The sequence below is a fragment of the Macrobrachium nipponense genome, chromosome 17 (assembly GCF_015104395.2).
Source record: "Macrobrachium nipponense isolate FS-2020 chromosome 17, ASM1510439v2, whole genome shotgun sequence".
Taxonomy (NCBI): domain Eukaryota; kingdom Metazoa; phylum Arthropoda; class Malacostraca; order Decapoda; family Palaemonidae; genus Macrobrachium; species Macrobrachium nipponense.
In genome coordinates this window covers 69,175,198-69,246,263 of record NC_087210.1, presented here as the reverse complement: position 1 = coordinate 69,246,263, position 71,066 = coordinate 69,175,198, and the positions used below count along the sequence as shown (strand labels likewise).

The 71,066-nt window shown below is 46.0% G+C and overlaps 2 protein-coding genes across 2 annotated transcripts in view; one reads left to right on the top strand and one right to left on the bottom strand.

The window, feature by feature from the left end:
* The window catches only part of LOC135196298 (replication factor C subunit 1-like), a 110,253-nt gene extending 107,658 nt beyond the window's left edge, over positions 1-2,595 (top strand). The window contains exons 16-18 of the mRNA XM_064223006.1: positions 1,235-1,448; positions 1,578-1,760; positions 1,992-2,595. Coding sequence (XP_064079076.1) covers positions 1,235-1,448; positions 1,578-1,760; positions 1,992-2,117 — 523 coding nt within the window. The 3' untranslated portion in view covers positions 2,118-2,595. The remainder of the gene's footprint in view (positions 1-1,234; positions 1,449-1,577; positions 1,761-1,991) is intronic.
* A 16,132-nt stretch (positions 2,596-18,727) lies between these two features.
* Positions 18,728-48,575, bottom strand: LOC135196297 (protein ARV1-like). The gene is made up of 6 exons (XM_064223004.1): positions 48,417-48,575; positions 45,930-46,049; positions 45,076-45,226; positions 23,143-23,200; positions 21,867-22,018; positions 18,728-21,677 (listed from the first exon to the last, which is right to left on the bottom strand). The coding sequence occupies exons 1-6, from the start codon at positions 48,519-48,521 to the stop codon at positions 21,550-21,552; spliced, it is 714 nt and encodes a 237-aa protein (XP_064079074.1). The 5' UTR covers positions 48,522-48,575; the 3' UTR covers positions 18,728-21,549.
* Positions 48,576-71,066: the final 22,491 nt, after the last annotated feature.

Here is a 71,066-nt window from a genome sequence, read left to right as displayed (position 1 = left end):
AGTCACAGCATTTACATTATTAGTCGAAGGGAATGATGCAAGTTTTGTGTTGCAGTGTTTGCTGAAAATTTGCCAGATGATTCTTCCGCTTCAGGTGGGTGTTAAGACCAGACGATGAACAACTTCTTATTGGAAATTCTGGGATGTCAGGAGTATTTGACGGTTGTCAAATAAGGTACCTTTTAAAAACACTGTGAAGGGATATGGAATTTCCCTGTAATTCACGAGTGTTGTTCCAGGGGATTTCTGGAAGTTTCACATCGCTGTTTCTTCAGCTTTTCTTTTGTCTTCCTTTTATGGTCTCTGATGTGTTTTTCCACTTCATCAACTGTGGTTGTCTATGATGAGGTTAGGATATTTTAAAACTATTTCTGCAGTGGCTAAAAGGGAGTGATAATCCTCATTCAGAAGTTAGCTAAAGAACAAGATGTCACTGATGTAAAAGGCTAAATGAGGGAAAGGTATGAATGCAGAGGTCGTCTCAGACCTGAAGCATCACATTCACTACCCATGCAGCTGAGTCCAGCAGTGGAGAACATTACAGTGGTAGTCTGGATTGCAGTTTGCAATCGTATGTAAGCTAGATTGCTTGAATTTTCAGTTTGCAGTCATACCAGAGGTAGGCTGCCTGAACTTGAGGTTGGCAATGTCACTGAGATTGGCAATCATACCAAAGATGGTCTTTTTGAACTTTTAATTTTCAGAGATACCAAAGGTCGACTATTTGAACTTGCAGTTTGCAATCTTACCTTACCTCCAAGGTACTTTAACTTGGAATTTATGATCATACCCGAGATAGGATATTTGAACTTATATTTACATCATACAGTCATACCAAAGGTAGGCCACTTGAAATTTGCAATCATACCAAAGGCACACTATCAGAGCTTGCATCTCGAAGCGTGTACTGAAGTAACTTGTAATAGTTGTAAAATGCTATAGGTACTGGTAACTTAAAAATAATGAGGAGCCAATTTTCTTGAAGTTTTTGGGATTTCACATCACTAGCATCACTAAACAAGTTACTTGTAGCAAGTAGGTTAAATTTGACCAACCATTGCCATATAAGATGTACAAGTATTTTCCTTGACCTTATCTTTAATTTAAAAGCATGGCTTATATGCTGGCAAATTTTGTATGCCTTCCAACTTAAGAATTTCCAAACTACTGTTTGGAAATTTTTATTCATAGGAAGTTTTCTAAGTATTGGAGCTCAAGGTACCCTAATTTTCAGAATTTCAGGAAGTAAAATGGATGTTAACATGGATTACTGTGAGTCGCTAAAAAATGCTGTCACTCAGCCTTTGGTGAAGGAAGGAGTGGATGGTATTCACAGTGCAATGGATGTTATGAATACTTACAACCTTTTAAGGGAAGATTTGGATTCCATGTTAGAGTTAACACAGTGGCCTGGCTCAAAAGATCCAATGAGTAATGTTGATAGTAAGGTGAGAAACTGTTCTTTGATTGTTTGATTTGTCTTCTCTAAACTAAGCAGCAGATTCATTGGCATTTTGATGTTCTTATATTTATGTAATGGTGTTCCTACATTTATCATTATCTTTAAACTAATACAGGTAAAAGCAGCTTTCACACGAACCTATAATAAAGAAGGCCATATGACTCCATTTGCTCATGTTACTGTTACAAAGAAAAAGAAAGGTAGTTCTGGTGGTATGGGTGAGGAAGGAATGTATGGTGAAGATGAGGAAGAAAGTGAGGAAGAGGAAGAGGACATCACCAAAAGTGCAATGATTATGGTAAGGGCAAATATAATTGCAGTTACATCTTTTAGGCTGTCATAGTGTCCACTCATTTGACTTATTTCAAGTACTTGACATATTTGAAATAAGTGAGCAATTGTTACTCCCCATAGGAACAGAGTACTGGGATACTTTAGTAGTATCCTGTATTGACTATCATAATATATTTTACTGCATCAGTATCTTGTAACTGAGAAATTAAAAAGAGTTTATACTTTCTTTCCATAGGTGAAGAAAGGTGGAGGAAAGAAAGGAGAGCCTAGCAGCAGTAAAGGTGAAGGTCGTGGTGGAAGTAGTAACAGAGGTGCTGGCAGGGGCAGGGGCAGGGGCGGAAGAGGGAGAGGCAAAAAGTGATAGTTACTGAGATTGTTAATTATGCATCTATATTGCATCAAGTAGTTTTTTTGTAACTTAAGTTTCTGTTTGTTGTTTATATGTATATCTGAAAAATACTTTTAAAGAATGCTGATTTAAAGACTTTTCTTGTCAGGAATGAGAAGTTGCAGGACAGTATTATAGTAATTTCTGAATGTTTAAAAATTTATTTTATTTTAAATATAAATGTTCAATACAGTAATGCTGTAATGACATCGATTTTTTTTTTACTATTAACAATGAATAGTACATTTTAGAATAGCAGTGCTTGTAGCTCCAGTGTTAGGCAAATATTATAGAAGTACTTTTCTAGAATTTGTATTTTCATACAAGGCTACCAAATATTTTAGAGGGAGAAATAAGTATGTTAGGCAAAAATCAGTGTGAGATGGTTTTGGCTAATGTTAATATGGATGTAAAAATAAACTCTCACCACTTTTCATATTCTACAGTCAAATAGTATTTTCATTTCAGCAAGAGTGTGTTGTTTGAGGCTTAACACACTAGCTTTATGATGTTAAGGAGATATTTTGGCAGTGGTATATTAAGTCCCCGAGTTAAGGAGGTCTCGACATAGCAATTTAATCTTACAACGCTTTTCAAAAATATTAATAAAAAAATTTGTCTTTGATGTTAGCCTGGGTACTAGTTTCTGAGCTTCCTCATGTATGTAAATAAGTGTTGCCATCCTTCTAACAATCGTAATAAAGGTATGGCTTAAATGACTTTTTTTTTTTTTTTTTTTTTTTTTTTTTTTTTTTTTTTGTTTTTTTTTTTTTTTTTTTTTTTTTTTTTTTTTTTTTTTTTTTTTTTTTTTTTAAAGTCAAGATTCGATGTAAGTTGGATTAGACTTACCGTATATACTCGAGTAACGTGCGATCTCGCATATCATGTGACCCCCAAATTTTCACCAATAAACAGTGGTTTTGTCATGTATCTCATGTATCATGCGAGTTCCTTTTCCGAGAGTGTCAGTTCATAAGGTTGGTGGTTTAGCATGCTAATGGCCAAGGCATTCAGATGTGTGCTGCTGCTAGTCAAGTTACGGTAATTTTCTTACTAATCTCGAGAATTGAATAGAAAATCTCAAGATTAAAAAAGAATCCCAAGATAATTAAATAATTGTAAAAATAACACGCCTGGGAGTCCTAAATCATTCGCTTTCTCTCTCTCTCTCTCTCTCTCTCTCTCTCTCTCTCTCTCTCTCTCTCAGGAATAAATACTGTAATTTGAGTCTTTCACCAACGGGTATCAGTAAATGTGTAGATATTGTGTGCTTGTTTAAAAAAATGTGCAGTACACACACATTCCGATGTTTCAGTTTTTGGAATTTTTCAGATTTCGGAAATGTGAGGTCAGATGTATAATCAAACAAACATCACTACTGCAGCAAAAACATTTTTTCCCTTTATGTTTTTCATTATTATTATTTATTAATTACAGTTTATTTAAATAAATATTAATATAATACTGTTAAATGAATGTGAGATAATTAAGATCACCTATAATAAAATAGTGGGACAATTAACCCTCTTACGCCGATTGGACGTATTAAACGTCGAGTCAAAATGTCTCCCGTATGCCGATTGGACGTATCATACGTCGGCTCAAAAAAGTTTTTTTTTTAAATTCGCGGAAAAATACTTATAGGCCTACCAGCCGAAAACTTTTGTATCACGCTCCTTGGGGGATGCTGGGAGTTCACGGATCAAGGCGTTGTTTTGTTTACAATCGCTACGCAGGCGCGCAAGCGCGAATTTCTTTCTTATCACACTAAAAAGTATCAGTGACACATCTCGGAAATTATTTCGTCACTTTGACATAATTTTTGCACCATTTTAAATTATCCTTTACATGAAGTATTATATATAAAAATGTGCGGAATTTCATGTACAATACAACAAAAAAATACTCATGATTGTAGCTTTTATCAGTTTTGAGATATTTTCATATAAATAACGATAAGTGCAAAAATTTCAACCTTCAGTCAAATTTGACTCTACAGAAATGGTCGAGAAACGCAATTGTAAGCTAAAATTCTTATATTATAGTAATATTCAATCATTTGCCTTCATTTTGCAACAAATTTGACGTCTCTAGCACAATATTTCGATTTATGGTGAATTTATGAAAAAACTTTTTCCTTACGTTCGTGCGATAACTCTTCCGATAAATTTTTTCGTGCGATTGTCCTAATGTTTGCACCCTTTTAAATTTGCCGTTACATAAAGTTTTATATATGGAAATGTGCGCAATTTCATGCACAATACAACAAAAAACAACCCATGGTTGTAGCTTTTATCAGTTTCAAAATATTTTCATATAAATAACGTTAAGTGCAAAAATTTCAACTTTCGGTCAACTTTGACTCTACCGAAATGGTCGAAAAAAAAACGCATTGTAAGCTAAAACTCTTATATTCTAGTAATATTCAATCATTTACCTTCATTTTGCAACGACTTGGAAGTCTCTAGCACAATATTTCGATTTATGGTGAATTTATGAAAAAAAAAAAAAAAACATTTTCCTTACGTTCGCGCGGTAACTCTTCCGAAAAAATCAGAATTTTTTGTGCGATTGTCGAAATGTTTGCACCATTTAAAATTAGCTGTTACATAAAGTTTTATATATGAAAATGTGCGCAATTTCATGTAGAATACAACTAAAAATGATTGAAGGTTGTAGCTTTTCTCTTTTTTCGAAATATTTGCATATAAATCACGATAAATAGAAAAAAAACCACGTTCGGTCAAATTTGACTCTACCGAAATAGTTGAAAAACGCAATTGTAAGCTAAAACTCTTACGGCCTAGTAATATTCCGTCATTTTTTTCTTCATTTTTGAAACAATTTGAAGCCTCTAAAACAATATTGTGATTTATTGTGAATTTTGAAAAATATATTTAACCTTCACTACGCGCGCCGATTCACGGCCGCAAGTCTCCGAAATACGTACATCGCATTATCCTAATATTTGCTCCTTTTCATATTAGCCTTTTTATAGAGTTTCATATATCAAAATGTGCGCAAATTCATGAAAAATACAATAAAAAATAATTGTTCCGACACGGCATACAAACCTTCGGTCCTTTTACAATAGGAAGGTACTAGCGGCAGCTGGATAGGTCGTAAGCTTTCGAACAAGGGGTTCGGTAGTTAACTGCTTGTCCGACAGGCGCGCGCAGCGCGACTGGGAGGTAAACAAATCACTTTTGCTTTCGGCCTCACAGTGGATGGACGTGTGTTTCGACGCTCTCTGCCCGCTGCTCGTCGTTTCTTTCTGAGTATTTGGTTGTAATTGTGTATGAAAGAGTATTGTAAGTACAATCATTCTCTCTTTGCATAATAATTACTGCCTTCAATTGAATTATGATGGAATCTCCTCGCCTCGCTACCCCAAGGAGACTTTGCCCGGGTATCGAAGGGCGTAAATGTGGGAAGTTTAGATCGTTCCCAGAGATTGACCCTCATATTTTGTGTGCTCGGTGTCGGGGGCGCGAATGCACCCGGGCCGAGCCCTGTGATGTATGTAATGACTGGTCCGAGGCGCAGTGGACTTTGTATGAGGGCAGGAAGAAGCGAAGGCCTGCAAAGGAGTCGTCGGAAAGCTCTCCCGCGACTCCTTTGGTGACGGACACTTCGTCTTCTTTCCTGCCGCCCGCTCAACTTCCACGTCTCGCGCCTTCCCCTTCGGGGGGGGTGTCTAGGTCCTTCTCCTCTCCTGACGTGTCGAGTGTGGAGGAGGGCGCTAGATACCCTGACGTAGAGTTGTACTCTGGGTCCTCTATCCGCTCGTCTTCGCGCGAGCGGGTAGAGGATCCTTCTAATCACCCGACTTTTGCCTCCTCAGGTGCGGTTGCCGTGAAGGATGACCTCGGACAGGTGTAGGCATCGTTGGGGCTGCAGGGCGTGCCGAGTGTCCAGGGGCTGCTCTATCATCTCGCTGGCTCCGTGGCGGTCACTCATGCAACGGTCACAACCACCACCACGACCCTTACAACACCCGGCTACGCGTCACCTCCTCACCTGGTGTACACCCAGCACGCGGTCTCTGTGACACCCACAACATCGGTGCAGGGGCCAGTCGCCGTAACTCGGGGGAGTGTGATGCCGCCACCTGGGTTTGCCGTGCTGCCGCGACCGGACTTCATGTGCCCGAAGAGCTCGCCCCTGGACCTCCCACCGGTACCGAGGACGTCTGTGCCGCTGGGTTCGACCACCTGGACCGCCCACACAGCCTGCCGTACCTGCCGTGACCACCGCTGCTGTTCCTGTTCCTGCTCCTGCCGTCTCGACTGCCGTTCCTGTGATGCTCGCACCTGCTGATGTTGTTCCTGTTCCTGGCGCCGCTGCTCCCGATGCTGGTCTGTTCGGACAGTACGTCCGGGCCCTGTTGCTTCGGCAACAGCAGCCCCGGCTCCGTCCTGGATGACAGACCTGACGTCGGTCCTGAGGAGGTTGACGAAGAAGAAGAAGAAGAGGAGAAGGTGTCGTCGTCGTCTTCATCGTCTTCTTAGTCGTTGTCGTCGTCTGCCGCCTCTTCCCCTTCTTCTTCTAAGGCCCCACCGCCTAAGAAGAAGAAGGTTGCCTCCCCCCCCCTAAGAAGTCTCCTTCGGGAACTTCTAAGGGCCCGTCTCGCTCCGGTGAGACGGGGGGTTCTTCCGCTGGTCGCCCTGCTCCTTCGGGAGCAGGACCCGTCTCTTCTCCCGCAAGGAAGAAGACTACCGGGGACCAGAGGGGTGCCGGCTAACACCGGCACTTCCTCGCCTGCTGTCAGTGGTTCGGCCACAGCAGCAGGATCCGGCTCGGCCGCTCGTTCGCGAGAGGTACCGAGTGTACGGTCGCCTAACAGTGACCGTGCAGCCAGGAACCAGACCTCTGAGTCCGCTCAGCGTCTGGTTCACGGCACGGAGCGGAAGACTGGTGACAGCCGCTCACGCGGCTCTCACCAGACCAGCTCTCGCTCTCACGGCGAACAGCTGGCTACCCGGGCGGACGTGACGGTCCATGACCGGCCACGGGCTGAGGCTGGGAAGAGGTCCCCCCGTTCGCGGCACCAGCCACGGCTGGTGCCAGCGAACTGACGCACCGTGAGGATACGCACCGATCTCACAGTGACAGTGGAGCTCGCCGGTCGCCTGACCGTCGCTCTCGCAGAGAGCGATCGGGTACGGCGACCAGCACCAGCTCCTCTGACACACGAGGGAACCGGGGGCCGCTGTTCTCGGTCCAGCCGTTCTCCACAGCGAGACGGCTCGACTAGGTCTGCAGCTCGATCACCACCGCGGGTTGGCGATCGCCTGCAGTCCTCCAAGCCACTGGTTCTGCCAGCGAGCGAGGAGGGTAGCGTCAGGTCTGCCTCTCCCATACCTTCAACCTCCTCGGGTTACACCGGGAGGGGCGAGGTATTGAGGAGTGATCGTGAAGGGTGCGCCCCTCAGGATCCTGCCACGTCGTCGTACGTACCAGGCTCGGTTCTCGGACCAGCCAGGTCGTACGCACAGGTGGTTGGAGGAGACCGAGAGGGGGCTGTCGCTGCTCCTCTCCTTGAGGGAGGAGGGTCTCGGGAGATGCTCCTGTTTGAGGGACTGGACGGTCCGACTCCACAGGATGCTATCACGCCCGAGATCCAGAGGAACTTTGCCGAGGTTATTGCGCTGATTCGTCAGCACAACGACCTCGGCGAAGGATCGCCGCTCCCACCATCCGAGCCCACGTCCCGGCTCGAGTCGTTCTGGGGCCCGAAGAGGGAACCCAGACCGACGGTGGGTTTGCCGCGTTCACAGCTTGCGGACTCAGTGCTGGACCAGGTTGAATCGCTTGTCTCCGGGCAAGACGGTTCGCTCAAGTCTGGCAGGTCGAACAAGCTGCTTCCACCTCCTCTGCTACGACAGCGGCGGTTTTTACGTGCCATCTGAAGACCCGATGCCGCCCAAACAGGTCAACCCGGAGTTAGCTAGGCTGACTCCGGGTGTGTCTCTGCAACAGCTCCTGTCCGAGAACCTGTGGTTCTCGCAGCAAGAGGCACTAGGCCTGGAATCTACCGCCATGGCAGCTTTCCAGGCCGTCTCCTGCTAGATCTGTGGTCCCTCACAGTATCTAAGGTCGCAGCCAACTCCGGGGGGATTTCTCCCGAAGAGGACTCGGCCTTCAGGAGACTTTGCCAGTCTGGGGGAAGAGCCATCTCCTTCCTTGCCCACCAGACGGTGAACCTGTGGGCCAACCTGGTTCTCCGACGAAGGGACGCTGTCCTTACTCGGGTTTCCAGGGCGGCCGGGCGTGAGGCGGCGTGGGGCTTCGAAACGGACCTCTACGGAGTTCCACGTCTCTCTTCCCAGGAGAGATGGTGGACGCTGCGGTGGACAGACGGCGCACTGATGACAGTGACCGTCTGGTTCACCAGGCAGTCTCGAAGGCTTCTGGGCAGCCTCGGACTGCGGCCAAGTCTAAGAGCTCGGCTAGCGCTTCCTCGGCTGCTAAGACGGTTGCTGCGTCGAAGCCACCCCGAGGAATGACTCTGTCTTCTTCGACTTCTAGCAAGGGGAGCCGTAACCAGCCCTCCTCCCAGCCCTCCTCATCCCGTGGAGGCTCTGGGAAGAAGTCGAAGAAAGGGGGGAAACGCTAGGGACGGCGTTCCCCCTCACCTGCTGCCGGAAGTGGGGGGGTGCCTGGCCAGCCATTGGGCAACTTGGCAGCGCTACGGCGCCGAGACCTGGATTGTAGATGTCCTTCGGGAGGGATATCTATTACCCTTCGAATCTCGGCCACCCCTCACCTCCAACCCGGTCCAACAGCAGTCGTACGTTCCAGGGTCATCGAAGGACGTAGCACTCAGACAGGAGATCAAGACCATGCTGAGCAAGAGAGCTGTAGAGATCGTCACGGATCAGTCACCGGGCTTTTACAGTCGACTCTTCCTGGTGGAAAAGTCTACGGGAGGCTGGCGCCCGGTGATAGATCTCTCTCCCCTGAACCGGTTTGTTCGCCAGACCCGGTTCACGATGGAGACGGCAAACGCTCAGTGCTCGACTCCATCAGGGAGAACGATTTCATGCTTTCAGTGGACTTGAAGGATGCGTATTTCCAAATACCCATTCATCAGTCCTCCAGAAAGTACCTCCGCTTCATCCTCGACGGGACGGTGTACCAGTTCAGGGCACTGTGCTTCGGTCTCTCAACCGCCCCACAGGTGTTCACAGCGAGTGTTCACTCTGGTCTGCTTGGGCCCATTCGCACGGGATACGTCTGATGAGTATCTCGACGATTGGTTAGTCCTGGCGAGCTCCCGCTCGCAGTTGCTACAGGACAGAGATCGACTGCTCGAGTTCTGTCGCGATCTGGGGATCGTTGTGAACTTCGAAAAGTCCGATCTCGAGCCCAAGCAGAGGATGAAGTACCTGGGTATGCTGATCGACACGGTAGCAGGGCGAGTCTTCCCCGCAGACTCGCGGATCAGCAGATTCAGGGAGGCAGCCAACCAGTTCCTGTCTCGGCAGGAACAGGTAGCTCAGCGATGGCAAGTCGTGATCGACACCTGTCGTCACTCGAGAAGTTAGTCCCTCACGGGCGTCTTCACCTGCGGTCTCTTCAGTGGAGACTAAAGGAGAGTTGGTCACAGGCAACGGATCCCCCAAGCTTTCCAGTGTCACTGACACAGGAGGTGAGGCAGGACCTAGCCTGGTGGCTCGACGACAGGAACCTCTTAAGAGGAGTGCCACTGCGCACTCCCCCCCGGACATGCAGCGTTCTCAGACGCATTCGACCGAGGGATGGGGCGCACACCTGGAGGAGTTGCTGACTTCAGGAGTGTGGGACGAGAACGACAAGCACCTTCACATCAATGTTCTGGAACTCAAGGCAGCGTTCCTCGCTCTCCAAGAGTTTCAGGACCGCTTGATGGGACACTCAGTGGTGTTGATGTGCGACAACACCACGGTGGTGGCTTACGTCAACAAACAGGGGGGCCTAGTGTCTCTCCCGTTGTACCAGTTGACTCGGCAGGTGCACGAGTGGGCTCAGGCACACTCAATAGAGCTGTCGGCACGCTACATTCCAGGGAAGAGGAATGTAGTAGCAGACACGCTCAGCCGTCGGGATCAGGTGATAGGGACCGAATGGTCTCTACACCAGGACGTGGCGGAAAGGCTCTTCGACCTGTGGGGGCGACCAGTCGTGGATCTGTTCGCCACCCGGCACAACAGGAAGCTCCAGGTGTTCTTCTCGGCCGTGCCGGACCCATGGGCAGCTGCAGAGGACGCTCTTCAACACCCGTGGGACAACCTCTTCGCCGATGCCTTTCCCCCGTTCAGCCTGATTCGCAAGGTGATCAGTCGAGCGCTGGTCACCCCGAATCTCAGGATGATCCTGGTGGCTCCCAAATGGCCACAGGCCATTTGGTATCCGGACCTGCTGGCTCTTCTCGCAGGAGAACCGAGAGAGATTCCCCCTTGGCACAACCTTCTCGCCCAGCCACACGTCGAGCGGTACCACCGAGCAGTCCAGTCCCTACGTCTTCACGGCTGGCTGTTATCCACCATCTCTTGCGAACGAGAGGCTTTTCTCGTAGCGCAGCAACAAGAGATGGCTGGAAACGTCCGTCAGTCCTCTGCAGCTGTGTACCAGGGGAAGTGGGCCGTCTTCTGTGGTTGGTGTCGTAGACGGGGTCTATCTATCCTCTCAGAGCCACTCTTCAGCAGGTAGCGGATTTCCTCGTTTTTCTTCGCCGAGAGAAGCTCCTCTCAGTCCCCACAGTTAAAGGATACAGAGCCAGCCTTGGCGCTCGTCCTGAAACTGAGGGGGTTGGACATCTCGAACTCGTTCGAGATCTCCTTGCTTATGAGGAGCTTCGAAAGGTCTTGCCCACCCAGGGAACTCAGGCCCCCTGCGTGGGACGTGACTCTCGTCCTTAGGAGTCTGACTCGAACACCGTTCTGAGCCACTCCGAGAGTCGTCAGACAGGGATCTGACCCTCAAGACCCTCTTCTTGCTGGCCCTGGCATCGGCGAAGAGAGTAGGGGAACTTCATGGTCTTTCCTATGATGTACGACACTCCAGGGGATGGGGATCCGTGACGCTCGATTTCGTCCCGAACTTCGTTGCGAAGACTCAGAAACGTCAGTCCCTGATGACAGGTTCGAGTCATTCACGATTCCCTCCCTATTGGACTTCACCGATAATGATGCGGATGAGATGCTGCTTTGTCCTGTGAGGGCGCTACGGCGCTATCTGAAGAGAACTCGGACACTCAGGCCTGAGTGTCGACGCTCTTCGTTAGCACCGGGGTCACCAAGAAAGAAGTATCCAAGAACACTCTTTCATTCTGGCTGCGTGAGGTCATCAGGAGGGCGTATGAGGCTGATGGTAGTGACGACATCCGTACGTCCCGTCCGAGAGCTCACGAAGTCAGAAGTATTGGCCCCTCGTTGGCGTTTCGCAAGAACTTCTCCGTGGCGCAGGTCCTGAAGGCAGGGGTCTGGTCTAACCAGACTACCTTTACCGTCCTTCTACTTCTTGGGAATATTGCCCACAGGTCCTTGGATACGTTTTCCTTGGGACCCGTGGTGGCTGCTCAACAAGTTGTGTAGCTAACCCAGACCCTCGCAGGCTGAACAGCATCGAGTCCTGGTGTGACTGTGTGGATGGATGTGTGAGTGAGTGAGTGACTGGCTCTCTCTTCCCATCTTTTCCTTCCCCTCTACCTGTGGGCAGAGGGCCATGGTCGTCACTACGCTGGATGAGGACGAGATGCAGGTGAGCTATATGACAGATCCCCATCCTATCCCTTTCACTAGGGATAGGAGCAGAATATCCACCACTTCCTTCTACAAGGGGGGGAAGTGGATGCCTACAAGAGTCAAACCCATGACTTTATATTTGCTCCTGTACAGGAACAAGTTCTTGCATTGCTGGTACGAAGAGATACGCATGCCTCTCTCTTAGTACTCGGTCCAGAGGTCTGACCATTGATCCTGCGGTGCACACCACCCCGATCAATCGGACAGAGGCTTGGATCCCTCCCTCGCTCTTACAACCAGGGAGGCTTCCAAGGTTGGGCGAACACCAGTCTGTTCACAAAAGACTCAGATTCCACCCACCAAGAAGTGAGTCTTCCTATTGTAAAAGGACCGAAGGTTTGTATGCCGTGTCGGAACAAATGACAATTTGTCCAAAATTGCATTTTTCCTAACTATACAAACCTGAGGTCCTTTTACACATAGCCCCACCTCATGCCACCCCTCACTCTGCAGTTTTTGCTTGGGCCAAAGCAAAAGTGATTTGTTTACCTCCCAGTCGCGCGCGCGCGCCTGTCGGACAAGCAGTTAACTACCGAACCCCTTGTTCGAAAGCTTACGACCTATCCAGCTGCCGCTAGTACCTTCCTATTGTAAAAGGACCTCAGGTTTGTATAGTTAGGAAAAATGCAATTTTGGACAAATTGTCATTTTAAGGTTGTAGCTTTTTCCATCTCCGAAATATGTGCATATAAAAAAATATATATATAAAAATTTCGACATTCGGTCAAATTTAACTCGTCCGAAATGGTCGAAATCTGCAATTCTAACCTAAAACTCTTACAGTATCGTAATATTCAATCATTTGTCTTAATTTTGAAACAAATTGGAAGTCTCTAGAACAATATTTAGAATTACAGTGAATTTTTGAAAATAACATTTTTTTACGTCCGCGCGTTACGAATTAGTACATCATTTTGTGATAATATTTTTGCGGTGTTGATTTTATTGTTTTACTATGTATTATATATCAAAAGGATTGAAATTTAGTGTACAATACAACGGAAAAAAAAGTAACTCGTTAGCTTTGACCGTTTTTTGCACAGCGTGATTTGAATACAATTATCTATGAATTTTTTTTTTTTGCTACCATATATCGCATTATTTACATATGATAATGATATTATTTTTTTTTTCATTTCTGATGATGCATACTAAACTTCAGGCAATGGAAAAAAAATGAGCCAAAAATGAACTCTTAATCTTCAAAACTAAGCGCGCTGTGATTTTTTGAAAAAATTATTTTTTCTGCTTCCACGCTCACTCCAAACCGGCACCGGCATACAGGAGAGATTTTGATTTATAGGGCTTCGGCGTAAGAGGGTTAATATCATATGTTCACTAATAGCTATTATTTTCGAAACAAACATTCCGTAAAACGCAAAAAATATATGTACATAACAATCAAAATATAATAATGTTTTGCAGTTCAACTTGTGAATTTTAACATTATTATTAATAGGGGTTAGTTTTTCTAGACCTCTGAGTCTCAAGTAGACTCTTCTTGGGCTGGTTCTCAGGGATCAATCCTGAGAAAAAAAAAGGAAAAAAAAATTAGACTTTATTTTAGAAACCTGTTTTATTTAAAAAAATTATGATGTTATTAATTGAAAAATCCCTGCTTTCAGCAAGAATACTTTTCATTTCTGAATTCCGTAGATAAATAGATCTGCTGGGTCCAATTTGGGCACTCAACAAGCAAATGCTGTACTGTCATGGGTGTTTGACATCTGTTACATTTCACTGGGTCAGCATGTGGTGTTGACATCAAGTGACCATGTGAGAATCTTGTGTGTCCTATACGGAGCCTTGCTAGGATCACCTCTTTTGATCTTTCCTCCTGTGAGGATGTCCTCCATGCATATACTTCAGTTTTTATGTTTTTAAGTTTATTTGTTGTTGGCACCGAGGCCCATTCTCCTTTCCAATCCTGATGAATTTTAACAATAAGTATGACTATATAATATATTTCACCATATCGATCTTGAAGTTGAAGATTCGTAAAATTTTGAGGATGGTGTGGGAAAAGGATTTGTACTTTGTGATTACGTATCGCTACAACACCTTGTGGTATTTTCATACCATTATATTGATGACGCATCGTTATGACACACTGGTATTTTTCATAGCACTATATGTACCTTTAAGTTAAAATGATCATATTATATTATTTTCATGAAGAAATAATTACGTATATAAAGAAAATTATTGAGTAATTTTTGCAGTCAGCAGTCAGAAAATCACGAACATGGTAACGTTATAGTGCCCTCCACGGCATATGTCTATAAATAGAACAGAAGCAGAGGGCAGTCATTGGATAACAGATCTCCATGGCTACCAACCAACCAATCAGGTGTTAGTTATACTACTCTGAGAATTTCTTAGAATGAACGTTTAAACGCGAAGCTAATGATGATGTGTGTGTTTTGCATACAGTACGTAGTTTTAGTTTTTATTAATGTAAGTATTTTACTGATTACATGAAGAATAGAATGATTCCTTCTCATTACTTTGAATGCAAAATGGTTTGAAGATTCTTCCGCAAAAAGAAAAGAGAAAAAAACTTTCTTTAGAAGATGATACCTATTTACTAACGCGGTTGACATACCTTCAAAACAAAATTCAGCTCTGTAATGTCTGGAAAAATGTTAATCTTTCTGTTTGCTGGTCACACCCTTTATATCCCCGGCAACTAACAGCAACAAAACTTTTTTGTTTGTTTTATCTTCCAAGATGTAGGTATTACCTGTAAGTACAGCACATTTTTTAACAGTATGCCCATACACACACACACACACACACAGTTGCGCGTGCTAATACCTATTGGTTTCAGAGACTCAAGTTAACACTACAATTAACAGTATAGTTGAGAGGAGAGAGAGTGAGTTCATCCTAGATGGCCTTGGTTCATCTCTCTAACCTCAAGGAATGTCAAGATTTGTTCCCTGCTCTTTGTAAATTTAGTCCATGCAACTGACAGCAACAAAATTCATTACCCGTACTGCACATATTTTAACAAGCATGAACACACTGCCTGCATATGTACTAATGCCCACTGGTTAAATATACTCACTCTCTCTCTCTCTCAGGAAAGATACCGTCAATTCAATTTATCAGTATCTTTTCCTGATAGACAGAGTAAATATTTAGGACTCCAAGGCTTGACATATGTCAATTATTTTATTATCTTGGGATTTTTGGTTTATCTTGGGATTTTCCATGGTTAACTCTTGGGATTAGTAAGAAAAATGCAATTATTTGAGTAGCAGTAGCAGCAGCTGCAGCGCACACCCAAATGAATCGGGTAAGCCTAGCACGCCAAACAATAGTATTTACAAAATGAGCTGAGCTCTCTGGCTGGGCTGTTTTGGTCCTCCCATGTGTTTGATCGCATATCTGCCAAATTTATAACAACAAGAGAGATAAAACCATTTCTCCCATTACAGATATCAAATATTATCTTTTCCGTTACGCAGAATTCTAAATAAATTACGTAAGTTCACGATTGATAAAGTTTTTTTTATGCAATAACAAGAAATGGAATCAGATTTTCTATCAACATAGCATCTCATTTTGGTGCTGTTGTGAATATTTCAACCAGTTCCACGTGCGTTTAAATCCATACTGACTGTACAGTCTGGAGGCAGTTCTCCCTTCTACACATATCTTGATTTCTTAATATTGTAGGTATAGAATAAATTGGTGAGCAAGGAAATATGAAATAAAGCATAACAGAGTAAGTTTGATGAGTGAGAAAAACAATCGTATACAGACAGATTCTCTCTCTCTGACAAAATAATAGATGGGAAACAATGACTGAAAATTGTTTGAATTCAATATGGCAAAGTTTTGGCCTGACTGAAGTGTGGAGTGACTTTGACACTGACTTACAAGTTATCCCTGGTCTTCTCACAGCCATGGATAGACATCAACTTCACAGCCGAGAAAGGGCAATCGTATATACAAAATAAATAGGTATGGAAAATGCTAAATGTGGGCCTATGTTGTCCCATAAAAAAAGCTCTTGCTTGGACAGCTGTTGGAGAGAGAGAGAGAGAGATATATATATATATATATATATATATATATATATATATATCTATAATCTATATATCTCTTATATATTATATATCTATATATTATCTATATAGAGTATATAAATATATATATAATATTATAATATATATATTATTTCTATATAATATTTTCTATATATATTAGATATATATACTAATATATATATTATATATATATATATATATATATATATACTATATACAGACTATTATATATATATATTATAGTCATATTTATATATTAAAGTACCTGGGAATGAAAACCCCTTATAATCTTATAATTATAGCCTCGGGAGAGAGAGATATTAAAGTACCTGAGAATGAAAACCCCTTATAATCTTATAATTATAGCCTCGGGGTATGTCTCAAGGACATTCAAAGGTCTGTCATCCACGGGCAGTTGTTGTTTTTGTAAAATTAGCATAAGGGCAGATCTTTAAAAAGAGAGCTCGCCACGGTGACAAGACTATACCTTCCATATGAATTGATGATGTCCTATACGAAGATGCAGATGAAGATGAAATTATCAAAGATCTGGAAGATGACGAATATGATGACTGTCTCGATGGCAAAGATGGAGGATTTTAGTTTATTAATTTTATGCATTTTTTTTACTTTAATAAATTTTCACTTACCTGTGTATCCTAAAATAAAAATAATAGTTCAAGTAACAAATGTTTCTTTTATCGAGTAAAACAAAAAGTAAAAAATCCTTCAGTATTGTGCCTTAATCAACTGATTTGGAAATTATAGATGGTTAGTCTAGAACAGTTAAACATGTATAAACCAAAATAATGCAAATGGCGCACGATCGCTCTTTTGTATTTTAAAATACAATAGCAATAAGAGAATGCATACAATATTATTGGATATAGTGAAGTACAAGTAAAGCATAACTTTTTAAAAGATCTTCTGCTTTCTTCCGGTAGTAACTATTGCAATCAGCCGATTTGGGAAAGCATAGATGGTATGCTAATTTTATACCGCGTGTATGATGCGACCCCTTTAAAATTAGCTTCAAAATTAGGTTTCAAAAGTTGCATAATATGTGAGTATATACGGTAAGTTGCGCTTCAAGAACGGATCTTTGCCTTAACTCGCAGGCTGCCTTATCTTCATCAAAAGTATAGTCATATTAATTTACAGGCCGTGTTTTCTTACTAAACATACGGTCAACCCCTCTATTTGCGGGTTTTTCAATTTGCTGATTTTTCTGTGGAACCTATCTATAAATTATTCATGGGAAACTCGCCTATTTGAAGATTTTTCATAGAGCAGTATTATGTATTTTCTTACTATTTTCATGACTAAATACTGTACTGTGTGTACAGATACATCTTATGATTAATGATTTACAGTACTACTTTTCAAATATTTATACAGTAATACCCCAAACTTGTGCGAATTCACACACGCAAATTTTTCATTGGAACTTAGCTATAACATCATAAACAAGTTTTTCACAGACACGAGCATTTATTAATAATAATAATACAGGCAGTCCCCGGGTTACGACGGGGGTTCCGTTCTTGAGACGCGTCGTAAGCCGGAACATCGTCAAAAATCCTAAGAAAGCCTTACTTTTAATGCTTTGGGTGCATTGAAAACTATGTAAACTGCATTCTTATGGCATTTTTCATAAAAAAACCTTCAAATATTTATTATTTTGCATTTTTCTTGTCATATTTCATCTGCCAGATGAGCGTTGTAGGCGTCGTAACCCTGGAAATAATGTCTGATGAATATAATTGAAAAGCATCGTAACCTCGGACAGGAAGGGGAGCATTGCGATTAGCAGGTCAAAGTATTCTTACGTAATTCTCTCTCTCTCTGTAATTCATAAATAAGTTCACTCTCTTAAGTAAGGATGACTCACTCTCTCTCTCTCTCTCTCTCTCTCTCGACTGTACCAAACTTATGTGAAAATTTACCTTGCACGAGGGGATCTGGAACCTAACCTTGCATAATTTCAGGATATGACTATTTAAGTTTAATAACATTAAATAATAAAAATAATTCGTAGATAAGAGAACGTTTATGCATATGTAATAATTTGAGGCTTGTTGTGTGAGGTCTAACCCTCAAAAATGGCGGGTTGGAGTTATAGGTGGGAACCTGTTGTCCCGAGGTTCAATTATCTTGTATTGATGTCGGAAAAGGCAAAAGCGAACATCCTGTGGGGTGTACTAATGTCTAAAGTGGCATGTTTTGGTCCAACAAGCTGTGAAGACTAACTTTAGATCGAGTGTGAAAGTGTTCTAACCCGGGAGGATGTCCCAGCCAATGAGAGTGATTTCTACCACTCCCTTCTGCTTGGCCAATCAGAGTGCCCCTCAAGTGTTGTGGTCTTCCAGAGAGAAGTGGAAGTGAGAGTGAAGATTATATTTCGAGCCAGGAGTCACTTAAGTGAGTTACTGATCCAAGTCAGTGGAAGAACATTGCCAATATGTAAAGGCATAATATGTAGTGGAGAGGCCTGTGTTGGTGTAGATCCCACCAAGCAACACATGGAAGCCAAGACACTAAGGCCCTTTTTGTATGAGCCACAGGAAGTGTTATGATATGGTAGCTGCTGATAATAAACTTTTATAGTAACTTATTTTTTATATTTTTCTATTTTAATTCTTATAAAATTGGAATTAGGCAAAGCAACATAATTGTTTTGGAGAACACTTTTTATTCTATATATTCTTTAAAAATTAACCTAAAACCATGACTTTTTGGGAAAAAAGTATAGTGTGGGAGGAGGGGGTAAATAAAAAATTTGACCATAGCAAAAAAAATTTAAAGATATTTAAAACTCAGTGACTTGAAAGATCTAGCCTATATATTTAATTTGATGTATAATAGTAATACATTGCTACACTTTATTGGGTAGTAATCAGTAATTAACTTTGTGCATGATATTGAAAAACCAAACACTAGTTTGAAAGGTATGGTACACAATTGAAATTCATCTGTAGGTAAAAGGAAAATATATAAAGGAAAGAAGGGAAACAGCAAAAATATCAGCATTATTGTAATTAATATCACCTACTCTAGTGGGTATATAAAGTAAACCTTAGAATAAAAAAGGAGCAAAGTAATTTAATATAATATATGAATGCATGAAGGCATGGTCTTAGGATCAGGTAGGGGTTAAAGCTTACGTATATAAATATTAAGCAAACCCACTTCATGCAGTAACAGTAACTTTTAGCAGTTACAAAGCCAAGTAAGAGTAAAGTAAAATCATGCCAATGATGAGCCAACAAATACATTTAAAAAAATTATGTATATGTAACAATAAATATTATATACAATAGTGTTCTTCTAGTACCCATATAGTTCTAAAAAAATAGCCAGCTAAAATGTGGAAAATAAATAGCAACTTAGTCGTAACTGAAAGCAACCAGTAATTAAATTTAAATATATTTACACTTACTCAAGTCATCCATCCACATTTCAGCTTGGTAAATCACTATACCCATCATTTGTTTCACCACAAACCCATTTACTCTAACATAACCTGCTTAATGCCTCGCAGAATTCTAGATATCTCCCTTGTGTAGAAGAAAAAAGGTCAGGTGGGATAGGTTGGCTGGCACCTGTGCATACTCTCCCTCAAAGTCTGTCAATAACACTTTTTGTCTACCAACGGGGTCAGTAGCTTCCAGGTATTCTCAGACCTTTGAAAGTGTTCAGACTTGCCTTTTGATATTTAGTTGGAATTGTATTTTTTTTTTTTTTCACTTTTCCTTGTGCAGAGTAATACAGTTAATGATGATGAAAACATCTTAGGTTTGATAAGCACCAGGAGGTTTTCATCACTGGACTGTGGTAGATTCAGAAATTTCTCTGAATATTAATAAATTTTTACTGCCTGAAATGAAAGTAACTAGCAAAGAGTGGCTAACCATATCAACCATACATAATTTTTTTGTTTCACCACAAACTCGGTACCTTGCCTGCAGTAGCAGTTGTCTCGACACATCCTAAAAGAAAAAGGGTCTCTCTTCATATATGAATATGCCATAAAAAAAAAAGAAAAATTTTTGCTAATCTAGTAGCAAAAATTTATCATTTTGAATGGCTGGTGTATGAAGAACACATGCAGTCTTGCTCCCGATAAAATCTTAGCTTAAAATTTCATTGAGTAAATCTCAAATTAGTCATCTGCTATATTTATGCTTTCATATCAAGAAGTGGTGATATCATTATTTTCAAGTTTTCTGTTTTATATGTGTATATGCTGGTCTGAATAACTGGGCATGCTTGTATTCATCAGTAGAAGTTGTAAGTAGTGATTTTCTTAAAAAAAGGTGTTTGTACACCTTTATTTTCAGTTCAATGGCTTTCTTAGTCATCTTTTGGCTTGTTATAGAAATTTATTTTTTTATTAAAGAGGTCTGGTATTTTGTGAGCTTAAAATTGGTTAGTGGTTATCGCTTTCTAGTGATTTGCTAAGCCATGTCAGTAAGCACAAATTATTTTTTTTTATCTTCAGACTTTTCTCTTTAGTCATAGTTAGGTGTTGACTAAGGTGGGTTTTATATGTTTATAGATTTTTGGCCTAGCAAAGCTAAGCTTGTGTTATTTGCAATAGTTTTTGTTACAATTTAGAAAGTTTTTAAACTTGTCTTGCAAAGTTGTGTAGATATTTTACTATTTATGTCACACTGTGCCTAAGCTTCATGGCACTTCAAAGTTGGCCAATCAGACCTCACATGCCAGAGTAACACCACCAGAGTTAAAGGCATTAGTAAGGGATTCTTTCTGTCTTTAAATCCCTCTGAGAAGTTTATCAGGGCTTTATGTGTCTCAGACTGGCAGAAGAGGCCCTTAGCAATCTTGTTCTTTTAGAGGGTACTTTCAAATGGGTTGATTGTTTTTAAATGAGGGGTGAAAATTGTAGGTACAATAGATTAAGTTCATAGTCAAGTTCATTGTCTTTTGATACTGAAATAAAATATCTGATAATTATTTAGTGTCTGGATATAGAAAAAGCAAGAGAAATTTAAAGATTGATCCACCTCATACAATTACTGTAGTTGTTATTGCTATCTGTATCAGGATTGTTAATGGTATCCTGGAGAAGCCTTGCTATCAGGCTACCTCATCCTACACTTAATCTGGAAATTGGTAATTTTCAAATTGCACTACTCAATGACTCTTTCCTTCTACTCCCAGTGGAATACTGTACCTTCTTTTGTTTTACCTGGCTCTTCAAAACAACTTTCTCCCTTCAAGAGGCAGGTCTGTCACTTCTTTTGTGGATAACGCCATCTCTCTCCCTTCCTTTTGCTTGTCTCTATGCCCAGGCTAGAAATAGGCGTTAAGTGGTGTGTCCTATTGGTCTTTGTTTTTAGTTTTCAAAAAATATTTTGCATATAATTAAAGATCATTAGTGTTACTGTCTAAAACATGTAATAATCATTACAACATGAATTATCAATACTGTATATATTATAAAAATTATGTACAATATAAATTATCAGTACGTAACTATACATCATAAGAATGATAGATAAGTTATGTAACTGAATGTTTCAAATTTACAGAATGTTAAACACCATAATAGTACTGATATGTATTTATTAATAAAGGCTCTAAGATTCTAGCAGCTGAGTACCCTATGACAAATGCTGTAGTTATGATAAGGCAGCTTTCAACACGTCCTATATTCAGAGCAGCTGAAAGTAAAGAAAAGATAGTATTTAATGACCATAAATCATAAAACCTGAAAAGTGTGCATGCAGTACTTTTAGTCATTTAACCCAAGATGGAATATATAACTATGTATTCATAAAAACACCATACAAACAAACAATATATAACTATTGAATTCTACAGTACCTGATGAAAAAAATCAAGCTACTTACCTCTTATACTCTGTATACTAGAAACAAGGACGAATGCTAGCATCAGCACTTGGAATATTAGACTTGAACTTTGGTACCAAATTATGGCTGCAATATTAGCTAACCTACCACACTGCCCCAGTAAGCAAGCATTGTATATCTGAATGCTTCCTCTGTAAATACATTAAACAATGTTACAAGATTTTCCAAGTTAGCAGTTACACAGTTTTTTTCATTTTTTAATATGTATTGCATATCAAATGCTCCTTTACAGGGAAAGCAAAACAAAAGCCTCATCAAATCATAAGGAAAAAAGATTAGCAAAACAGGAAGAGAATAAGGCATCACAGTAGTATAAACATTTTACTTAAACACAAGACTAAGCAATACAGGGACTCGAGAAAAGGGTCAACAGCTATGATATGAATATATGCAGCAGAGAAAGTTCCCCATATTTTTGTAAGAGGACACAGCTGTTGTGACTTTTGGGTAGTGAAGATTAGCTCAATGTAGGTCCTAATATGTTCATAAGCAAATTTTGCCCCCCTTTCTCGAGTCTTTGAAGTGCTTAAAAGCATTGTAATCTGTTTCAGCAAATTATTTATTCTGTTGTATTACTCAGTCCTCTGCTTTACTAATCTCCTGTCCTTGTATTTCAGTTTTATAATTTTCCTTTCCATAATTCTAGTATTTCCTGGTGTTGAAGATGCAATTTTTTCCACTGATATGTCTCAGAAATTTTTCTTTACATGTAATATCCATATTGTGTGGATGAAAATCACTGTTTTATTACCTCTTGTTCTGTTGGATGTCACATTTGTGTGAGGGGTTTTTGCAAAGTGTAACTGCATTAAATTGTTATTTTGTATGTCTAATATTTTCTGTCATGGTGTGTAGTTTTTCATTAGTCAGACTGAAAAAAATGCTGCATAAGCTTCCATCCAATACTACACCAATTGTACCCCCATCCTTTTGTATGGGCCAAGAAAATTTATAAAATATGGCTGGGCAGTTTATGTATACTGTATATATTAATTGGCAATTTTCTATTATGTCAGCTTGAAAGAGATTAATAAATATGAAAATAATGAACTTGAAAAACATAAAGGCAATAATCAATATGCTGCACCAGCTGAAGCCACATTACTTCAATGCACTGAGAAAGTCCCACCCCCCCCCCCCCCCCCCCCCCTCTCCTGATAGTTGAAATTGGGATGCATCTTCAATTTGGGGAATACTGTACTTAAAATATTTAACCTTTTAATTTGTTACTAAATATTCATATACTTATACTTACTTATTCCAATATTTTAGGGTAGAATATAACCAGATTATTATTCCAAACATTCCAATTTCTGAAAAACAGAGATGAATTTTAAATAATGGGCTTAACTGACTTGATTTTAGTCAAAAGCATACATAGTCAAATTCCTCTAGAGGACAGGAATAAAATTTAAGATTTTCACTCCATTAGGTCTACTAGTTACTTAATGAACACACAATAAACTTGTTAGGACCATCTGATAAAAAAAAAAAAAAAAAAAAATAGCTAGTTTTCTTCATCAAGGCATGTGACATGAATAAAAGATATTTCATCACAATCTGTTGCACTTTTGTGGTTATGGGGGATTTCCTAACCCTATCCCCACAAATTAGAGTGTATGATTTTTATTTGTTAAGTACAATATAATTTTGTACATGAACTTTCCTGTCAGACATATACTTAGCTTACGTCTCTGACGTCACGACAGAATTCAAAACTCGCGGCAAACGCGACAGGTAGGTCAGGTGATCTACCTTACCCGCCGCTGGGTGGCGGGTGTAAGAACCAAAGTACCTTTCTTGCCAGATTTTTTCTGTCGTCGGTGTCGACTACACCTGTTGTCGGTACCTCTTGACAGTTGGATTCTTTTCTCGTTTTTGCCCAGGATTGTTTCTACGGACTTTTGGTGAAGTACCTGATCTTTTGGCCTGGCATTCGCGATTTGTGGACCGTTATTTGACTATTCATTGGATTTTTCTTTGGATTCATGATGTCTGATGTTGATACTAAGAAAACTGCTATGTTCAGAGTTTGTTGTATGACTCAGTGTAAGGTGAGGCTACCGAAAGCTGCGGTAGACCCTCACACAGTATGTTTGAAGTGTAGAGGGAATGAATGCACCTTTAATATCCTTGTACCGAATGTGAAAAGCTGAATGAGGATGAATGGAAGTCTTTGTCTTCCTACTTGAGGAAGCTTGAAAAGAATAAAGTTAGGAAAGCTTCTTCTAGGAGCAGTAGTAGATCTCATATTAGCGAGTTGGATGTAGATAATCCCATTTTAGACGTAGCTCCTTTGTCAGTTTCAGCTCCTGCTCCCTGCATCGAAGCCGAAGATGCCGCCTTCGGAAGTGGCCTCCATGAAAGCCACCATTCGCAGCATGGAGATGAAAAATGATATTGTTATAATACAATAAAGTTTCATACATACTTACCTGGCAGATATATACTTAGCTAAGACTCCGTCATCCCCGACAGAAATTCAAATTTCGCGCCACTCGCTACCGGTAGGTCAGGTGATCTACCTGCCTGCCCTGGGCGGCAGGACTAGGAACCATTCCCGTTTTCTATCATATTTTCTCTCTTCCACCTGTCTCCTGCGGGGAGGCTGGGTGGGGCATTAATCGTATATATCTGCCAGGTAAGTATGTATGAAACTTTATTGTATTATAACAATATCATTTTCATACAATGAACTTACCTGTCAGATATATACTTAGCTGATTGGCACCCTTTGGTGGAGGGTAAGAGACAGCTAATATGGAATAGACAGGTAAACAACATATGTTGTAGGTATAAAAGAACAACCTTGGTTCCTACCTGATAGGTGGTAGACTTCGTGGCTGTAGCCCGGTAGTCTGCATCACCTCAAGACTTTAGCGAGATATGTGATCTATGGCTAAGAGTTCTTGTGGGTCTGCCGATGGGTATATGAACCACTTACTCGGCAGAGCCTGAAAGGACTTTGTCAATGGGTACTGGACCACTTCTATGACAACACACCTTATGAAGGAGCACAACCAATCCCGACCACCTGATCCTAACCACCATGTTAGTATATAGAATTGTTCTGAGTTATCCCCGAACTCATTACAAACAACCCATAACTCGAAACTAAAACGCATTCATACAAAAATTCTAAAAAAAAAAAAAAAAAAAATTAATACTCCTCTAAAAGATATCACAGAGTTCCTTACTGAACAACAGTGACTGGCCGCCAGTGCAGCACCGAGCCCTCTTTGTCAGCAGAAATCTAGAACATATCTAGTAGAACGTATGTACAAAGTTAAGGATTGGTGTTTGCTCCCGTACCCAGTATCGTATCCGCCGATACGAAAGGCCCCAGAGAAAAACATTTCTCGTAGGTCACGCGAACGTCTTTAAGATAGTGAGATGCAAATACCGAATTGCACCTCCAATATGTCGTATCAATGATTTTCTTTAGCGACATATTCTTCTGAAAAGAGAGAGACGTCGCCACTGCTCTAACTTCACGAGCTTTTACTCTTAAAGCGGGAAAAGAGTCGTCAGGACAGAACTTGTGAGCATCTGTAATGACGCTCCTTATGAAGAAAGCTAATGCGTTCTTAGACATGATTCTTGTGGGGTCCTTAATCGAACACCAAAGACTTTGTCTAGAGCCTCCCATTTGTTTCTTCCTTTGTAAGTAGAACTTCAAGGCTCTTACAGGGCAAAGAGACCTTTCTGTTTCTCTACCTACTAGACTCGATAAGCCTTTAATCTCGAATCTCTTGGGCCAGGGATTCGAGGGGTTTTCATTTTTCGCTAGAAAAAGTGTTCTAAACGAGCAGAAGGCCGAGTCTCTGTTAAAGCCGACTTCATCTTCAAGGGCGTGAAGTTCACCAACTCTTTTGGCTGTCGCCAAAGATAGGAGAAACAAGCATTTCCTCGTTAAATCCCTAAACGAAGCTAAATGAGGAGGCTCGAATCTGTCAGACGAAAGGAACTTGAGAACTACTTCCAGGTTCCAGCTGGGAGGAGTTAGTTCCTTAGATTTTGTCGTTTCAAACGATCTAATCAAGTCGTGCAGATCTTTACTATCAGCAATCTCTAGGCCTCTGTTTCTGAAGACTGCCGAAAGCATGCTCCTGTATCCTTTGATTGTCGATACAGATAAATGAGAGACCTCTCTCAGGAACAAAAGGAAATCAGCGATTTCGGTTATAGAGGTACTGGAGGAGGACAACTTCTTAGACTTACACCACCTTCTAAAAACCTCCCACTTAGACTGATAGACTCGTCTAGTGGAAGCTCTGCGGGCTCTAGCGATAGCGCTTGCAGCTTCGCGAGAAAATCCCCTCGCTCTGACAAGTCTTTCGATAGTCGAAAGGCAGTCAGCGCGAGAGCGGGGAGGTTTTGATGAAACCTCTCGAAGTGTGGCTGTCTGAGAAGATCCATCCTTCTTGGAAGGGATCTTGGGAAGTCTACTGTCCACTCCAGCACCTCTGCAAACCAATCTTGTGCTGGCCAAAACGGGGCTATCAGGGTCATTCTTGTCCCGTCGGACGCTACAAACTTTCTCAACACTTGCCCCAGGATTTTGAAAGGGGGAAAAGCGTACATGTCTACATGAGACCAGTCTAGCAGGAAGGCGTCGACCACGAGAGCTCTTGGGTCTTCCACCACTGAGCAAAAGACTTCCAGCCTTTTGGAAAGGAATGTGGCGAACAGATCTACATGAGGAGTGCCCCAAAGATCCCAAAGACTCTGACACACCTCTGAATGAAGGGTCCATTCTGTGGACAGACTGAGAAGGAGAAGCCAGGTCTTCTCCTGCTCAGTCTGTCCGCCCTGACGTTTCTCGTACCCTGAACAAATCTTGTCAGGAGGGAGATGTTCCTCTGGGAGGTCCAAAGTAGCAGATCTCTTGCTATTTCGTATAGGAACAAGGAGTGTGTTCCTCCTTGCTTCCGAATGTAGGACAGGGCGGTAGTGTTGTCCACATTCACTTGGACCACACTGTTTGCCACAAAAGGTTCGAAGAACTTTAGAGCCAAGTGAACTGCTAGAAGTTCTTTGCAATTTATGTGCCAGACCACCTGTGCTGCCTTCCAGGTGCCTGACACTTCTCTCGGTCCTAGTGTTGCTCCCCACCTTCTCTGATGCGTCTGAATATAACACTCGGCTTGGGTTCGGAACTTCCAGAGAAATTCCCTTGTTCTCTTTTAGAGGGGACAACCACCATTGCAGGTGTGGTTTCATCTCCATTGGAAGGAGAAAACTGTCGGAGAGAAGTCCCGTCTTCCAATTCCATGATCTCCTTAGAAAAAACTGAAGAGGACGAAGATGCAGTCTTCCTAGAGGAAAGAACTGTTCGAGCGAGGAAAGGGTCCCTAGAAGGCTTAACCATTCCCTCACCGAAGTTCGTTCTTTCCCTAAGAAGAGAGAGACTTTCTCCAAGCCTCTCACGATTCTCTCTTGCGAAGGAAATACTCGAAAACCCCGAGAATCCATCTGAATCCCCAGATAGACCAAGTTCTGTCTGGGGATCAGTTGTGACTTCTCGAGGTTCACGAGTAGTCCCAACGCCTTTATCAGGTCTAGGGTCAAAGAAAGGTCCTCCAAACACTGTCTCTCTGTTCTGGCCCTGATGAGCCAAACGTCCAGATATAGAGAGATGTTGACGCCTTTGAGGTGAAGAAACCTCGCCACATTCTTCATCAGGTTTGTGAAGACCTGAGGAGCTGTGGACAGGCCGAAACACAAGGCCCTGAACTGAAAGATCCTTCCCCCCGTCATGAAACGGAGGTTACTTCTTCGAAGAGGGTGAATCGGGACATGAAAATAAGCGTCCTGGAGATCCAGCGACACCATCCAATCTCCTTGACGTAAAGCCGCAAGGACTGAGGCCGAAGTCTCCATAGAGAACTTCTCCTTTAGAACGAACTTGTTCAGAGCGCTGACATCTAGTACTGGTCTCCAGCCCCCCGAGGCTTTCGCAACCAGAAAAAGCCGATTGTAAAACCCTGGAGAGTTTTGCTCCAGAACTAATTCTATAGCTCGTTTGTCCCACATTTGATTCACCATCAGACGAAGAGTATCCTCAAGTACAGGGTCCCTGTATCTGGCTGACAGTTCCCGCGGAATAGTCGTTAGAGGAGGACTGTCCTGGAAGGGGATAAGATATCCCTTCCTGAGTATGGACATCGAAGAGGCGTCCGAGTTTATGAATGTCCAGGCGTCTGCAAATTCGAGAAGCCTGGCACCCACTGGGTGTTTGGAGGGTTGGTCTGGTCTCAACTTCCCTTTCTTAAAAGGGACGGGAAGGAAGAAGCTTTACCTCTCCTTCTCAGGACCTCTTCTCTTAGAGGGAGCTCTGGAGGGAGGGCCTCCTCGAAAGGGCTGAACCGTAGAAGTCGGTCCTTTCTTGTCAACCGCAACTAGGGGTCTCTTCTTCCTTGCAGTTTGAAGGAGAAGATCCTGTGTCGCTTCTCAGTCAGTGAGCGAGAAATGTCCTTCACTAACTGAGAAGGAAACAAGAAGTCTGACATGGGAGCAGAAAACCAGGGCTGCTCTCTGTGAGGGAGAAACCGCCTTGGTTAAGAAGGCACTAAAAATACTCCTCTTCTTAAGGAGTACCGCTCCAAAGAGAGAGGAGATTTCTCCCGATCTGTCTTGTACTGCCTTATCAATACATGACAGAATACTAAGAATGATTTCGGGGTCTAGACCTTCCGAGTCATGAGCCTTCTTAGACATCACCCCAAGGGACCAGTCTAGGAAATTAAACACTTCCAAAATATGGAAGAGGCCCTTGAGGAGATGATCAGTCTCAGAAATCGCCAAGTCACATGAGCTCCATTCAAAGCGTGTCTCCGCGATGAATCAACCAAGGTTGAAAAGTCCGCTTCAGCCGCCGCTGGGAGAGAAAGGCCCATGTTCTCCCCAGTTCGGTACCAGAAACCTCTTTTACCAGAAAGTATGGCTGGAGGCATACAGAAGGTGGTTCTGCCCAGATCCTTCTTTGACAACATCCATTTGTCAAGAGACTGTAGAGCTCTCATCTTCAACACCGACGAAGACTTCGGTACGATTGCACTCGAAAACAGTGATCGAGGCGAAGGAGGAGCCGCAGGAGTCAACGAATCTCCATACTCCTGCAAAAGAAGGTCCGTCAGAACTCTATAGTTAGAGAAGCCTTCTCTACCGTTAACCTCGTCTTCCGAATCTACTTCCACACCGTGCGGAGAATCGGCTTGAAAAACGAGAGGATCTTCACCAAGTTCTCTCTCTACTGGCAACAAACTCCTACTAGGAGAGGGACTCATAGAGTGAACAGATTCTCTCTCAAGTCTACTAGTAGTCTCGCATCTGCTTGACTTCTCACGCCTGGAAAGCTCTTCGCGCTTGGCTGGCGCCTCGCGCTTGGCTGGCGCTTCTCGCTTGGCTGGAGCTTGTTGCTTGGCTGGCATCTCGCGCCTGGCTGACGCCTCGCGCTTGTCTGGCGCCTCACGCATAGCTGACTCCTCGCGCCTGGCTGGCGTCTCGCGCTTGGCTGACTCCTCGCGCCTGGCTGGCACCTCGCGCTTGGCTGAATCCTCGCGCCTGGCTGGCGCCTCGCGCTTGGCTGATTCCTCGCGCCTGGCTGGCGCCTCGCGCCTGAGCGTATCCTTATCTAGAGCAACTCGCTCGGATAGCTCCTGATGCTTGAAAGAATCTTCGCGCCTGGAAGACGTCTCACGCTTTTAAGGCTCTTCATGCCTGGAGGACGCTTCACGTCTGGCAGGCGAAAGAAGACGAGACTTCTTAATAGGAAGTCTAGCGTCCTTCTTGCGAGGGGGATCCCTCGAAAGAACTCCAACCAAAGAGGCTAACTGCTCTTGTACTGCTAGCAATATCCTCTTAGAAGCCATACCAGCGTCCTCTTCAATAGAAGAAGCAGGAGAACTCGAAGGAGAGTGATCCTCAACTACCGATCGAGGAGGCGTCGAGACCAGCTTAGCCTTCTTGATAGAAGAGGGGGCTTCCTTCGAGAAGCGCTCCGGGCTCGAGTCAAACGCGCGTTCTTTCCAGTGCCTTTTCAGTGGCCTAGAAAGATCCGAGTCCTTCCACCCTCGTTTAGGTGAAGGAGAACCGGACGACTAGAAACAATCTCGTAGGATGCTTCTATTAAAGCGGTCCTGAGCAGACTGTAGCGAAACAGAACCTGCTGAAGGGACGCCTGACTGTTGGGGATTCCCCACAACCTCCGTACGACTTAAGACTTTCCTTCTCCTCTGGGTATGTGAGTTTGGAAGAGGTCTAGGCCTGGGAGCATCGCAGGGACGGTCAGACGCCCCCTCCACAACACTGGGAACACTCACTTCACTAAGTAATTCACTATCACTTCCCTTACCTTGCATGGCCAGCCATTTTTTGTTTCATTTACGAAGACGCAAGAGTAGCCCTCAGATTGGCGATTTCAGAAGCCGAATCCGAATGCAAAGCCTGTGAGGGTTCAGATACATAGGGAGAATCAAAATCATTAATAATAGGAGAGTTAGACTCAGAAAAAGGCTCAATAGGCCTTGTACTCACACCCTTTTGTGCAGCCCGTCTATTCTATCCCTCTCTAACTTCTTCAGTAGAAGTTAGAGTCTTCCATTCATTAGCATTCAACTTTTCACACTCAATACAGGTGTTAGCTAAAGAACAGTCAAACCCCCTACACTTACGACATACAGTGTGAGGATCAACCGAAGCCTTCGGTATCCTCACCTTGCAGCCTACATTTACACACACTCTCACACTAACACTTGAATCAGACATTCTATCAGAAAAATCAAAAGCAAGTCCAAATCCAGTCCACAGTAGCGAATGCCAAAACAACGATCCAGTACGTCACCAAGAAATCCAATATAGATGATCAAAAAAGTCTTGAAAAGCGAATTCCAGTCAGGAGGTAGTAACAACAATGTTGATACCACCGGCGACAGAGAAAATATGATAGAAAACGGGAATGGTTCCTAGTCCTGCCGCCCAGGGCAGGCAGGTAGATCACCTGACCTACCGGTAGCGAGTGGCGCGAAATTTGAATTTCTGTCGGGGACGACGGAGTCTTAGCTAAGTATATATCTGACAGGTAAGTTCATTGTATGAAATCAAACATTTGGAAGGTAAGAGTGATTCTAATAGTGATTTGTGCAGTGATCCCAGTGCAGTGGAGGGTGCGTCTGATCGGCTCCCTAATGCTTCCAGGCCTAGACCTCTTCCAGACTCCCAGTCCCAGTGGAGGAGGAAAGTCGAAAGCCGCAGGAAGGTTAGGGAGCATCCCCACCGGTCAGGCGTCCCCTCGGTAGCGCCTGTTGCTCGTTCCCAGGCTACCTTGGATCGCGCCAAGAGAGGTCTTGCGCCAATGCTTCTCGTCTTCGCCTTCGCCCTCTTCTAAACGAGGATGGAGTTCTTCTGAAGCCTCGCGCCATTCGAAGAGAGCCTGGAACGCTCCCTGCGCCCTTCCCTCCAGCCCTGAAGTTTTTTTGGAAGAGCCTGAGGTAGAAGCGAAGAAACGGAAGAGATCTCTTGAGTATCGTTCCCCGAGCAGAGATCGAGCCTCGTCACCTGTTCAAGATTTTGTGAATTCTCCTGCAAGGGTGTTGGCTAGTCTTCAGGCGCAGATTTCGGCTCTGGCTGGCTCTCTTTGTGTGTCTTCTCGTCGTAAGAAGGACGTCTCGCTTCCTGTAAAGAAGTCCAGGCTCCCCTCTCCCGACTCGCTATTCGACGGAAGCGGCCCGCTCTCCTGGGCGTTCGGAGTCTCGCAGGAGACTTTCTACTTCGGACAAGATCCCGGCTGCGTCCAAGCGCCAGTCGCCTGACAGCCACGATCTCTTTGTTTCTCCTTCGGACAAGGAGCAGGCTTCTCGTAGGAGATCTTCGCCCTACAGACGCACTTCTCGAGACAGGATCGCTCCCCTTGATAGGCACCAAGAGCCTAGTAGGCGCTACTCGCCTCGTAGCCGTTCCTCGTCTCGCCTCCACTCTCCTGTTGACAAGCGCCCTAAATCGGACAGGCGCTCTTCGCTTGACAGGCGTCGAGAGCCTGTTAGGCGCGTTTCTCCTGGCAGGCGCTCTTCACCTGACTTTCACTCTCCTCGAGTCAGGCGCCGAGATCCTGGCAGACGCTTCTCCCCTAGTAGGCGCTCGTTGCCAGAGAGCCTCTCTCCTCGGTTCAGGCGCCAAGAGCCTGATAGCCGCTTCTCTCATGGCAGGCGCTGTTCGCCAGGTAGCCGCTCTCCTTTGGATAGGCGCCAAGAGCCTGATAGAAGTTTTTCTTCAAACAGGCGCTCTGCTCCTGACAGCCGCCTTGCTCCTGTTAGGCTCCAAGAATCTGGAAAAGCCCTCCTCAGGACAAGAAGGATTTTGCGAGTAGGCACGTTCCAGAAGTTTTGTCTCCAAGAGTCAAACGTCAAACTTCCTCAAGAGACTTTTCTAAGGATAGTCGCGCCTCTAAGGATCATGAGGGTTCTTCAGCTGAGGAAGAACAGGATCCCTCGGAAGAAGAAGGACCAAAAGACTCCTCTGTTTCCTCGTATAAGAGGTTAACAGATTTGCTCCTTCAAGAGTTCGGAGATATCCTTTCGCCTGTGGCTCCTCCTTCTCCTCTCTCTTTATTCTCCACATCGAAGACTTCGAAGGTTTCATCTTGTGTAAGGATGAAACATGATATTGTAATGATACAATTAAGTTTGTTCATACTTACCTGGCAGATATATATATAGCTGTATTTTTTCCGAATCCGACAGAAATTTAAACACTTACGACACACGCAGTGGGAGTCAGGTGGTTAGTACCCATTCCCGCCGCTGGGAGGCGGGTATCAGGAATCATTCCCATTTTCTATTCATAATTTTTTATTTCCACTGTCTCCTGAGGGGAGGTGGGTGGGTACTTGATTATATATATCTTGCCAGGTAAGTATGAACAAACTTAATTGTATCATTACAATATCATTTTGTTCATGAAACTTACCTGTCAGATATATATATAGCTGAATCCCACCTTTGGTGGTGGGAGTAGACAGAATAGAAGATTTTAGGAAACATATATATGCAGATAATTGATATCTTGATTCCTTACCTGTTAGCATAGCTGACTTCGTGGTTACTGCCGCGTAAGTCTGCTTGTGCTACTAGAGTTGCCAGCGAGTAGAGACCTATATAGCTGGTGCACTCCCAGATGATCTGTCAACAGGGGCGAGACCACGACGTGACTAGACCATTGACCATACAAATGAGGGCAACGAAGTAAAAACCAAACCACCTGGCGTAGCCTACCAAAAGTATCCCACATAGACTAAGCTAATGGAAGGGAGATCCGCCGCAGGCGGTCACCCCACAACCATAACACAAGTTAAAAACTCCCCTAAACCATTAAAGGATAGGATGAGCGCTACCTCCTGCCCCCAAAACAGTGTCTGCAGCGACGTATGGTCCGAGCGAGTAACAATTTTCGTATGTTGCTTTCACCTCCCGCAGGTAGTGTGAAGCGCAACACCGAATTGCTTCGCCAATAAGTGGCGCCCAAAATGTCTTTGATTGCCATATTTTTGTGAAAAGCCACCGAAGTAGCAATAGCCCTCAACTCGTGGGCTTTCACTTTCAGAAGCTCCATGTCACTTTCACTACACTTTTCATGGGCTTCCTTAACCGTACTTCTTAAGAAGAACGCCAGTGCATTCTTCGACATCGGAAGATCTGGTTTTTTCACAGAGCACCACAAGTTCTCCGAAGAACCTCTGCATGCTCTGGTTCTCTGCAAATAAAACTTGAGAGCCCTGACAGGACACAGGACTCTCTCAGCTTCAGGTCCCACTAGCTCCGACAACCCCTTGATCTCGAACGTTCTCGGCCAAGGGTTGGAAGGTTCTCGTTCTTTGCTAAGAACGTAGGACTTGGAAGAACAAACTGCACTATGATCCTTGAACCCAATATGCTTGCTTATGACTTGAATTTCGCTAACCCTCTTCGCCGTCCGCCAGAGCGGTTAGGAAAATGGTCTTCTTAGTAAGATTCCTAAGCGAGGCTAAATGGAGCGGTTCAAATTGACTCGACATGAGAAACTTCAGTACCACGTCTAAGTTCCACGATGGTACTTTAGGTTGGAGAACTTTCACAGTCTCAAATGATCTAATGAGATCATGAATGTCTCTATCATTCGCTAAGTCGAGTCCTCTATGTCTGAAGACCACAGAAAGCACGCTTCTGTAGCCTTTAATCGTGGGAACGGCTAGTTTCGCTTCTTTCCTAAGGTGAAGAAGGAAATCTGCTATCTGGCTCACAGAGGTTGAGGTGGAGGAAATGCCCTTCCTTCTGCACCAACTTCTAAAGACAGCCCACTTTGATTGGTAAACTGCGATTGAGGAGGGCCTCCTTGCGGTGGCAATCGCCTTTGCCACAGGTCTTGAAAAACCCCTCGCTCTGGCCAACTTCTTGATAGTCTGAACGCAGTCAGACTCAGAGCGGGGAGGTTTTTGTGGTACCTCTCGAAGTGGGGCTGTCTGAGTAGATCTTTCCTTAGGGGCAGAGTCCTCGGAAAGTCTACTAGGAAGGACATCACCTCCGTGAACCAGTCGGCCGCTGGCCAGAAGGGGGCGATGAGGGTCATTCTCGCTCCTTCTGATGCAGCGAACTTCCTCATTACTTCCCCGAGGATTTTGATGGGGGAAAAGCGTAAATGTCTAGTCCCGACCAATTCCACAGTAGGGCGTCTACTGCCACTGCTCCCGGGTCCAGAACTGGGGAGCAATACAGCGGAAGTCTCTTCGTTCGGGAAGTTGCGAAAACGTCCACATGAGGACGTCCCCACAGCTTCCATAGCGCCTGGCATACTTCCTGATGAAGGGTCCATTCCGTCGGCAGAAGCTGTCCTTGTCGACTGAGAAGGTCCGCTCGCACGTTTTCCATTTTCCACGCCTGACACAACCTTGTCAGAATCGTGACGTTTTTGCGACTTCGCCCAAATCAGGATATTTCCATCGCGACATGACGAACAGAGAATGAGAGTGAGTTCCCCCCTGTTTCCTGAGGTATGCCAAGGCTGTGGTGTTGTCCGAGTTTATCTGAACCACTTTGCTGGAGACTTCCTCCTCGAAGAACCTTAGAGCGAGGTAAACCGCTGAGAGTTCTTTTAGGTTGATGTGCCAGGACACCTGTTCCCTCTCCAGGTGCCTGACACTTCTCTCCCTCCCAGTGTTGCTCCCCAACCCGTGGAGGACGCGTCGGAGAACAACACTAGGTCGGGGTTCCGAAGCTTGAGCGAAAGTCCTTCCGCAAGCTTCTTTGGATCCAACCACCATTTGAGGTGCTTTTTCACTTCTTCCGTCAAAAACAAGACCTCTTCTAGATCCTGTTTGCGTGACCAATTGCTTGAGAGGAAGAACTGAAGTGGTCGGAGGTGCAACCTTCCCAGAGAAACAAACTTCTCCAGTGAGGAAATGGTCCCCAGCAGACTCATCCATTCCCTCACCGAGCATGTTTCCTTCCCTAGAAAGGCCGACACTTTGTCCGGCATTGAAGTTGTCGCCCCTGGGACGGAAAAGCCCGAAAAGCCACTGAGTCCATCTGAATCCCCAGATAGACTAAGGATTGAGAAGGAGTCAGATGCGACTTCTCGAGATTCACCAGAAGTCCCAGGGACTTCGCTAACGACAGAGTCGTGTGAAGGTCCTTCAGACACCTGTCTTGCGATGAGGCTCGAATAAGCCAGTCGTCTAGGTAGAGAGAGAATCCTTATTTCCGCAAGATGGAGGCACCTCGCAACGTTCTTCATAAGAACGGTGAACACCATCGGCGCCGTGCTGAGACCGAAGCAGAGTGCCCTGAATTGGAAAATCTTCCCTTTCAGGACAAACCGCATGTATTTCTGATCGGGGATGGATGGGGACGTGAAAGTATGCGTCCTGAAGGTCTAACGAGACCATCCAATCCCCGGTCTTAAAGCTGCAAGCACGGATTGAGGTGTCTCCATCTTGAACTTCTGCTTGGTAACGAAGCGATTTAGACTGCTGACATCCAGAACGGGGCGCCACCCCCCTGACTGCTTCGGCACTAGGAACAGACGGTTGTAAAACCCCGGAGAACTCCGGTCGAAGACCTGTTCCACTGCCTGCTTCTCGATCATTTGATCTAGTAGATCGTGAAGCACTTTCTGCTTTTCTCCCTGATACGACGGAGACAAATCCTTTGGTGTCGAAGACAGCGGGGGTAACATCAGGAAAGGAATTCTGTACCCCTTCTTGACGATGTCCAGAGACCAAGCGTCGGCACCTCTCTCTTCCCAAGCTTTCGCGAATGTAGAAGCCTGGCTCCTACCGGTGTCCTGAAGGACTTCCCTCTCACTTCTTGCTCTTGGCAGGAGCGGGAGTCTTGCCTTTGAAAGAGCCTCTTCCTCGAGGGGCTGGCTTCGAGGAAGAAGCGGATCGAAAGGGCTTCGACTTCTTCAAAGCAGAGGACCCAGAAGACGAAGAAGTAGCAGGCTTCCTAGAAGACTGTGCCAGAAGGTCTTGAGTTGCTTTCTCCTGGAGACTAGCAGCTATGTCCTTTACCATAGACTGGGGGAAGAGATGTTCTGAGAAAGGAGCGAAAAGAAGATCCGCTTTTTGCGCTGGTGAGACCGACTTTGCAGTAAAATTGCAAAAAAGTGCTCTTTTCTTAAGCAGTCCCGTGCTGAAATGAGCAGCCAATTCCTCAGAACCATCCCTGACGGCCTTGTCCATGCAAGACAATACACTGGACAGCTCCCCCAGACTGATGGAATCAAAACTCCTGGACCTGGCATCCAATACTCCCAGGCACCAGTCAAGAAAATTAAAGACCTCTAGTGTCCTGAAGAGGCCTTTAAGGTGAAAGTCTAACTCGCTATGTGTCCACGAGTACTTCGAGGAAGACAAAAAAGATCTTCTGGTGGCATCTACAATGCTACCAAAGTCTCCTTGAGCTGAGGCTGGAAGCTTGACTCCGACGTTTTCTCCCGTCTCATACCACATACCAGCTTTGCCACCGAGTCTTGAAGGTGGTAAAGCGAAAGAGGTCTTGCCCGAAGCTTTCCTCTTTTCCATCCAATCATGGACCTTTCTAAAAGCTTGCTTCGTAGAAAGCGACTTCTTCATTCTCACAAAGCCCGAGATCTTAGCAGCTTTGGAAGACGAAAACTGAGAGGGAGGGAGTACGTGGAGCTTCAGGTTGGAAAGTGTCTGCAAAGACTGACTGAAGTAAACGAGTCAAAACCTTGTAGTCCGTCGAAACTGGAGCCAACTGCTGTTCTTCGTCCAACATTCGACGAAAGCGTCACTAACTTCCTCTTCAGACACTGGAGAAGTCGGAGGAAGTAAAGAAGAGTCCTGAGCTTTCTCAAAAGAGAAAGAACAGCGAACAGGAAGAGTTCCCGCCTCCGCTTGTGCTTGCGGAAGTGGAAAACTGACGTCCGTAGGCGCGCGTTTGGCGTCCGAAGCCAATCTACTGGCGCCGACAGAAGCGCGCTCAAACGCCGCAGGTGTACACCTGGCGTCCACTTGTGCGCGCTGAGCGTCACTGTGGCGCGGCCGAGCGTCCACTGATGCGCGCCGAGCGTCCCCCACTGGTGCACGCCGAGCGTCCACTAAAACTCTCTGAGCGTCCACTGGCGCTCGCGAAACTTCAGCACCGAGTCACGTTCGGCGTCCACTAAAGCGCGTTTGACTTTCACAGAAGCGCGCTCGGCATCTAAAGAAACTCGCTTCTTATCCACAAGTTTCGTAGCAGCGGAAACAACCGCTTCACGAGAGCGAGAAACTAATTTCTCGCCTCCTCTAGAAAGTTGCTGGGGAGCAGAACGAACTCTAGAGGGAGACTCAAACGGAGAGAGAGACGAGCGAGGAGAGGGAGAGGGAGAACGCCTCGACCTCTTCACAGGAAGATTGTCATCCTTCTTACGGCGACGTGGAACAGTCTCTCTCGAAGGAAAAACATCTCGAAGTTGCTGCTGAAGAGACTGGAGAATCTTGCTTGTAGGTGAAGCCTCCTTTTCTGGGGAGGGGCTGATCCTGTGAGCAGGAGAGTGGCGAGGGGGGACGCCTTCTTGCTAACTCCCAGGAACCGCCGCTTCACGCACCTTAGAGCGACTGCGGCGCTCGAAAGAAACATCTAGGGAAGATTCCGCCCTCCGAATAATCCTTACGCTTCTTCTGCGGAGGAAAAGCAGCAAAACGCACTATCAGGCGACGAGAACAAAGTTCCGGAGAACAACTTGGACGTGAAGCGCTCCGAACGCGAGCCGTCCTTTTCAGCGGACGTGATGCCGGTATGAGAGCTCCACCCTTCTGCGCGGGGAGGAAGCTTCAGAAGAAGAAAAGCACTCCTTGAGAAGACGTGCACGCGCACGCTCCTTGGCAGTCTGGGTATGTTCGTCAGAAGCTGCCGAAGGCACGCCAGATCGGTGGGGGTTCCTCGTAACCCTCCTTCGACTTTCGACATGCTCTCTCCCCGTAATCTGGAGTCAAGCAGAGGTCTAGGTCTAGAGGCGGAATGAGGCCGATCTGACGCACCCTCCACTACACAAGGGGCACTTTCACTGCACTTCTCTTCACTTTTGCTCTCCAGAGCTAACACTTTTGATTCTAAGTTACGAATCGATTCAAGAATTAGCGATAATGTATTACCTTCTACCGACACTGTCTCAGGGGCCGGAGGCAACACTACAGGGGTAGGAGCATAATCTACAGAAGGAGGGTTAGCAGGAGAATAATTTAAATCTTGCCTACCTGAAACACTCCTGGAGGAAGACCTCCTTAACCTATCTCGCTCAAGTTTCTTAAGATAGGTTTCATACGCCTTCCATTCCGACTCTGTTAGTCTTTCACACTCCTTACAACGACTTTCAAACGTACATTCATTCCCCCTGCAAACTTTACAAACAGAATGTGGGTCTACTGAAGCTTTCAGTAGCCTACCTCTACATTCAGACATGGAACAAAATCTAGCGCTAGCAGAACTAGACCCTGACATCTTGATCAAAGAAAAATCAATACCAAATTCAAATCAAACCAAAGTCAACGTGTGCCAAGCCACCGATCCAATTCAGATACCAAAGAAAAACCAAAAGGGATACTCAAGTAGCTAGTAAGTTTCCAAAATCTGGACGGAGGTGCTGCAAACAGGTGTTTCCAGCACCGGCGACAGAAAAATTATGAATAGAAAATGGGAATGATTCCTGATACCCGCCTCCCAGCGGCGGGAATGGGTACTAACCACCTGACTCCCACTGCGTGTGTCGTAAGTGTTTAAATTTCTGTCGGATTCGGAAAAAATACAGCTATATATATATCTGACAGGTAAGTTTCATGAACAAACTACTATTTCCATGAAGAAGGCGCTTAGAGGTTTTGGGGAATGGCTCCTTGCTAAGGAAGAGAAAGGGAAGACTGTATTTTCTTTCCCTCCGTCTAAACTGACTGGCAGATTAGGATTCTGGTACGAATCGGGGGAACCCTTAGGCCTCGCTCTCCCTTCGTCTGCGGACTCGGACTTCTCTTCACTGGTGGATTCCGCTCGTCGATCCGCCCTCCTGTCTGCCAAGACTACGTGGGGGATGAATGAACTTGACCACCTACTGAAGGGAATGTTCCGAGTCCTGGAAGTTTTTAACTTCCTTGATTGGTCTTTAGGAGTTCTGGCTAAGAAGACCCAGACCCTGGATTCCCTGTCTCCTGAAGATCTTAACTGCATCCTCACTTGCATGGACAAAGCAGTGAGAGACGGCTCGAGTGAAGTCTCTTCACTTTTTGGAGCTGGAGTGATAAAGAAGCGGTCAGTCTACTGTTCGTTTCTCACTAAGGCAGTTTCACATGCGCAAAGGGCCTCACTTCTTTATGCTCAACTCTCTCCTCTTCTTTTTCCCAAGAAGATTATTCAGGATGTCTCGAGTGCCCTATCAGCCAAGGCTACTCAGGACATGTTAGCCCAGTCGGCCAGGAAACCTCGTTCTGTTTTCCAACCCAAGACCAAGAAAGAGACTCCTCTGAGGCAGGAGCCCTTTCGAGGAGTACCCTCTGCCAGAGTTTCTTCAACTAGAGGAACTAGACCTTTTAAGAGAGGTAAAACCTTCTCTAGGTCAGTCAGAGGGAAGAAATAGCGATCAAGGACTCCAGACATCAGTGGGTGCCAGACTACTGAAATTTGCCGACGTCTGGGCCCACAAAGGGGCAGACAATTGGTCCCTATCGATTGTCAGCAAAGGATACCTCATTCCCTTCTCTTCAAGGCCACCATTGACGACGACTCCGAGGGAGTTGGTGGCCAGGTACAAGGACCCCATCATGAATCAAGCCCTTTCTCTAGCAGTAGATCTGATGCTAGAGAAGGAGGCTATAGAACTAGTGAAAGATCCCGCTCTGCAGGTTTTTACAACAGACTATTCCTAGTTCCGAAGAACTCAGGAGGATGGAGACCGGTTTTGGATGTAAGCGCCCTGAACGTCTTTGTGGAAAAGAGGAAGTTCGCCATGGAGACGACTTCCTCAGTGTTAGCGGCCCTTCGTCCAGGGGACTGGATGGTGTCACTAGATCTTTAGGACGCTTACTTTCATGTGCCGATCCATCCTTCTTCACGGAAGTATCTGAGATTCATGATGGGAAGAAAGATCTTCCAATTCAAGGCCTTGTGCTTCGGCCTGTCGACTGCACCCCAAGTGTTCACGGGGTTAATGAAAAACGTGGCGCAGTGGCTACATTTGGAGGGAGTGAGGGTGTCGCTCTACCTCGACGACTGGCTAATCAGAGCAGTCACAAGAAAGATGTCTGGAGGACCCTTCAAAAGACCCTTACATTGGCCAGTTCTCTGGGGCTTCTGGTGAACTTCCAGAAGTCTCAATTAATCCCCAGTCAAGAGCGGATCTATCTGGGGATTCGGATAGTTTCTCTGGCTTTTCGGGCTTTTCCGTCACCAGAGAGGATAGCTCGTTGCTACGAGAAACTAACGACCTTCCTAGAGAAAGATGCATGCACAGCGAGGGAGTGGATGAGTCTGCTGGGGACACTCTCCTCGTTGGAGCAATTCGTTTCTCTAGGAAGGTTGCATCTCAGGCCTCTACAGTTCTTCCTTTACCAGAACTGAGGGCGTCTCTCCCTAGATCTGGAGTTCTCCTTCAAGATCTCAAGGGGAATCAAGAGGGACCTTCGGTGGTGGACCAACCCACTCCGATTTGTGGAAGGAATGTCTCTGTACATGCCGAACCCCAACCATGTGTTGTTTTACGACACGTCGGAAGCAGGTTGGGGAGCGACGCTCGGGACAAGAGAAGTGTCAGGCACCTGGAAGGGGGAACAGGTGTCCTGGCACATCAACAAGAAAGAGTTGATGGCAGTTTGGATGGCATTAAAAGCCTTTGAGCCCCACGTCCGAAATGCTATAGTTCAGGTCAATTCAGACAACACCACAGCCTTGGCGTACATCAAAAAACAGGGGGGGACGCACTCCTTCTCCCTGTACGAAACAGCAAGGGATCTTCTGCTGTGGTCTCAAGCAAGGAAGATCAGTCTCCTCACCAGATTCGTACAGGGAGAAAGGAACGTCAGGGCCGATCTCCTGAGCAGGAAGAATCAACTCCTGCCTTCCGAGTGGACCCTCCACTCAGAAGTATGCCAAGACCTGTGGAGAAGATGGGGCAGGCCTCACATCGACCTCTTTGCAACAGCAAGGAACGCAAGGATAGAACTTTACTGCTCCCCGATCTCAGACCCAGGGGCAGTATCAGTGGATGCGTTTCTCCTAGACTGGACAGGTCTAGATGTCTACGCCTTTCCCCCCTTCAAGGTACTGGGACAAACCCTCAAGAAATTTGCTATCTCGGAGATGACAAGAATGACGCTAGTAGCTCCGTTCTGGCCCGCCCAAGATTGGTTCACAGAGGTACTGGAATGGTTTGTGGACTTTCCAAGAGCACTTCCACAAAGAGTAGATTTGCTCAGACAACCCCACTTCGACAGGTATCACAAAAACCTCCCCGCTCTCAATCTGACTGGCTTTCGACTGTCAAAAGTCTTGTCAGAGCGAAGGGGTTTTCGACAAAAGCTGCTAAGGCTATCGCCTCAGCTAGAAAGCCTTCGACCCTTAAAGTCTACCAGTCGAAGTGGGACGACTTTCGCCGGTGGTGCAGGAACCAGAAGTTTTCCTCTTCCAGTACCTCTGTGACTCAGATCGCAGACTTCCTAGTTTTCCTCAGAGAAAAATGCGGTTTGGCAGTCTCTACCATCAAGGACTACCGGAGCATGCTGGCTGCAGTGTTCAGACTTAGGAACTTAGATCTTTCGAATAACAAAGATCTGCATGATCTATTAAGATCTTTTGAACTTCCAAGAAAACTTCAACCGAAGTTCCAAGTTGGAATCTGGACGTGGTTCTTCGTTTCCTGAGGTCCTCGAGGTTTGAACTACCCCAGTTAGCCTCCTTCAAAGATCTTACGAGGAAGGCTCTGTTTCTCATGGCTCTGGCATCTGCTAAAAGGGTTAGTGAGATTCATGCCCTAGAAGGAAGGGTAGGTTTCAAAGGAGATTCCGTGATTTGTTCCTTCCTTCCTTCGTTTTTAGCAAAGAATGAGAACCCCTCAAATCCTTGGCCAAGGAGCTTTGAGGTTCGTGGATTATCTGCCCTAGTAGGGGAAGAACCCGAAAGAACTCTTTGCCCTGTTAGGAGTTTAAAATACTACCTTCAGAAGAAGAAAACCCTTAAGGGCATTGAGGACAGACTATGGTGCTCTGTAAAGGATCCCAGCAGACCATTGTCTAAAAATGCGCTGTCTTTCTTCATTAGAAGTCTAGTGAAAGAAGCACATAGATCTTGTAATGAAGAACATTTCAAGCACCTAAAAGTCAAGGCTCACGAAGTGAGAGCCATTGCCACTTCCTTGGCCTTTAATAAGAATATGTCTCTTCAGAATTTGATGAAAACTACATTCTGGAGATGTAATTCAGTATTCGCCAACCACTACCTTAAAGTCGTCAGGATTACGTATGACAAGTGCTTCGCATTAGGCCCGTACGTATCGGCGGATTCGGTGCTGGGGCAGGGAGCTGGAACATATCCTTAGTAGTTTTTTCCCTTGTTTTTGGTATTGAGTTCATATGGTTGTATGAAAAATGATGCAGGTAGGCATCATTTTCTTTTCGTAGTACTAATAACTTTAGTTTGGTTAGGTGATCAGATGTGGTTTGAAGCTCCCTGTGTTGGTAGTGGACAGGTTCTGTCATAGAAGAGGGCGAACCCCCATTGACATGATCCGACTTGGATTCTACTAAGTAAGTGGATATCAAGTCCCGTTAGTAGACCCAAAGAGTCTTTTCAGCTGTAGGTCACGCCCTCGCTATAGCTCTTATGGCTATGCAGACTAATAGACAGTACCTATGAAGTCTTCAGCCTAAACAGGTAAGAACCAAGGTTATTTTTATCCTACAACAGGTGTTGTTTTACCTTTTCTTTGTTATTTTCTGTCTCTTACCCTCCACCAAGGGTGTCAATCAGCTAAGTATATGTCTGACAGGAAAGTTCATGTACAAAAATGATATTGTTATTTTACAATAAAGTTTTGTACATACTTACCTGGTAGACATATACGATTGATGGCTCGCCCAGCCTCCCCTCAGGAGACAGGTGTAAGAGAAAAAATCTGGCAAGAAAGGTACTTTGGTTCTTACACCCGCCACCCAGCGGCGGGTAAGGTAGATCACCTGACCTACCTGTCGCGTTTGCCGCGAGTTTTGAATTCTGTCGTGACGTCAGAGACGTAAGCTAAGTATATGTCTGCCAGGTAAGTATGTACAAAACTTTATTGTAAAATAACAATATCATTGTTACAATAAATTTGTGATAAAAATGCCAAGAATAATTTATAGCATTTTTTCGGGTTGTGTTTATGACCCACTATTATTTATATTTATATGCAAATTATGAGATTTAGCCTTCAGAACAGCCTTGTTGCTTATACAGATGATGCTACTCTTTATACTAATCCCATCTAAGTACAGATGTGTGTTGGTTCAGAGATCGAGTTAAAATTAGTGCATGTACAAATTGTGAGTGAAGTTCATTCCTAGAAAAATTCTATGCAATGTATGATTGCTATAACCACTCAAAGATCTTTTCAATGACAAAAGTCTTTAACTACATGCAACTCACTCAGTGGGGAGTTGTTAAAATTGTACAAAAAATTGGTATACTGAAATAGGTTCCATGTGTTTGTAGACCCATCTATCGTGAAGAAATTTTTTTATTTCATTCTGCCATGTTTGGAGTATTGTTCCTAAATCATTTTGTCCACAACTGACTGACATCTTAAGTTGATAGACACAAACTTGAGTAACATTAGATTTCTCACTCCAGATCTCAGTATTAATCACTGATAATCAATTAACTTACTGCATTGTTTTATCAAGTTGTTCATAATTCTGATCATGCACCTCACCTTACAGTACCAGGTACATAATTAATTCTAACAGCCTTTACTTTTCTTTTATGGGTTTCAATATCGTACAGTCCAAGTAGTTACATAGCTATAGTTTCCATTCATATGGCAGCTCAAATTCAAAATTTTGCGGGTAGCACTTGTGTATACGTAGTTTGTGTAGGTAACAGCCGTTCCACTAACAGAATACCTAGCAGATAATCTTCATTAGTTTCCTGCTATTCGTGGTGGCAACACCTGGTCTGGTGGTAGCTCAATTCATTATTTTCCGGTCGTTTTACTGGATTTCGATGGAGGCTTCTATAAGTTAACCATCAGAACGCATATTTGATAGCCTTCAAGCTGACGTCTTGCAGGATGGGTTTTTAACCTTCTGTTTTTTAGTTGATTCAATAAGTCATCAACAAACTGAAGTAAACGATGCCATTTGCATTTATGGTCTGTTTACTGGATAGGTTTTTGGTGGTGCCAATAATAGTTTTGCCTTAAAGATTTTACAAAATTACATTATAAAGTAAACGGTTGAATGTTACACCTTTTACTTTAATCCATAACTTTGGCCGTTTAAGAATTGTTTTAAGGCGATGAACTCTTAGAGAGCCAACAATAACGAAAGAGGCCCTTAATGCAAGTTGTAATTTATGGACCCAAAAATCAGTCATTTTACTAGAGGGTGTTCTTTGTGAGAAGGCTTCCCAAATTTTTGGCTCTTAAAAATCAAGCCCCTTACCCCTCCAGAGAAAAAAAAAAGTTAATGACTTACCTGAAGCAGCTACTAAGCACATTATGTACAAATATACTTCATTATTTCTGATTCCATTTCCTACAGACAGATTTTCAGCAAAGTCCACCCATCGAACATAAGCTTCACTCAGCATGAGAGACAATGCTAACTTTGTGTAGAACTGAGGAGTCTGTGGTAGTATACGAAAAAATTATTAGAAATTCCATGTCATAATACTGTACAATTTTACTCACATAATTCAACATTAAAGTTGCCTTTATGGTCTTGCAAGCTGTTATGTATTTCATTGAAAGAAAAAAAGATTTAATTTGATTTTTTCAACAAACTGATAATTTTAACACAGCCTAATTATGTTTGAAGTTATGACAGTTTGTTTTACAACACAACCCTATTATCTTGTACAGTATACCTGCACCACTACTTAAGAGAAAAAGTGTCGGAACAACCCCAAATGTTTCAACAGTAGGACACAGGACTCAAGAAAGGCATGAAGACTACCTTCTCAGGCAATAGTAAAACTAGTTTACATTTGGGTATGTAATCACTGAGTTATGATCAGGTGAACTTACATGCATAGAAATAACAACATTAGTTCTTTTTTGTTGGCCAGACCTTGACTACAACTTGGCTATGATTCTCTAATACACACTATACTAGAAATATCCTTATACCAATTACCTGTATACTGTGCTCCATCAATTATTAGAACTTGCCAGCACTAAATACCACAGAATAAGGTAATGATACAACACTGTTATTACTGTTTCTGCTAATACCCTTCTTTATGAGGTCCTTTGTCAACAAGACAAAAATTAATACATAGTCTACTTTTGGTTACATTGAAAAAATGAATTAGGAACCTAAAAACTTACAAAATCATCTGCATTGAAAAGAATATGTCGGTAGGCAGCCATATCCTGTAGCACCAAATCCATAAAGATAATACTTTTTTCACATTCCACATATCGGTCAACTGGTTGTCCACAAATATCCTGAAATGAGAAATACTGGAATAAAATTGAATTCCATTTCAGCTATACTATCCTCAACATAGTCTTATAAAAATTAATGTAAAATTTTATAAAATAAATTAATCTTTTGGTTCGAGCAGTGATTTGTAATGTCGGAATCAGTATCAACTTGTTGGCCGAGTCCTTAACATCACTGGAGTCCTGATTTCTCCTCAGCCGACTGGGCGCTGGTTCGAACCCACGAGAGGATGAAATTATTATCAACTAAAAAATTCCCCTTCGGTTAAATATGAAAAATTCTGAGGTAGAGCGAATTAGATATTAAAGGACATTTGTAGCTCTATGTATGTATATAAATCACGGTGATGTGATAAAAATTCATAAAATGGCTACTTGTGGCAAATGTTCGACTTTGTTAACATGGCAGAGGAGGTTGATATAGATGCTAATTACAAATACCCAAGTTCAACTTTGATTTGTAACGTCGGAATCATTATCAAAGTATATACCTCACTTGTTGACTGATTCCATAATGTCACTGGAGTCCTGATTTCTCCTTAGCCCACTGGGCGCTGGTTCGAACCCACGAGAGAACGAAATTATTATCAACTAAAACATTCCCCTTCAGTTAGCATATAAGAAAATATATTACTAATTCTGAGTTACAAAAGCGAATTAGATATAAAGGATGTATCTATATAAATCACGGTGATGTGATAAAAATTCATATATACATATATATTATATATATATATTAAATTCGGTTAAAGCATAAATTGCAGACCGTATCTTAGCCTAACGCAAAAAAATTAGGCACAAGATATTGGTACGGGAGCCTATCTCTGATTGCGATAGATATTGGTACGGCAGTGAATTGCGCTTGCGTCAATCTCAGACTTCCTGCCATACAAATAACATAGTGTAGTGGGGGTACGTCAGATTCTGTCAGTGGTGCTGTTTGCTAATCATGCAGCAGTTGCCATACACTATTGCTAAGAGCTATGGGTACGGCACTAGAGGATCAGCGTCAGTAGTAATAATAGTCAAACTGAATTGTGTCACTGAACATATTCAATTCAAAATGTCAAAGTGAAGCATCATACTGTCATCACCAAAGCACCAAAACATTTTGACAGTAAATGAAAATATAAAAAAATCACAGTAATATTTAAACATACTTAGATTTTGACTATATGCATGAAAAATAAACTAAACTCATCTATTTGTATACTCCATATTTTCTTTGAATCTCCTCTGAACCTTGTAATAATACATCAGTTTTCCCCGAAAAACAGATGTTTTCAGGTTTCAACAACCTGAAAAAAGCAAAAGCAATAGATGTCTACGAAGAGTCAAACTTCCAGAAATTGTAAAGTATCCGTAGGTCACGAACGATCGAATCGGCCCTGAAAAGACCTCCGAAGAGGAGATCCAAAGAAGACTTGAAGTACACACAAATCGTGCTCTGCTGTATTCATGGTAGTAAGGAAAACTACCAAGTCGATCTTGTGGTAAACGGCCTAATCAATTGTAAGTAATCATTCAAATCAGGTCTATATTAACAGTATGTTTCCCATATTGGACGCACTTTAGCTTCAAATCTTTGAATCTCCTCTTCAGAGCTCTTTTCAGGGCCCGATTCGATCATTCGTGACCTACGGAAATACAATTTCTGGAAACTTGACTCTTTCTAGACGTCTATTGCCTTTTTCAGCTTGTTGAAACCTGAAAATATCTGTTTTTCAGCAAAAACTGATGTAATACGCGGTTCACGTTACTAGGCCGTCATTTTCTTACTGTCACTGATATACCTAGTATAGCCTATATATGCCTGAGGGCTGAGGCGGCCGCGGTAAACAAGGGTTCGCGCATGCGCAATTCACTGCCATACCAATATCTATCATAATCAGCAATACGGCTGCCGTACCAACATCCAGTTCGAAAAAATTAGGTAGCTAATGTTCGCCCTTGACCCAGCATCATGTTTATGTGATACTAGGTAGTATACGAGTCACACATCATGATGATGCTGGGCAAAGGGCAAAAGTCGTTTTATTTCTTTTAATACGTGTGTTAGGCTATGGTCTGCTTTTAATATCCACAAAAATAGGTAACATATACCTAGCCTAAGTAGCCTGCTCCGTATGATAACGTTCATGTTCAATATTGTTCGAGAGAAAGATTTTAAAATTAAGAAATGCTCTGCAAGATTTAAAAACAATTTACAAAATTACAAGAACGGTACCACCCATAATTTCATTTTCCAAAAATTTGGTAGTCATTCTAAGTAGATAGCCTAATGACTAGGGTACTAACTAGGGCTAAGTACTAAGATCCCGAAGCTAGGTAGTACCTAATGTTTAAGCAAAGCAATAAGCTAGTACCTACACAGTCAAGCAGTTTTATGAAATTTCCATCGCTTTTCTTGTAAATAGCCCTTGTTACCGATGTGCAGTTAATACAGATATATTCTTTTCCTTTAGCCGCTGTCATTTCTTTCCAGAGTGCAGACTAAAATCAAATTCTGTTTACAACGTTTTAGAAGATTTTTATATATAGGCTATGCTTGACACTGTATAATAAATGCTCTTGACATAAAACAGGCCTAATAAATTATTTCCCATTATTCAATCTAAATTAGTTATGCAACTAGATATTCAAAGGAATTGTCTTTTATATCCATATAGTAAAAGTTAAAGAAATAATCAAATTCGGTGTAGCATATTGGAATAATATTTATCTTAAAACAACCTTTCACTGGTATACAGCGATTAAGCGGTGATGATAATGGCAAGAAACCCTGTAGGTACAAAATTTTCTTACTCAAACTACGATAATCATTGCACTTTTAAATACCTCTTACTTCAGTATAATTTTTTTAGGTCTCGCGTACATCTTTCTTGCACAAGATATCAATGAAGTTGTATAAAGATAGAAAAAATTAAATACAATCATAACATGATTATGATTGAGATATTCCTTAAATATACCACTTCAGAAATTGTATAGAATTATCTTGATTTCTAATTATGGTGATATTTAATATTTATTGACATATACAGTACATCTGTGTGCGTGACGCCTGGTATATTTAAGAAAAATATCTCTGAAATGAACTGTTGCTGTTGAGAGAAACCATACTGAGGATTCAACTTTTGAAGGGCTGTTTTAATTCCCTTTCGTCGTCGGCCTTCTCTTGCTCATCCTACCGGTTGGAGAGCTTCTGCTGAAGAAAACACAATGAGCAAGTTGATCGCTAGGATTCCTGCCTTGGCCAAGGGTAAATATAATTTCTTTTTTGTGTTTCAAAGGACGAGAAATGGCGACATTACAGTGATGCGTTAATATCTAATGCAGGGGAAGTCTAGATTTGACACTTTATTGTATTATTAGTAGTGCAGCCAAGTTGTCCCATTAGTAAAGACTAGGTAGCCTACTAGGTAGGTAAAGCTAAAGACTACAGTTTACGTAGCCTGTAAGTTAGTATCGTTTTGTTTTAATGTTTGAAGTACAGTTTGCTACAGAAACAACTATTTATGGCTTAGTATCCCGTGCTGTAAACTTATTGTAAGTATCTTTATTGGGGCCATTGTAGTGTGTTATGTAGGGTAGAATATCACAGCAGGCCAAGCAGGCCACCTACAATCAACACCTAGCCACCCTCCGAAAAAGTACATTATAACGCGTCCTGACACCCGAGATGGGCATCAGTCGCGACTTGTTGTTGGTGAGAAACGGAGCTAAAGACCTCTACTCTCCTTTCGAAGTAAGTATTTTCTCCAAAGTTAGAAATTAAGGCCAAATTTTAAGATTTAAACAGAGGGTACTGAAAATGGCGCCCACGGCAGTGGAAATCTCACCAAAACGCTTTAGAAATTTTTACTTATAACTAAAAATGTTTCGAAGATTGAAGCCATCTTGATGTTTACGGAGTCGCTTGTGTCAACAAACTTTCCATTTCCTGTGATAAATCCGCACACCACTTGTACCCACAGACGCTGGAGCACTTTTATCACAACAATCGAAACACGATTTCTCACCAACAACAAGCCAGGAGTAAACAGCTGTTTTGGTAGAAGATGACGAGAAGCGTGCTCTTAGCTAATTTTTAAATTAGTAGTAAAACATCAATATTTTACATATTTATGATGATTAATTTGAAAATATTCGTTATTGAAAAAGTAACTCGACTCTGACTCAAATTTAAGTAATTATTTTTCTGAATTAGAACGTTCTTTTAAGTTCTGTATTATGACGTCACGACATCTTGACTTTCGTACCTATTGTAAATAATTGCTATACTCAACTGTCATTGCAGAACAGTTTACCAGTTATTCATGCAGATTGTTATCAGCTATACATGTAATTGTTATAATCGTAATGCGCATATATATCTTTATTATTTACTTTTTGGATATATGAAGATGTTTTACTGCTGGATTATCGCCGTAGTGTGACGCAATCCGTTTTCGGTCCATGGGCCTCTGTCTGTTTTCGCACCATAAGAAATTATGGGGCCGAATTTGCAATGACCAGAAAGTCGTTAAAAGAGGAAAGTTAGCATTGAGGGGCATATGTTTTGACTGAGAAAAATACAAATTTATTCAATAGCTAGCTTGTAAAAAATACTTGGTTATAAAAACTTGATTGACAACTAAGCAGCATGTCTACTATGGGTTTCAGAGACAGTGCAAGCACGTAAAATTTTGGGCAATACCTATTTCTGTAACGAACACTCGTAACAGAACGAGATTTTGCTATAGTGCATTACACCCAGTGCCGTAATTTATAAGGGTATCGTGAATCACTAATCGTAAAGAATAACGACACTTGTCCTTGTACCAAGAGACAAAAACTCCATTATGCAGAAATGGATACGAACACGTGTATAAAGCTCCCCCCCCCCTCCCCCCCCCCCCCCCCCCCCTCCCCCGCCATCCCTTTTCTTCTTCGTTCCTCCCCCTTCCTCTCTCTCTCTCTCTCTCTCTCTCTCTCTCTCTCTCTCTCTCTCTCTCTCTCTCTCTGTTGCCATTCGGTATGTGTTGACCCTCCAAACTGGGTATAAGACTACACACAAAACGTTGAAATTGGTGAAATTAGGCTATGTATTGGAAGTATATATACATAAATATTAAAGCAATTTTATCATTATTGCATTACTATGACAACTAGAATTCATGGAAACAGTTTATAATAATGGAACGGCGTATGTGTGAAGCCTCCACTAATGTGGCAACGATGATTTTGCCATTCTTAGCATGCAAACATTAAAGCATGCAAACATTAAAGTTGTTCCGACACGGCATACAAACCTTCGGTCCTTTTACAATAGGAAGGTACTAGCGGCAGCTGGATAGGTCGTAAGCTTTCGAACAAGGGGTTCGGTAGTTAACTGCTTGTCCGACAGGCGCGCGCGCGCGACTGGGAGGTAAACAAACCACTTTTGCTTTCGGCCTCACAGTGGATGGACGTGTGTGTTCGCTCTCTGCCCGCTGCTCGTCGTTTGCTTTCTAAGTTTGGTTGTAATTGTGTATGAAAGAGTATTGTAAGTACAATTATTCTCTCTTTATATATTAATTACGGCTTTCAAGTGAATAATGATGGAATCTCCTCGCCTCGCTACCCCAAGGAGACTTTGCCCGCCCGGGTATCGAAGGGCGCAAATGCGGAAAAGTTTAGATCGTTCCCGGAGATTGACCCTCATATTTTGTGTGCTCGGTGTCGGGGGCGCGAATGCACCCGTGCCGAGCCCTGTGATGTGTGTAATGACTGGTCGGAGGCGCAGTGGACTTTGTATGAGGGCAGGAAGAAGCGAAGGCCTGCAAAGGAGTCGTCGGAAAGCTCTCCCGCGACTCCTTTGGTGACGGACACTTCGTCTTCTTTCCTGCCGCCCGCTCAACTTCCACGTCTCGCGCCTTCCCCTTCGGGGGGGGTGTCTAGGTCCTTCTCCTCTCCTGACGTGTCGAGTGTGGAGGAGGGCGCTAGATACCCTGACGTAGAGTTGTATTCTGGGTCCTCTATCCGCTCGTCTTCGCGCGAGCGGGTAGAGGATCCTTCTAATCACCCGACTTTTGCCTCCTCAGGTGCGGTTGCCGTGAAGGATGACCTCGGACAGGTGTGGGCATCGTTGGGCTGCAGGGCGTGCCGAGTGTCCAGGGGCTGCTCTATCATCTGGCTGGCTCCGTGGCGGTTACTCATGCAACGGTCACAACCACCACCACGACCCTGACAACACCCGGACTACGCGTCACCTCCTCACTGGTGTACACCCAGCACGCGTCTCTGTAACACCCACAACATCGGTGCAGGGGCCAGTCGCCGTAACTCGGGGGAGTGTGATGCCGCCACCTGGGTTTGCCGTGCTGCCACGACCGGACTTCATGTGCCCGAAGAGCTCGCCCCTGGACCTCCCACCGGTTGCCGATGACGTCTGTGCCGCTGGTTCGACCATCTGTACCGCCCACACAGCCTGCCGTACCTGCCGTGACCACCGCTGCTGTTCCTGTTCCTGCTCCTGCCGTCTCGACTGCCGTTCCTGTGATGCTCGCACTGCTGATGTTGTTCCTGTTCCTGGCGCCGCTGCTCCCGATGCTGGCGTCCTGGATGACAGATCTGACGTCGGTCCTGAGGAGGTTGACGAAGAAGAAGAAGAAGAGGAGGAAGGTGTCGTCGTCGTCTTCATCGTCTTCTTCGTCGTCGTCGTCGTCTGCCGCCTCTTCCCTTCTTCTTCTAAGGCTCCCCCGCCTAAGAAGAAGAAGGTCGCCTCCCCCCCCCCTAAGAAGTCTCCTTCTGGAGCTTCTAAGGGCCCGTCTCGCTCTGGTGAGACGGGGGGTTTCTTCCGCTGGTCGCCCTGCTCCTTCGGGAGCAGGACCCGTCTCTTCTCCCGCAAGGAAGAAGACTACGGGGACCAGAGGGGTGCCGGCTAACACCGGCACTTCCTCACCTGCTGTTAGTGGTTCGGCCACAGCAGCAGGATCCGGCTCGGCCGCTCGTTCGCGAGAGGTACCGAGTGTACGGTCGCCTACCAGCGACCGTGCAGCCAGGAACCAGACCTCTGAGTCCGCTCAGCGTCAGGTTCACGGCACGGAGCGGAAGACGACTGGTGACAGTCCGCTCAAGCGACTCTCACCAGAACCAGCTCTCGCTCTCACGGCGAGCGGCTGGCTACCCGGGGCGGACGTGAACGGTCCCATGACTTCCGGCCCACGGGCTGAGGCTGGGAAGAGGTCCCCCCGTTCGCCGCACCAGCCACGGCTGGTACCAGCGAACTGACGCACCGTGAGGATACGCACCGATCTCACCGTGACAGTGGAGCTCGCCCCGGTCGCCTGACCGTCGCTCTCACAGAGAGCGATCGGGTACGGCGACCAGCACCAGCTCCTCTGACACACGAGACCGGGGCCGCTGTTCTCGGTCCAGCCGTTCTCCACAGCGAGACGGCTCGACTAGGTCTGCAGCTCGATCGCCACCGCGGGTTGGCGATCGCCTGCAGTCCTCCAAGCCCGCTGGTTCTGCCAGTGAGCGAGGAGAGAGCGTCAGGTCTGCCTCTCCCATACCTTCAACCTCCTCGGGTTACACCGGGAGGGGCGAGGTATTGAGGAGTGATCGTGAGGGGTGCGCCCCTCAGGATCCCGCCACGTCGTCGTACGTACCAGGCTCGGTTCTCGGACCAGCCAGGTCGTACGCACAGGTGGTTGGAGGAGACCGAGAGGGGGCTGTCGCTGCTCCTCTCCTTGAGGGAGGAGGGTCTCGGGAGGTACTCCTGTTTGAGGGACTGGACGGTCCGACTCCACAGGATGCTATCACGCCCGAGATCCAGAGGAACTTTGCCGAGGTTATTGCGCTGATTCGTCAGCACAACGACCTCGGGGAAGGATCGCCGCTCCCACCATCCGAGCCCACGTCCCGGCTCGAGCCGTTCTGGGGCCCGAAGAGGGAACCCAGACCGACGGTGGGTTTGCCGCGTTCCGAGCTTGCGGACTCAGTGCTGGACCAGGTTGAATCGCTTGTCTCCGGACAAGACGGTTCGCTCAAGTCTGGCAGGTCGAGCAAGCTGCTTCCACCTCCTCTGCTACGACAGCGGCGGTTTTACGTGCCATCTGAAGACCCGATGCCGCCAAAACAGGTGAACCCGGAGTTAGCTAGGTTGACTCCGGGTGTGTCTCTGCAACAGCTCCTGTCCGAGAACTTGTGGTTCTCGCAGCAAGAGGCACTCGGGCTGGAATCTACCGCCATGGCAGCTTTCCAGGCCGTCTCCTGGCTAGATCTGTGGTCCCTCACAGTATCTAAGGTCGCAGCCAACTCCGGGGGAATTTCTCCCGAAGATGACTCGGCCTTCAGGAGACTTTGCCAGTCTGGGGGAAGAGCCATCTCCTTCCTTGCCCACCAGACGGTGAACCTGTGGGCCAACCTGGTTCTCCGACGAAGAGACCGCTGCTCCTTACTCGGGTTTCCAGGGCGGCCGGCGTGAGGCGGCGTTGGGGCTTAGAAACGGACCTTTACGGAGTTCCACGTCTCTCTTCCCAGGAGAGATGGTGGACGCTGCGGTGGACACCGACGACGCACTGATGACATTGACCGTCTGGTTCACCAGGCAGTCTCGAAGGCTTCTGGGCAGCCTCGGACTGCGGCCAAGTCTAAGAGCTCGGCTAGCGCTTTCCTCGGCTGCTAAGACGGTTGCTGCGTCGAAGCCCCGAGGAAATGACTCTGTCTTCTTCGACTTCTAACAAGGGGAGCCGTAACCAGCCCTCCTCCCAGCCCTCCTCATCCAGTGGAGGCTCTGGAAGAAGTCGAAGAAAGGGGGGAAACGCTAGGGACGGCGTTCCCCCTCACCTGCTGCCGGAAGTGGGGGGGTGCCTGGCCAGCCATTGGGCAACTTGGCAGCGCTACGGCGCCGAGACCTGGATTGTAGATGTCCTTCGGGAGGGATATCTATTACCCTTCGAATCTCGGCCACCCCTCACCTCCAACCCGGTCCAACAGCAGTCGTACGTTCCAGGGTCATCGAAGGACGTAGCACTTTAGACAGGAGATCAAGACCATGCTGAGCAAGAGAGCTGTAGAGATCGTCACGGATCAGTCACCGGGCTTTTACAGTCGACTCTTCCTGGTGGGAGGAAAAGTCTACGGGAGGCTGGCGCCCGGTGATAGATCTCTCTCCCCTGAACTCCGGTTTGTTTCGCCAGACCAACCCGGTTGCACGATGGAGACGGCACGCTCAGTGCTCGACTCCATCAGGGAGAACGATTTCATGCTTTCAGTGGACTTGAAGGATGCGTATTTCCAAATACCCATTCATCAGTCCTCCAGAAAGTACCTCCGCTTCATCCTCGACGGGACGGTGTACCAGTTCAGGGCACTGTGCTTCGGTCTCTCAACCGCCCCACAGGTGTTCACGCGAGTGTTCACTCTGGTGTCTGCTGGGCCCATTCGCACGGGATACGTCTGATGAGGTATCTCGACGATTGGTTTAGTCCTGGCGAGCTCCCGCTCGCAGTTGCTACAGGACAGGGATCGACTGCTCGAGTTCTGTCGCGATCTGGGGATCGTTGTGAACTTCGAGAAGTCCGATCTCGAGCCAAGCAGAGGATGAAGTACCTGGTATGCTGATCGACACGGTAGCAGGGCGAGTCTTCCCCGCAGACTCGCGGATCAGCAGATTCAGGGAGGCAGCCAACCAGTTCCTGTCTCGGCAGGAACAGGTAGCTCAGCGATGGCAAGTCGTGATCGGAACACCTGTCGTCACTCGAGAAGTTAGTCCCTCACGGGCGTCTTCACCTGCGGTCTCTTCAGTGGAGACTAAAGGAGAGTTGGCACAGGCGACGGATCCCCCAAGCTTTCCAGTGTCACTGACACAGGAGGTGAGGCAGGACCTAGCCTGGTGGCTCGACGACAGGAACCTCTTAAGAGGAGTGCCACTGCGCACTCCCCCCCCGGACATGCAGCTGTTCTCAGACGCATCGACCGATGGGATGGGGCGCACACCTGGAGGAGTTGCTGACTTCAGGAGTGTGGGACGAGAACGACAAGCACCTTCACATCAATGTTCTGGAACTCAAGGCAGCGTTCCTCGCTCTCCAAGAGTTTCAGGACCGCTTGATGGACACTCAGTGGTGTTGATGTGCGACAACACCACGGTGGTGGCTTACGTCAACAACAGGGGGGCCTAGTGTCTCTCCCGTTGTACCATTTGACTCGGCAGGTGCACGAGTGGGCTCAAGCACCCACTCAATAGAGCTGTCGGCACGCTACATTCCAGGGAAGAGGAATGTAGTAGCAGACACGCTCCCAGACCGTCGGGAAATCAGGTGGATAGTGGTGGGACCGAATGGTCTCTACACCAGGACGTGGCGGAAAGGCTCTTCGACCTGTGGGGGCGACCAGTCGTGGATCTGTTCGCCACCCGGCACAACAGGAAGCTCCAGGTGTTCTTCTCGGCCGTGCCGGACCCATGGGCAGCTGCAGAGGACGCTCTTCAACACCCGTGGGACAACCTCTTCGCCTATGCCTTTCCCCCGTTCAGCCTGATTCGCACGGTGATCAGTCCATCGCTGGTCCACCCGAATCTCAGGATGATCCTGGTGGCTCCCAAATGGCCACAGGCCATTTGGTATCCGGACCTGCTGGCTCTTCTCGCAGAGAACCGAGAGATTCCCCCTTGGCACAACCTTCTCGCCCAGCCACACGTCGAGCTGGTACCACCGAGCAGTCCAGTCCCTAACGTCTTCAACGGCTGGCTGTTATCCACCATCTCTTGCGAACGAGAGGCTTTTCTCGTAGCGCAGCAACAGAGATGGCTGGAAACGTCTGGCTGGAAACGTCCGTCAGTCCTCTGCAGCTGTGTACCAGGGGAAGTGGGCCGTCTTCTGTGGTTGGTGTCGTAGACGGGGTCTATCTCCTCTCAGAGCCACTCTTCAGCAGGTAGCGGATTTCCTCGTTTTTCTTCGCCGAGAGAAGCTCCTCTCAGTCCCCACAGTCAAAGGATACAGAGCCGCCTTGGCGCTCGTCCTGAAACTGAGGGGGTTGGACATCTCGAACTCGTTCGAGATCTCCTTGCTTTATAGGAGGAGCTTCGAAAAGGTCTTGCCCACCCAGGGAACTCAGGCCCCCCTGCGTGGGACGTGACTCTCGTCCTTAGGAGTCTGACATCGAACACCGTTCGAGCCACTCCGAGAGTCGTCAGACAGGGATCTGACCCTCAAGACCCTCTTCTTGCTGGCCCTGGCATCGGCGAAGAGAGTAGGGGAACTTCATGGTCTTTCCTATGATGTACGACACTCCAGGGGATGGGGATCCGTGACGCTCGATTTCGTCCCGAACTTCGTTTGCGAAGACTCAGAAACCTTCAGTCCCTGATGACAGGTTCGAGTCATTCACGATTCCCTCCCTATTGGACTTCACCGATAATGATGCGGATGAGATGCTGCTTTGTCCTGTGAGGGCGCTACGGCGCTATCTGAAGAAGAAACTCGACACCTCAGGCCTGAGTGTCGACGACCGCCTCTTCGTTAGCACCGGGGTCACCAAGAAAGAAGTATCCAAAGAAACACTCTTTCATTCTGGCTGCGTGAGGTCATCAGGAGGGCGTATGAGCTGATGGTAGTGACGACATCCGTACGTCCCGTCCGAGAGTCACGAAGTCAGAAGTATTGGCCCCTCGTTGGCGGGTTTTCGCAAGAACTTCTCCGTGGCGCAGGTCCTGAAGGCAGGGGTCTTGGTCTAACCAGACTACCTTTACGTCCTTCTACCTTCGGGATATTGCCCACAGGTCCTTGGATACCTTTTCCTTGGGACCCGTGGTGGCTGCTCAACAAGTTGTGTAGCTAACCCAGACCCTCGCAGGCTGAACAGCATCGAGTCATCCTGTGACTGTGTGGATGGATGTGTGAGTGAGTGAGTGACTGGCTCTCTCTTCCCGTCTTTTCCTTCCCCTCTACCGGTGGGCAGAGGGCCATGGTCGTCACTACGCTGGATGAGGACGAGATGCAGGTGAGCTATATGACAGAGCCCCATCCTATCCCTTTCACTAGGGATAGGAGCAGAATATCCACCACTTCCTTCTACAAGGGGGGGAAGTGGATGCCTACAAGAGTCAAAACCCATGACTTTATATTTGCTCCTGTACAGGAACAAGTTCTTGCATTGCTGGTACGAAAGAGATACGCATGCCTCTCTCTTAGTACTCGGTCCAGAGGTCTGACCATTGATCCTGCGTGCACACCCCGATCAATCGGACAGAGGCTTGGATTCCCTCCCTCGCTCTTACGACCAGGGAGGCTTCCAAGGTTGGGCGAACACCAGTCTGTTCACAAAAGACTCAGATTCCTCCCACCAAGAAGTGAGTCTTCCTATTGTAAAAGGACCGAAGGTTTGTATGCCGTGTCGGAACAAATGACAATTTGTCCAAAATTGCATTTTTCCTAACTATACAAACCTGAGGTCCTTTTACACATAGCCCCCACCTCATGCCACCCCTCACTCTGCAGTTTTTTGCTTGGGCCAAGCAAAAGTGATTTGTTTACCTCCCAGTCGCGCGCCGATTGCTGCGCCTGTCGGACAAGCAGTTAACTACCGAACCCCATTGTTCGAAAGCTTACGACCTATCCAGCTGCCGCTAGTACCTTCCTATTGTAAAAGGACCTCAGGTTTGTATAGTTAGGAAAAATGCAATTTTGGACAAATTGTCATGTTACATTTATTTCTGGCATACGATTATTAAGAAATTCAAATATCTAATAAAGACTGAAATCAATGAAAAGTGCTAGCAAAAACAAAAAGCAAAAAAAAAAAAAAAAAAAAAAAAAAAAAACGTAGTCGTTCCTCTGCACTTTTTCCGTATTCGTTCCTCTATGGTTTTCGGCAGCCAGATGTACGAAAACGTTAGAAACATTTGATTTTATCTACTTTAGAAATATCTGTAATTTTTTCGGGGTAATTTGGTTGCAAAAAAAGGGATAATATACATGAATTAAATCAAAATTTTTAAATAACAAAGTAAATTTAAACTAAATAACGAGTAAAGTAAACAGTTTAGGGAATAAAACTTTGCAGTTTCGTCGTCTGTCGTCGTCTGCTGTTCGTAATTTGTGTTTTATGGCGCGCAGCGGCTTAGAAACTAAGGTAACAGCTAACGGGTTTAAATGTGCAATGTGGAGTGAACTGAGACCAAAATGTGTATAATAACAATCAATAAGCACTGTGGAGTTTCAGTTGTGATGGCAGTAAGGATAAAAACCGCCGATTACAAGGTAAGAATGAATTCAGTTCAAACCATAACCCCGGGAATAACAAGTTTCATACTTTCACTAATATAGGCAACAAAATGTTGTTTTATTGTGCTGATTACAACTGCAATCTTGAGTAAGATCAATAAACGTTACATACATACGCTAACATTGTTCAAATGAGTGCTGGGAAGGCTGGGGAAAGATGGTGGCCGTCACTGATGAGAACCGTCCATGCAAAATGTAGCCGCCATATTGGATTTCAAAACTGCCTTGAAAACATATTTTACGAAGAGCTCACATGCTTATTTTAGTTCGTATGGGGCTTTCATATATCACAATATGTTGACGAAACTTCAGTCTTTTAAATGGTATGCTTAGAGTTGCAATTGTGTTCATGTTTCACCAATTAAATATCGAGTGAAGACCCGTCCACCGTGATGAGGGTTGGCCTGTCGTGATATTCTACCCTAATACCTAGGTTACCCTGCGCTACGGATGACACGGCATAGGCCAGTTAGGTACTATGGTAAAACACCGTTGTGTGACCAGGCGACTACGGTAGCGCGACCACTTTCCACATAAATAACTTGAACACTACTAGTAACCTAAGTTAGAGGTCAGTCACAAGATACTAACCTCTGTGGAAGCAACACCTTGAGACCTCTACTTACCTCTCGAAGTGATTTCTCCCAAGTAAGAAATAAAGGCCATAATTTCTGATTAAACAGAAGTTAATGAAAGTCTAGCCATGCGCAGTGCTAACTTACCTCTCTGAATTTCTAAATTGTTCCGATACGTAATACAAACCCTCGGTCCTTTAACAATAGGAAGTAGCTAGCGGCAGCTGGAACGGTCGTAAGCTTCGAACAAGGGGAGAACGGTAGTTAACTGCTTGTCCGATCGTCGCGCGCCGCGCGACTGGGAGGTAAACAAATCACTTTTGCTTTCGGCCGTGTGTGGGAAGGACGTGTTCGTCATCGCTCTGCCCGCTTTGTCGTTTGCTTTGAGTTTGAGTATTTGCCTCTCTTTCTGTATAAATCAGGAGTGACTGTAAGTACTTTTACAATTCTTATTGATCTTGCAATGAGTGAATTGGAAGAAATGGAGATATCGCCGCGCCCTCCAGTCGCACCCGTAGAGTGTGTCCCGGTGTCTGGAGGGGCGTAGATGTGGAGGTTTTAGGTCATTTGTTGACGTGGACCCCCACGAGGTTTGTACTCGTTGTCGGGGGCGAGAGTGCTCCCGCAACGAGCCATGTCACATGTATGAATTGGTCCGAGGCGCAGTGGGTGCTGTACGAGGGCAGGAAGAGACTTAGGCCGCCCAAGAAGTCATCGGAAAGTCCAGTGACTCCCCCCCCCCCTTTGGTAACGGACACTTCGTCCTCTTTCCTGCCCCCCGGCCAGCCCACGTTTCGCGCCTTCCCCTGCGGGGGGTGGGGGGGTAGCGGAGTCCTTTTCCTCTCTCGATCCTCGATGTGGATGAGGGCGCCCGCACCCACCCCGGACGTACAGCTGTACTCGGGGTCTTCCGTCCGCTCTGGGGGGGGGTGTTTCTCCCCCCAGCGCGAGGAAGCCCCTCCAACTAACCCGACTGTTGCTTCCGCAGGTGTGCCATCAGCGAAGGACGACTTGGGACAGGTGTGGGAGTCGCTGGGACTGCAGGGTAGTGCCCAGCATCCAGGGGGGTTTGCTTCAACAACGGTTTGGCGGGGTCGGCAGTGGTCACTCATGGTGCGGCGACCACTACTACTACCACCACAGTGACGACACCAGCATATGAGATGCCACCGCATCTGGTGTATACGCCCCAGATAATGTCGGTGACCCCACGGCGGCTATACAAAACCCATTGCTGCCGTGCCAAAGAGGACGGTGCCACCACCACCTGGATTCTTTGCTTTGCCGACCCCGGACTTCCGCTGCCAAAGAGTACCCCCCTGGACCTGCCGCCAGTGCCACGGATGACGGTGACTGCCGACAGGACGCCTGGCTCTCCCGTGGTACCTGCCGTGCCTGCCGTACCTGTTGCCGTTCCAGCTACTCTTCCTTTTCAGATCGGCATTCTCTTTCAGATGTTCCTGCCGTTCCTGCTGTTCCCGGACCTGTTTCCTGTTGTTCCTGCTGCTGGTGGTGCTGTCACAAGTCTCAGGTCTTTCCGGACAGGTGCAGTCGGGCGGGCCCTGTTGCTTCGGCAACTGCCCCGGCTCCCTCCTGGATGGAAGACCTGACGTCTGTTTCTGCGGAGCCTGGCGAAGAAGAAGAGGAAGAGAAGAAGGTGTCGTCGTCGTCTTCATCGTCTTCTTCGTCGTCTGCTGCTCTCCTCCTTTCCCCTTCGACTTCTAAGGCTAAACAGCCGAAGAAGAAGAAGGGTGCCTCCTCACCCCCTAAGAAGACTCCTTCGGGATCATTCTAAGGCCCGGCTCGAAACAGGCGAGCTGGGGAGCTCTTCTGCTGGTCCTCCTGTTCCTTCGGGAACGGGGCCCGTCGCTTCTTCTGCAAAGAAGAAGTCGACGGGGACCAGAGGTGCACCAGCCATCTTTGGCTGGTGCGTCCTCACCTGGTGCTAGCGGTTCTGCCGCTAAATCAGGTTCCGTCTCGGCCGCTTCTCGTTCGCAGAGAAGCACCGACGTGGACGCTCTTCCAAAGAGGTACCGTCCAGCCAAAGTTTGACGCCCAGAGCTCGCTCGCCGTCAAGACAGCGGCGCGGAGCAGAAAGAACTGGCGAGAGTCGTGCACACGACTCTCGCCAGGCCAGCAGTGGACGCTCTCGCAGCGATCAACTGGCTGCTCGGGCTGACGTGACGGTCGCTGACGGCCACGGGTTGAGGCGAGGAAGGAGTCCCCACGGCCGCCGGTACAGCCACGGCTGGTACCAGCGGTTTGACGCGCCGAGAGGACGCTGGCCGGTCCTCGACGCGACAGAGAGCCTAGCAGGTCACCCGTCCGCCGCTCCCGATGGGACCGGGCGGAGACGGTGACCAGCGCAGCTCGCCTGACGCTAGAGATCGGTTCTCGACGTTCTCAGCCGAGCCAATCGCCCCAGGCGAGCGGCAACGCTAGGCCTGCTGCTCGACCGTCACCGGCGGGTTGACGATCAGCAGCAGCCCTCCACGCACGCTGGTCCTGCCAGCGAGCGAGGGGGGAGCGTCAGGTCTGCCTCTCCCGTACCTTCAACCTCCTCGGGCTATACCGGGAGGAGCGAGGTACCGAGGAGCGATCACGAGAGGTGCGCCGCTCTCGTGACCCAGCTATGACGCCGTAACGGCTCAGGCACGGTCTTAGACCGACCAGAACGTACGCGCAAGTAGTTTGGAGGCGACCGTCAGGGGTCTGTCGCTGTTCCTCCTTCTGAAGGAGGAGTATCGAGGGATATGCTCTTGTTGGAGGGACTGGACGGTCCCTACTCCACAAGACGCTGTAACGCCTGAGATACAGAGGAACTTCGCAGAGGTCATTAAGCTGATGCGTCTGCATAATGACCTTGCGGAAGGATCGTCGCTACCACCAGCAGAGCCCACGTCCCGGCTCGAATCATTTTGGGGTCCCAAGAGGGAGCCCAAAATGATGGTGGGGTTGCCACGATCAGAGCTTGCGGACTCGGTCCTGGATCAGGTGGAGAATCTCGTCTCAGGACGGGAGGACTCGCTAAAATCCGGACGGTCCTCGAAGCTGCTTCCTCCTCCTCTACAGCGACAGAGGCGATTTTACGTGCCTTCGGAAGACCCGATACTGCCGAAACAGGTTAACCCGGAGTTAGCGAGGCTGACTCCAGGTGTGTCCCTGCAGCAGCTCCTGTCGGAGAACCTATGGTTCTCGCAGCAGGAGGCACTTGCCCTGGAATCTACCGCTATGGCAGCATTCCAGGCAGTTTCCTGGTTGGATTTGTGGTCCCTCACACAATATCCAAAGTAGCGGCCGGCTCCGGGAGTTCTGCTCTCGAAGACGACGCTTCTTTCAGGAGACTGTGCCAGTCTGGAGGAAGAGCAATCTCTTACCTCGCCCATCAGACTGCTAACCTGTGGGCCAACTTGGTTCTTCGACGTAGGGACGCAGTCCTTACCCGAGTGACCAAGGGGGCCGGGTGGGCGTGAGGCGGCACTCGGCTACGAAATGGACCTCTTAGGAGTTCCCCAGCCTCTCTTTCCTGGAGAGATGGTGGACGCTGCGGTGGCAACGGCGGCGCCAACTGACGAGAGTGACCGCTTAGTCCACCAGGCAGTCTCGAAGGTTTTCTGGGCAATCTCTAGTAACTGCGGCCAAACCAAAGAGCTTGGCTAGCGCTTCCACGGCGGCGAAGACGGTTGCACCGTCCAAACCCCGTGTGAAGACTCCAGCTGTTTCAACTTCTGCTAGAGGAGGCCGCAACCAGCCCTCCTTTCCCCGAGGAGGTGCTGGAAAGAAGTCGAAACGAGGAGGGAAACGCTAGGGACGGCGTTCCCCCTCACCTGCTGCCGGAAGTGGGGGGGTGTCCTGGCGAGCCAGTTGGGCGACTTGGCCAGCGCTACGGCGCCGAGAACTGGATAGTAGACGTCCTTCGGGAGGGATATCTACTACCCTTCGAGTCTCGGCCCCCCCTCATCTCCAAACCGGTCCATCTACAGACCTATGTCCGGGGATCAGCAAAGGACAACGCTCTTCGACAGGAGATCAAGACCATGCTGGCGAAACGAGCTGTAGAAATCGTGGAGGACCAGTCACCGTCTTTTACAGCCGCCTCTTCCTAGTGGAGAAGGCATCGGGGGGCTGGCGTCCGGTGATAGACCTCTCTCCCCTGAACCGCTTCGTTCGCACGACGCGGTTCACGATGGAGTCGGCACGCTCAGTGCTCGACTCGATCAGGGGGAACGATTTCATGCTTTCAGTGGACCTGAAGGACGCGTATTTTCAAATACCCATCCATCAGTCCTCCAGAAAAGTATCTCCGCTTCATCTTCGACGGGACGGTGTACCAATTCAGGGCACTTTGTTTCGGTCTCTCAACCGCCCCACAGGTGTTCACGCGAGTGTTCACTCTGGTGTCGGCTTGGGCCCATTCGAACGGGATACGTCTTCTGAGGTATCTCGACGATTGGCTAGTCCTGGCGAGCTCCGCTCGCAGTTGCTACAGGACAGAGATCGACTCCTCAAGTTTTGTCGCGATCTGGGGATCGTGATAAACTACGAGAAGTCCGACCTCGAACCCAAGCAGAAGATGAAGTACCTGGGTATGCTGATAGATACGGTAGCAGGGCAAGTCTTTCCCGCAAGACTTGCGTATCAGCAAATTCAGGGAGGCAGCCGGCCGGTTCCTGTCTCGGCAGGAACAGGCAGCACAGCAATGGCAAGTCATGATCGGCCATCTGTCGTCACTCGAGAAGTTAGTCCTCACGGGCGTCTTCACCTACGGTCTCTCCAGTGGAGACTAAGGGGAGAGTTGGTCTCAGGCCAAGGATCCTCCTTACTTTCCCGTGGGGGCTCATCACGGACAAGTGAGGCAGGACCCTAGCCTGTGGCTCGACGAACAAGACCTCTTAAGAGGAGTGCCCCATACGCACTCCCCCCCGAGATGTACTTCTGTTCTCAGACGCATCGACCGAGGGTATGGGGCCGCACACCTGGAGGAGTTGCTGACTGGCAGGTGTGTGGGACCATCACGAGAAGCACCTTCACATCAATGTCCTGGAACTCAAGGCGGCGTTCAACGCTCTCCAAGAGTTTTCAGGACCGCTTGGTGGGCACTCAGTGGTGTTGATGTGCGCAACACCACAGTAGTGGCATATGTCAACAAGCAGGGGGGGCTAGTGTCTCTTCCGCTCCATCAGTTGACGGTGCAGGTGCACGAGTGGGCCACGGCTCACTCGATAGAGCTGTCAGCACGCTACATTCCAGGCAAGAGGAATGTAGTAGCAGACAAGCTCAGCCGTCGGGATCAGGTGATAGGGACCGAATGGTCTCTACACCAAGACGTGGCGGAAAGGCTCTTCAATCCTGTGGGGGCGACCGGTCGTAGACCTGTTCGCCACCCGGCACAACATGAAAACTTCAGGTTTTCTTTTCAGCTGTGTGCCGGAACCCATGGGCAGCTGCAGAGGACGCTCTCCACACCCCTTGTGGGACAACCTCTTCGCTTACGCCTTTCCTCCCTTCTGTCTGATTCGGAAGTGATCAGTCGAGCGCTGGTCACTCCCAATCTCAGAATGATCCTGGTGGCTCCCCAAACGACCACAAGCCGTTTGGTATCCGGGACCGGACCTGCTGGCTCTCTTGCGACGCAACCGAGAGAGCTACCCACCTGGCACAACCTTCTAGACCCAGCCACACGTAGAACAGGTACCACCAGCAGTCCAGTCCCCTTCCAACTTCACGGCTGGCTGTTATCCACCATCTCTTGGCGAACGAGAGGCTTTTCTCGTAGCGCAGCAACAGAGATGGCTGGACACGTCCGACAGTCCTCTGCAGCTGTGTACCCAGGGAAGTGGGCCGTTCTTTCTGTGGTTGGTGTCGTAGACAGGGTCTGTCTCCTCTCAGAGCCACTCTTCAGCAGGTAGCGGATTTCCTCGTGTTTCTTCGCCGAGAGAAGCTCCTCTCAGTACCCACAGTTAAGGGATATAGAGCCGCCCTGGCTCTCGTCCTAAAACTGAGGGGACTGGACATCTCGAATTCGTTCGAGATATCCTTGCTAATGAGGAGCTTCGAAAGGTCTTGCCCACCCAGGGAACTCAGGCCCCCTGCGTGGGATGTGACTCTCGTACTTAGGAGTTTGACTCGAAGACCCTTCGAGCCACCCTCCGAGAGTCGTCAGACAGGGTTCTGACCCTCAAGACCCTCTTCTTGCTGGCCCTGGCATCGGCGAAGAGAGTAGGGGAACTACATGGCCTTTCTTATGATGTTAAACATACCAGAGGCTGGGGATCTGTGACGCTCGATTTCGTCCCGAACTTCGTAGCTAAGAACTCAGAATCCGTCGATCCCTGACGACAGGTTCGAGTCTTCACGATCCCCTCCCTCCTGGACTTCACCGATAATGATGCGGATGAGATGCTGCTTTGTCCTGTGAGGGCGCTACGGCGCTATCTGAAGAGAACTCGACATCTCAGGCCTGAGTGTCGACGCCTCTTCGTTAGCACTGGGGTTACCAAGAAAGAAGTCTCCAAGAACACGCTTTCTTTCTGGCTGCGTGAGGTGATCAGGAGAGCGTACGAAGCTGATGGTAGCGACGACATCCGTACGCTCCGTCCGAGAGCCCACGAAGTCAGAGGTATCGGACCCCTCCTTAGCGTTCCGTAAGAACTTCTCCGGCGCAGTCCTGAAGGCAGGCGTCTGGGCCAACCAGACTACTTCACGTCCTTCTACCTTCGGGATATTGCCCACAAGTCCTTGGATACTTTTTCCTTGGGACCTGTGGTGGCTGCTCAACACGTTGTGTAAGCTTACCCAGCACCCGAGCAGGCAGAACAGCTCGATTCCTGGTATGGCAGGGAGAATGAATGCGTGAATGAGGAGAGTGACTGGCTTCTCTTCACCATCTTTTTCTACCTCTACCTGTGGGCAGAGGGATAACGGTCGTTACCTTGCTGAGGGAGTCAGATGCAGGTAAGCTATTCAACAGAGCTCCATCCTACCTCTTTAACTAGAGATAGGAGTAAATATCCACCACTTTCTCCAACAAGGGGGAGAAAGTGGATGCCGACATGAGACAACCCATTACTTTACATTTGCTCATGTAAAGGAAAAAGTTCTTACAATGCTGGTACAAAGAGATACGCTTGCCTCTCTCTTAGTACTCGGCCCAGAGGTCTGACCATTGATCCTGCGGTGCACACCCCGATCAATCGGACAGAGGCTTGGATCCCTCCCTCGCTCTTACGACCAGGGAGGCATTCCAGGGATGGACGAACACCAGTCTGTTCATCAAAAAGACTCAGATTCCTCCCACCAAGAAGTGAGTTCTTCTATTGTTAAAGGACCGAGGGTTTGTATTACGTATCGGAACAAATGACAATTTGTCGAAAATTGCATTTTTCCTAACTATACAAACCTGAGGTCCTTTAACATATAGTCCCTCCTCATGCCACCCCTCACTCTGCGTATTTTGCATGGGCCAAAAGCAAAGTGATTTGTTTACCTCCCAGTCGCGCGACGATCGGACAAGCCAGTTAACTACCGTTCTCCCCTTGTTCGAAGCTTACGACCGTTCCAGCTGCCGCTAGCTACTTCCTATTGTTAAAGGACCTCAGGTTTGTATAGTTAGGAAAAATGCAATTTTCGACAAATTGTCATTTTTTACTTGCAACACCTAACATAAAGGAGATTGACGCCATCTCGATGTTTGCAGAGGCACTTGTGTAAACAAACTTCCCATTTCCTGTGCTGAATCTGCTTGTACCCATAGATGCTGGGACACATTCTTCACAACAATCCTAAACAACATTGGTGTTTATGCTTGTGACCGGGGAAACCTGGCGATTGTTTGGGAAGCAGAAGAGCGCACTAGGTAACATTTCAATAATCAGTTAAACCAGAATGAGGTTATGAATTGCTTAAATTTATTATGTATTTGTGATAATTGATTTGAAAATATTTTTTGTTGTAAAAGTAGCCAGATTCCCATCACAAATTTCAACAGTTTTGTTGTGAACATTAGCTACGATGTGTTGTTCGCGCTTTCTTATTTTTGTATCACTGTTACCAATTGGTTTGTGTTTACCCTCCAAATTTGGAATAAGACTTGCACGAAACCATAGAAATAAGGGAGTTTAGTGTAGCCTATCTATTTGAAATATATAGACATAATTTAGAGCGATTTTATCATTATTGCATTACTGTGACATCTAGAATTTATGGAAATAGTTTGTAAAGGCATCAGCATATGTGTCAAGTTCCACTAAATTGGCAACAAAGAGTCTTGCCATTCCTAGCACACAAACATTCAAGGTTACATTTGTTTCAGCCTTACAATTATTGAAAATTAAAAACAAATTATTTCAGCCATACAATTATTAAAAATTTATAAAATAGTGAAAATAGTAATATAGACTTAAATAAATGAAAAGTGCTAGCAAAAATATACTATTTTTTTGTCACAAACAATTCACTAAACCGTCGTCTGCTGCTCATGGATTCTGGCTGCCAGATGTATAATAAAGGCTGAAAGATTATTCCTGCCATGGCTTTGCTGCAAACAAATTTGTGTATTTTAAGTGGAATTTGGAGTGAGTTAAGAGCGAAATGTATATTATTGCAATCAAATAAACAATAGTTTCAGTTGTGATGGCAGTAAGGATAAAACCACCGATTACAAGGTAATGAATTTCAGTTCAAAACATGACCCCGGAAATAAGACGTCTCATACTTTCACTAATATAGGCAACAAAATGTTGTATTGTGCTGATTACAACTACAGTCTTGAGTAATATCAATAAGCGTCACGTACATATGCAAATATTGTTCAAATTGTAGAACCGAATTGCATGCACAACCATCACACGCCATATTGGATTTAAAAACTGCCTTGAACACATATTTTATGAAGACTTCACATGCTTATTTTACGTCGTATGGCACTTGCATTTATCTCATTTTGTTGCCTAATCTTCAATCTTATGAATGGTATGTTTAAATATTGAATTGTATTGTTGTTTCACCAATTAAATGTAGGGTGAAAAAGTGGTCCTTTTTCCAGTCACTGGTTGCACAGCAGTGTTTTACCCTACTAGCTAGACAAGACTTTTTACCAACATGTAGCTACTCTGGTAAAACTGCTTTAGTTTCACATCCTGTTTCTCACCAGTTGTCGACCAGGATAGTTTCCTCATAGTACATAAACCCAACTTCTATTCATAATACAGGCAGTCTCTGGGTTACGACGGGGGTTCCGTTCTTGAGACGCGTCGTAAGCCGGAACATTGTCAAAAGACCTAAGAAAATCTTACTTTTGATGCTTTAGGTGCATTCAAAACTATGTAAACTGCATTCTTATTGCATTTTTCATCAAAAAAACCTTTAAATATTGATTATTTTGCATGTTTGGTGTCGTATTTCATCTGCCAGATCAGCGTTTGTAGGCGTCGTAACTCTGGAACATGCGTTGTAACCCTGGAACATGCGTCATAACCCTGGAAATAATTTCTGATGAATATAATTGAAAAGCGTCGTAACCTCGGAACGTCGAAAGCAGAGACCGTCATAACCCGGGGACTGCGTGTACTAGGTCCTGACCTAGCTAACCAGATTTTACCTACTTAACCTGTTGGGGCACTGTGCCTTGACCTGGGGAGGGAGATGAACCCCCCACAAACAAGGTAACCTTTCCCAGCCGTCAACTGGCAGGAATCAGGCAACTAGGCCTAAAGCAAAGTATTACCTTGGCTTTTTCTATGGCATTTTGGTTGCTTTTGAAGAATTTACTGTTATTTTTTGTAGGTTGACTGTAACCTCTTAACTGATTATGTTTTTGTATGCTGACCATCCTGGAATCCTATAGCTCATGTGCAGTGTTACAGGGGACATTTGGTAAAAAGTGGATTTTCCTTCACCGGGGGATCTGTATACGGCCAGCTAGTTTAGGTTAGGGTACAATAGAAGTTATCGTGACGTCATCAACACATCTTTTCCAAACAATAACACTGCTGGTGGGCAAAAAGCCATTTCCGCTTCTCTACCTTATCAGAAGAACGTTGATCAATCCAGTTAATCTGTGCCTTATTTATAAGGGGTGGTTCAGCCATGTGTTGTAAGATGAACGAATAGTTGGGGAAAGGGAAGCGTAGTATCCTGGCATCGTATTTCCAGCAAAAGTGATCAGGAAATGAGAAATATGTGGCTGGTAGCCATTAACTGTCCAACTTATGCAAGGCTTGAAAAGAATTAAGATGAGTTCAGTGGAACAGAGCACTTCGTAACCTGGCTCAAATTACACAGGAGGTACAAGGTAGAGCACTTGCTCAGTAAATTATTATTATTATTATCACCACGTTCATAAGAAACACAAACTAGCCCCGCCATGTCTACACTACCACTGAAACATTTGCCAACCAATACCAAGAGTGATGTTCCAATAATATTTTTGCGCCACCACCAACACATGGACAGAAATTTTCACCCATACGTATCTAATTCGTCTAATCTTTTAATTGGAAGTTGAGCTTTATGAAATAATATAATCATATGCAAAATATTTGAGCATAAAAATATTTGTGTATTGAAATATTCAGTTGTTCCGACACGGCATACAAACCTTCGGTCCTTTTACAATAGGAAGGTACTAGCGGCGCTGGATAGGTCGTAAGCTTTCGCACAAGGGGTTCGGTAGTTAACTGCTTGTCCGACAGGCGCGCGCGCGCGACTGGGAGGTAAAACAAATCACTTTTGCTTTCGGCCTCACAAGCGAGTAGACGTGTGTGTTCGACGCTCTCTGCCCGCTTCTCTCGTCGTTTGCTTTCTTGAGTATATGATTGTGTTTGTGCATGAAAGAATCATTGTAATACAATCATTTCTCTTTTTTTTCATTTAATATTGAGTTATTGGTCAATCATGGAATCTCCTCGCCTCGCTACCCCACGGAGACTATGCCCGGGTACCGAAGGGCGTAAATGCGGAAAGTTCCGCTCATTCCCGGAAATTGACCCACATATTTTGTGCGCTCGGTGTCGGGGGCGCGAATGCACCCGAGCCGAGCCATGTGAAGTGTGTATTAATTGGTCGGAGGCGCAGTGGACTTTGTATGAGGGCAGGAAGAAGCGAAGGCCGGCAAAGGAGTCGTCGGAAAGCTCTCCCGCGACTCCTTTGGTTACGGACACTTTCGTCTTCTTTCCTGCCGAGCCCGCTCAGCT

Coding starts and splice junctions, on each gene's coding strand:
- LOC135196297 (XM_064223004.1), bottom strand. CDS start 48,521: ATGACAGCGGCTAAAGGAAAAGAATATATCTGTATTAACTGCACATCG. Junction 22,019..23,142: donor ACCCTAAAATATTGGAATAA/GTAAGTATAAGT, acceptor ATGTATTTACAG/AGGAAGCATTCAGATATACA. Junction 21,678..21,866: donor TAGTATACAGAGTATAAGAG/GTAAGTAGCTTG, acceptor CTTTACTTTCAG/CTGCTCTGAATATAGGACGT.